At 42.2% G+C, this 72,089-nt stretch overlaps 1 protein-coding gene across 1 annotated transcript; it reads left to right on the top strand.

Moving 5' to 3' along the window:
• The first annotated feature begins 37,934 nt into the window (after positions 1–37,934).
• Positions 37,935–51,426, top strand: OGFRL1 (opioid growth factor receptor like 1). The gene is made up of 7 exons (XM_052651908.1): positions 37,935–38,183; positions 42,276–42,362; positions 42,517–42,595; positions 45,428–45,506; positions 45,602–45,668; positions 45,776–45,921; positions 50,564–51,426. Exons 1-7 carry the CDS (start codon positions 37,935–37,937, stop codon positions 51,228–51,230), a joined length of 1,374 nt encoding a protein of 457 aa, XP_052507868.1. The 3' UTR covers positions 51,231–51,426.
• The last annotated feature ends 20,663 nt before the right edge of the window (positions 51,427–72,089 follow it).

The following is a 72,089-nucleotide window of genomic DNA, read 5'->3' as shown; positions in this document are numbered from 1 at the left end:
TATCTCCAGCTTTGTCCTTTCTTAAGTTTACTTTGGCTATTTGGGATTTTTGTGTTTCTATATGGAGCTTTCCCAGTGGCTCAGTGGTAAAGAATCTGCCTGCAGTTCAGGAGCCACAGGAGATGTGGTTTCAATCCCTGGGTCAGGAAGCTCCCCTGGAGAAAGGCATGGAAACCCACTCCAATGTTCTTGCCTGGAGAACTCCATGGACAAAAGAGCCTTCCAGGCTACAGTCCATAGGATCACAAAGAGTCAGACGTGACTTAAGCAACTTTCCACACAGGCATGCACACACATGTTTCTATACAAATTTTAGAATTATTTGTTCTATTTTTATGAAAAAATGCCACTGTCAATTATATTTTGATAAGAATTATATTGATATGTAGATTGCCTTGGGTAGCATGGTCATTTTAATAATATTAATTCTTTCAGTCCATGAACATGGTATATCTTTCCATTTATTTGTATTGTACTCCATTTCTGTCATCAGAATCTCATATTTGTCCAAGTACAAGTCTTTTACTGCCCTGGTTAGGTATATTCCCAGGTATTTTATTCTTTTTGATACATTTGCAAATAGGAATTAAAAAAAATTTCTCTCTCTGATTCAGTGTTACTCTAAAGAAATGCAACAGAGTAGTTATGTTTATTAATTTTGTATCCAGAAACTTAACTGAATTGATATATTACTTCTAATAGTTTTTTGGTGACATTTTAAGGATTTTCTAAATACAGTATCTTGCCACTCTATAAACAATGACAGTTTTATTTCTTCCTTTCCAACTTTGACTCATTTTCCTTTTCTTGACTAATTGGTATGGCTAGGACTTCCAGTACTATGTTGAAAAAGTTCAGTTTTTCACCACTGAGTATGATGTTGGCTGTAGGTTTGTTATTAAACATAAATGGGTATTCAAGTTTTTGAAAGTTTTTTCTGTATCTATTGAGATGGTCATATGATTTTTATCCTTCAATTTGTTAATGTGATGTATCTCATTGACTGATTTGTGGGTATTGAACAATCTTTTCATCTCTGGGATAAATCTCACTTGATTGTGTAGTATGATCCTTTTAATATACTGTTGAATTTGGTTTGCTAATATTTTGTTAAGAATTTTGTTGCATTTATGTTTATCAGGGATATTGGCCTATAGATTTCTTTTTTTGTGGTCTTTGTCTGGTTTGGTAGGATGAGTAGGATGAGTCTGAAAGTGTTTCTTTCACTTTGATATTATGGAATATTTTAAGTGCTTGGTAGAATTCACGCGTGAAACTAATTCTGGACTTATGTTTGTTGAGAGTGGAAATTTTTTGTTTTGCTTTTCTGATTCAATTTCATTATTGGAAATCAGTCTCATATTTTCTAATGTTTCTGATTCAGTCTTATGAGACTGTAAATTTCTACAAATTTGTCCATTTCTTCTAGATTGCTCATTTTACTGGTATACTATTTTTCATGGTAATCTCTCATAATCTTCTGTATTTCTGTGGTGTCAGTTGTAGGTTTCTTCTGTTTAATTTCTGAGTGTATTTGGGCCCTCTCATTTCTCCTCTTCATGAAACTTGCTAAAGTTTTTATCAATTACTTTATCTTTTCAGAGGGCCAGCTCAAAGTTTCATTGATTCTTTCCATTGCCTTTTTGGTCTATTTCACTTATTTCTGCTTGACTCTTTATTATTTATTTTCTTCTACTAACTTTGGGTTTTGTTTGTTTTTCCAGCTCCTTTAAGTATAAGGTTAGGCTGTTTATATGAGATTTGTCTTGCTTACTGAGGTAAATTTGGGGCTTCCCTCATAGCTCAGTTGGTAAAGAATTTGCCTGCAATGCAGGAGACCTGGGTTCGATCCCTGGGTTGGGAAGATCCCCTGGAGAAGGGAAAGGCTACCTACTCTAGTATTCTGGCCTGGAGAATTCCAAGGACTGTATAGTCCATGGAGTCACAAAGAGTCAGACACAACTGAGCAACTTGCACTTTCACCGAGGTAAATTTTTTTCAGTATAAACTTTTTTCATAAAACTCCTTTTATTCTATCCTATAGATTTGGGATCATTGTGTTTTCATTTTCATTTGTCTCCAGGTATAATATACATTTTTAATTTCCTCAGTGATATATTTAGTAGCATATTGTTTAGCCTCCACATATTTGTGTTCTTCGTAGGTTTTTTCTTGTGGTTTATTTAAGTGTCACTATTGAAAAAGATGCTTGATATGATTTCAATTTTCTTAAATTTACAGAGGCTTGTTTTGTGGCCTAGCAGATGATCTATCCTGGAGAATGTCCCATATACACTTTAAAAGAATGTACTATGCTGTTTAGGCTTCTCTGATAGCTCAGCTGGTAAAGCATCCACCTGCAGTGCAGGAGATCCCAGTTTGACTCCTGGGTAGAGAAATTCCCCTGAAGAAGGGACCGGCTACCCACTCTAGCATTCTTGGGCTTCCCTGGTGGCTCAGATGGTAAAGAATCTGCCTGTGTGGGAGGCCTGGGTTTGATCTGTGGGTTGGGAAGATCCCCTGGATGAGGTCATGGCAACACCCTCCAGTATTCTTGCCTGGAGAATCCCCAGGGACAGAGGAGCCTGAAGATCTACAGTCCATGGGGTTGTAAAGAGTTGGATATGACTGAGCAACTAAGCACAGCACAGCACTATGCTGCTTTGGGGTGAAATGTTCTGTATATATTGGGGCTGTGAAAAAGTTCATTTGGGTTTTTCTACAGGATGTTACAGAAAAACCCAAACAAACTTTTTGGCCAACTCAATATCTATTAATTCAACCTGGTTTAATGTGTCATTTAAGCCAGTGTGTGTTTCCTTTTTTATTTTCTGGATGATCTGTCATTGATATATTGGATAGTAAATAAATAAAATTAAAATCTCCTAATATGATTGTGTTACTGATCACTTCTCCCTTCATGCCTGTTAAATTTGCTTTATTTATATAGGTGCTCCTATGTTGGGTGCATAGATATTTACAGTTGTTATGCCTTCTTATATTGATCCCTTTGTTATTATGTAATGTGTTTATTTCTTATTATAGTCTTTATTTTACCATTGTATTATCAAATGTAAGTGTAGCTATTCCAGCTTTCTCCTCGTTTCCATTTGCTTGGAATGCCTTTTCAAAACCTCACTTGCAGTCTGTGTACATTGCTAGATCTGAAGAAAGTCTCTTGTAGGCAGCATATATATGGATCTTGTTTTTGTATACATTCAGTCACTATATGTATTTGGATTGAATTATTTAGTTCATTTTTATTTAAAGTAATAATTGATAGATATATACTTATTGACAAAATGTTAATTGTTTTTGTAACTTTTTGTTCCTTATTTTGCTCTTTTCCTTACAATTTTATGACTATCATTAGTGTTATATCTGGAATCCTTTCTCTTTGTTTTGTGTGTATTGATTACAGGTTTTTGATCTATTATTACCATGAAGTTCATATATAAAAGTTAATATAAATATATGAACAATCATTTTCAGTTGATGAGCTCTTAAGTTCAAACACATTGCAACAACCCTGAATTTTTACTCACCCTGGCCATGTTTAATGTTTACGATGTCATATTTCATAACTTTTTGCTTTGTATTATCCTTAACTATTTATTTTGGATATAGATGATATTACTATTCTTGTCTTTTACCTTCCCACTAGCTATATAAGCTCTGGTGCTACACCTTTCTGTATGTTCACCTTTACCAATGAGATTTTCCTTTTGTAAGTTTAATATTTCTAGTTATGGTCTTTTCTTTTCCACTTAGCGAAGTACCTTTAACATTTCTGTAAAGCTGGTTTAAACTCTTTCAGCTTTTCCTTGTCTATAGAAATCTTTATTTTTCCTTTAAATGTGAATAACAGCCTTGCTAGGTAGAATATTCTTGGTTGTACTAATCACCTTACAAATATTGTGCCACTCCTTCTGACCTAGAGAATTTGTACTGAAATATTAACTGATCATATTATGGAACTTGCCTTGCAAGTAACTAGTTGCTTTTCTTTGCTTCTTTTTTTTTTTCAATGTTGGTTTGTTTGTTTTTTTTGCTGAAAATTTTTTTTATTTTTATTTTTACTTTATTTTACTTAACAATACTGTATTGGTTTTGCCATACATTGACATGAATCCACCATGGGTGTACATGAGTTCCCAATCATGAACCCCCTCACACCTCCCACCCCATATCATCTTTCTGGATCATCCCCGTGCACCAGCCCCAAGCATCCTGTATCCTGTATTGAACATAGACTGGTGATGCGTTTCTTACATGATAGTATACATGTTTCAATGCCATTCTCCCAAATCATCCCACCCTCTCCCTCTCCCTCAGAGTCCAAAAGTCCATTCTACACATCTGTGTCTCTTTTGCTGTCTCACATACAGGGTCATCATTACCATCTTTCTAAATTCCATATATATGTGTTAATATACTGTATTGGTGTTTTTCTTTCTGGCTTACTTCACTCTGTATAATCGGCTCCAGTTTCATCCATCTCATTGGAACTGATTCAAATGTATTCTTTTTAATGGCTGAGTAATACTCCAATGTGTATATGTACCACAGCTTTCTTAAGATTCTCTGCTGGTGGGTGGTGCCTTGTCTGGTGCAGTGGGCTATGTGGCCTGGGGAATGCCAGGCCTGTTGCTGTCCACTGGTGGGTGGTGAGTCTCTAGTGTTAATAGGCTAAAGGGAAGACTCCAAATGGGACTTGGGAGTACCAGCTTTGTCGTGGGAGAAAAAGACCCTGAGTATGGTTGTGGCCATGTTTATATCCCTGGTTGGGGAGAGGGTCTCTATCAGGCTGTCCAAAAACAGCAAATGAGTTTGACCCAGGCTCCTTTTAAATTATCATTTCTTTCCTGAGAGCATTAGAGAGTTTGTGTGCACCCTTTAAGACTGGAGTTTGTTTCCCACAGCCCTCTGGCTCTCCATAAGCAACTCCTTCTGGTCTTCAAAGCCAGATATTCTAGGGAGTCTGTTGTGGGGGTTGTACTCTCTGCTCCCTGGGGATAACCTCTGAAACTGTAGTTATCCCCACATCGGTCACTTACCTGGGAATGTGGGTCTTGACCATATAGAGTGTCTCCATCTCTCTTAGACATCTAATAATGGTGCCTTCTTTATATCTTTAGCTTGGAAAGTCTTGAGATCATTCTCATCAACAGTTTCTCCATATGTCACTGTAGTTTTCATTTGCCTGTGGAAGAAAGTGGGCTCAGTGTCTTCCTGCTTCTCTCTATGAATGACAAAACTAATGCACAGCTCCCCCTCTCCCTCTGACACATCCACAGTCCCAGGTGTGCATGCATGGAGCTGTCTGCTGGTTCTGTAGTGCCCTCTGTGTGACAGCCTCAGCTATGTGTCCAGTGCGGTCCCATTTACTCTACCAGAAAAGATGGTCCCATTCATGGCAGTCATGACACAGAACGATGGCCGCTTTAGTACTCTGGATGGAATTCGACCTTTTCAGCTTTAAATATGAAAGCAGAAACCTACTTGGATTGAAAAGCAAAAACCAGATATGCAGCAGAAAATTTTAAAAAACCAAGATATTAATAGAAAAATATAGTTATTTCTGCCACCAAAAAAAAAAAAAAAAAAGTGAGAGACTGAAGACAATGTAGTGCAAGAATTTAAAAATAAATTATCAGCAGGAAAAAGAGAAAGAGCACAAGTCCTGGCAAAAATACATAATTTTGTGAAGAGACTTCAGCATCTGTTGAAACAAGCATCCCTTAGACTTGATTTTGTTGAAAGCGCAGAGAAATAATAGGAAAAAAAAAAGGAAAATGCAATAAGCACTTTTAGATAAGAGCAGAGACTGAAATATAAAGAGCTTATTGAAGAAAACAACTAAAACAGAGTTGAGTGCCATATCCAGATAAATAATACATGGACTTTGGGTCATTCAAAAACAGAGAGTTTTTAGAACAATGTCAAGCAAACTTCAGGCAGACAAAGTATCATCATGTATGTTTCCAGAAAAAACAGTAGATTTTGAAAAATTTTTTCAGCAAACAGGAGGGACACAAGGGCCCTTAATTATTATGCTCATTAGATCTTTGTAAAAGTGAGAAACAATATAAAGGGAAGACAACATTTATGGGAGAAATTCTAGAACCATACCTCGGAAGAACACAGGATTAAATGCAACAACGTGAGAAATTATACAAAAGTTCCTTACTGTAGAAAAAAGAAAATCTGTTAAGAATTGGAAAACTAAAAGCAGAAAAGGAGGAAACTTTCAAGTTAAAGACAGAATATAATGATGCTTCTTCACACTGGTGATAATGATGAAAGAAAAAACAGGAACAGAGAAGAATCAGAAATTGTTAGTTGAAGCTTAAGAAAAATAGAAAAGTATCTAATTGTCAATGAGATACGTTTATCATATTTAAAAGAAGTAAAGAAGAAGAGAAAGGGCAAAAGTAACAGAAGAGCACCAATGCTCATTAGACAAAGATTACTATTACTGAGTTATGCCAAAAAGAATTGAAAAGAAGAATTTTTGAGGCTTGAAAAACAAGTAAGTGAAAATTCATGCAAGGCAGAAAAAAGAAAAACTGCTGCTGATGACATTTTCAAGTTTCAAGAAAGAGATCTACATAAACTTGAATCAAAAATTCTTATAGACAGGCAAGTGAAAGCAAAAAGAGCAAAAAAGACTGGAAAATTATAATAAAAGCAAGAAAACAGTGAAAACATGTTATTGAAGTCCTCTAAGCTTTACAAAACTTACCAAAGTTTTGAAACAATGGCCCAAAGATGCAGGACATTCAAGTTCTAGGGCTACTTCTTCATATTCTACACAAGGCTATTCTAATCTGCAGATAAAGAGAATAGAAAATATGAGATAATGAACTTGGCATACAGTCGATGAGAATGTTAATACTCAGTTATTCTGGGAAGCATAGTGTCAATCAGTTGATTATTCATTACATTCCATGTGAATTGATAGATATTACATTCCATTCTGACACTGCCATTAGTATTTCCTATTTATACAGAGAGGGCAATTGGTTTACAGATTGGTCTGTTACTGAGGTAAAAGCTATTTAAGTAAGTTTATGTTACAAACATTACTCAGTTAAAGCACAAATCATTTAGAAGATTTTATGGCATATTAATGGCACTTTTATGGCAAAATTCATTGGAACAAGTTAGAGGGACATTCTGTAATCCCCTATAACTACAACTTTTAGAACCTGGATGTAAGTTAGTATGAGTTCCAAAAACGTAAAGTTTTCTTTTTAGAGTTATAAAACAAGTTAATGCTTTTTACAAATTTAACAAATTGATAATTTGGGAATTAGTGAATTTTTGTATAATAAACATTTTCTATTTGCTTGATGGGAAAGAAAGAAAGAAAGTGAAGACAGATAAACAAAACAAACAAACAAAAAAAAAAACCCAAACCTGAAACACAGGAAAGTTCCCCGAAATCATAAAAGAGCTGAGATTCAGACCCAGACTGTCTGGTTCTAGAGTCCAGCCTCTTAACCACTAAACAGGTTGCCGCCCGCAGCAGACGACTTTGAAGACGTGCTGACTTACAAGAAATGAACAGAATGAGAGTTGTGAGTGAAGTTTTGTTTGGGCCAGTATGAGGGCTGCAGCCTGGGAGATAGCACCTCAGATAGCTCTGAGAGACTGTTCCAAAGCGGGAGGGGAGGAAAGACAGTGTATATGTGATTTTGGTAAAAGGGGAATACATGGAATCACAGCAAATGAAGGGAATTCTTCAAGTGATAGGAATGCCAGACCGCCTTATTGTTATCATGGAGAAACTGTACGAAGGTCAGGAAGCAACAGGTAGAACTGGACATGGAACAACAGATGGTTCCAAATTGGGAAAGGAATATGTCAAGGCTGTATGCTGTCACCCTACTTATCTAACTTATATGCAGAGTACATCATGCAAAATGCTGGGCTGGATGAAGCACAAGCAGGAATCAAGATTGCCAGGAGAAATATCAACCACCTCAAATACGTAGATAATACCACTCTAATGGCAGAAAGTGAAAAGGAACTAAAAAACCTCTTGATGAAGGTTAAAAAGCTGGCTTAAATCTCATCATTCAACAACTAAGGTCATGGCATCTTGTCCCATCACTTCATGGCAAATAGACTGGGAAAGAGTTGCAACAGTGATAGATATTATTTTCTTGGTCTCCAAAATCACTTCAGATGGTGACTGTAGCCATGAAATTAAAAGACGCTTGCTCCTTGGAAATAAAGCTATGAAAAACCTAAACAGTGTATTAAAAAGCAGAGATATCACTTTGTAGACAAAGGTCCATATAGTCAAAGCTATGGTTCTTCCAGTAGTCATGTATGGATGTGAGAGTTGGACCATGAAGAAAGCTGAGCAGCAAAGAACTGATGCTTTTGAACTGTGGTGCTGAAGAAGACTCTTGAGAGTCCCTTGGACAGCAAGGAGATCAAACCAGTCAATCAGAAAGGAAATCAACCCTGAATATTCATTGGAAGCACTGATGCTGAAGCTCCAATATTTTGGCCACCTGATGTGAAGAGCCAATTCATTGGAAAAGACCGTGACGCTGGGAAAGATTGAAGCAAGAAGAGAAGAGGGCAACAGAGGGGATGAGATGGTTGGATGGCATCCCTGACTCAATGAACATGAGGTTAAACAAACTCTGAGAGATGGTGAAGGACAGGAAAGCCTGGCATGCTGCAGTTCTGAGGTCCCAAAGGGCCGGACACGACTTACTGACTGAACAACAACGTGCAACCAAGTACATATTTTTTGTAGAAAATGTCTGCTGGTCTCGTGAAGCATCTGCTTGTAGTGAGAAACAGTTGTCACCATGAAGGATTTTAGTGCTTTTCAAGATATGAGGAGATACAAGAATTGGGCTCATGGAATCAGCTCCTGAGAATATCTGTCTAAGGATCCGTCCTGCCATTTTTCCTGGAGCTCAAAGTGCCTCATATCTGCTCCACCCTGAGCTCCTTCAGGGTGTGTGGAAGGTCAGCAGTGGCAGCGGCCCGTGATTTAATCCTTATAGACGTAGATGGGAAGTGCCCATGGCAAATGCCAATTGTGATTGACAGGCTTAAGTAATATTCTAATGGATCTTAAGGGAAGTATTACAGCCTTAAAACAAGAACAGGAAAGGTAAAAATAGAGACTAGAAAAAAGTTCTCAGAGGTTGAATATCTGAATAAGAAAAATAAAACAATAAAAGATGCATGAAACAATATCCTAGAGGTTCTTCCCAGGTGATGCTCATGGTAAAAAACCCACCTGCCAATGTAGGAGACTTAAGAGAGGCGGGTTTGATCCCTGGGTCAGGAAGATCCCCTGGAGAAGGGAATGGCAACCCACTCCAGTATTCTTGTCTGGAGAATCCCGTGGACAGAGGAGCCTGGCAGGCTGCAGTCCATGGGGTCGGAAAGAGTTGGACGCAAATGAAGCAACTTAGCCCGCACACAACAAAACAGCTATTGCATAAGCATTCAGTATACACATCACCCCCAACCCAACTGGCACTGTTCACACAGTTATGGAGCCAGGTTCATGCTGCTGCTGCTACAAAGAGACTCGCTGTCACCCATAGCCCTCAGATCACCCAGGGAACAGCTGAGGGCACCTTGCCTCCTACCCCAGCATTTCTAGTAGCTACGAGGAACTTCTCAGCACAAATAAATACATGCCTGCAACAGTGGAGGAGTTACCCCATGGGACAGTCCCTGACAGGAGATGGGACTGGCTGGTATACTTCCCCTCTGGAGGGACCGTGGGGATATCTACACAGGGCCCAGCGGCCAGCTGTGGGAGCAGCTGCGAACTTCTCAGTCATGCTTCCCTCTTCCTCACCACACATTGTCTTCTTTCCCTGTTTCTCTGGCAGGACAAGCTGCATAGCAGCAGTTTTTTACTAAGGTTCTGTGTCCTGGGAAATAGAGTGCAGGGTGGGAGACTTTGGAGGATGCAGGAGTCAGCTCTGAGGCAGCAGTTAAGAAAGACTTGTTGAAGGTTGATGGAAAAAATTAGAGATGTAATTCTTACTATTTAAAGTTAAAGGAATCAGAAGAAAAGCTATAACCAACCTAGAGAGCACATTAAAAAGCAGAGACATTACTTTGCTGACAAAGGTCCATCTAGTCAAAACTATAGTTTTTCCAGTAGTCATGTGTGGATGTGAGAATTGGATCATAAAGAAAGCTGAGCACTGAAGAATTGACACTTTTAAACTCTGGTGTTGGAGAAGACTCTTGAGAGTCCCTTGAACTGCAAGGAGATCAAATCAGTCCATTCTAAAGGAGATCAGTCCTGAATATTCACTGGAAGGACTAATGCTGAAGTTCAATACTTTGGCCACCTGATGCAAAGAACTGACTCATTGGAAGAGACCCTGATGCTGGGAAAGATTGAAGGCAGGAGGAGAAGGGGATGACAGATGATGAGATGGTTGGATGGCATCACCAACTTGACGGACAAGAGTTTGAGCAAGCTATGGGAGTTGGTGATGGACAGGGAAGGCTGGCATGCTTCAGTCCGTGGGGTTGCAAAGAATTGGACACGACTGAGAGACTGAACTGAAAATTACAAGGATAACCGATGAGGGGAAAAATACTGGATATTAAAGTAAAGAGGAGAAGGCAACGTTCAGTGAATCTTAATTTCACCTTTTACACTGGGGAATTGTCTCAATGCGATAAATTATGAATCAGAAATAAAATAATATTATTGAATGGTAAGATAAGCCGCATAGTTTAAAAGGGTGATTCTGACCCATGGTGCCCTAGTTGAAAGTCACAGGAGGGAGCAGAGAGTTTTCTTTGTAAGCTTTCAGAACCGTTTGGCTTCCTGTGCATATCTCATTTTTAGGAAAAAATAAATACAAAAGTCTTTCAAAAGCTGTCAGCATACAGAGGACAAATCAAATCATAAGAATTCCTTAAATTACCTTGAGACAGAGTGCAGTGAAAAGTGAAGAGAGGTACCAGGCTGGGATTCCAGGGCAGATCAAAGGTCAAAAGGAAAGTGCAAAACTGGAGGCAAGAGGGCTAAAGAGGAAGGCATTTGTCACCAGAAAGTTGCGGGACCAGCCGACTTGAGTGTGGCTGAACCAGAGGCTGCTGTGATGAAGCAAGCCCAGTGGGGCTGGGTGCTAGATTTGGTGGCCCAGAGGTTGATGGGGGCTGGAGCCAGAGAGCAGGGTGTGGACTAGGAAGCTGAGGCACAGTGGCGGCAGGCTTGGGGGATGCCAGAGTTTGCGGGTGAAGGAAGGGAAAGTAGGCACAAAGCAGGCGGACAATGACCCCAGATCAAACGTTTGTTCTGTGGCATACATGGAGAAGGACGTGTTCACAGGCTGTTGGGAAGGTGGCCGTGGTGAAGGAGCAGTTGGAGAGGAAGGAGGTGGTAGGCAGACTCCGGGGAGCAAGGAGGAATTCCTCTCTGCAGCAGGAGGAAGGAGAGGGCAGGTGATGTCCTTGTGGCTGGTTATCTTGGGGGAAAAATGGAGGAAGTGCCGTGTGACCGCTTCTAATTCCTGTGAAGGAAGGAAGAGGCCTGCCCCCATCTGTGGAAAAAGGAGAAGCAAGCATTCTCGGGTTAGGTTTGCATCTGTTGTGTGATGTTCTCAGGGCTCAGCAGATCTCATCCTCTGTCATCCCCTTCTCCTCCTGCCTTCAATCTTTCCCAGCATCAGGGTCTCTTCCAACGAGTGCTCATTCAGTGCAGAGGTCAGGCGGGCGGATGGCTGGCTTCCTCCAAGCTGGGGTTTTGCCACCTAGTGCAGAAGGTGAAGACATATTTTCTGGGAGCACAAGGGGAGGAAGGCAGAGGTGGGCCAATTAGTAAAAGACTAATTCGTCAACAGCTACTTCAGCAAATAGTGAAAAGAATTTCCATTATGTAATGAAATAAACCTATATATATATATATTTTAATGCAAAGCAGGAGATAAGAAGGTTGTAACGCGCATTTCGGAGAATGATTCCAGATTTACTAACCCAACTCGGGGCTGCCCCCCTTCTAAGGAAAGAAAAGTGAAGTTGCTCAGTTGTGTCCAACTCTTTGCGACCCCATGGACTGTAGCCTACCAGGCTTCTCCATCCATCCATGGGATTTTCCAGGCAAGAGTACGGGAGTGGGTTGCCATTTCCTTCTCCAGGGGATTTTCCCAACCCAGGGATCGAACCTGGGTCTCCCACATTGTAAGCAGACAGTTTTACCTTCTGAGCCACCAGGAAAGTCGCCCCCCGCTTCTAAAACCAGGCCAGTTGATGGTCTCAGAATGTGGGAATTATCTCCGACTTAGACTCAGTCTTAGCAGGCAGAACAGAAGCATTCTAGAGAAGTAGACACAGACAACAAAGAGATGGGCCCACTGGGTGAGGAAACCTCCTGTGTAGGTGCCAGTTAGGGCAGGGAAAGATTGCATGCTGCCATGGAGCTGCTCCAGGCTTCCCAGGAGGCACTAGTGGTGAAGAACCCACGTGCCAATGCCGGAGACTTAAGGGACGTGGGCTCAATCCCTGGGTTGGGAAGATCCTCTGGAGGAGGAAATAGCAACCCACTCCAGTATTGTTGCCTGGAGAATCCTGTGGACAGAGGAGACTGGTGGTCTACAGTCCATGGGGCTGCACAGAGTTGGACACAACTGAGACAACTTAATATGCATGCACGCACATGGAGCTGCTCCACCCATCGTGATGGGAAAGATGTATGAAAATGCGGATTGTTCTGGAAAAGGGCTTGAAATTCCTGGAGGGAGACCCCTGGGCATGGTGCTTCCCTGGCCTCAGCTCCCCTCAGTGGAGAATGTGGGGAGCAGCAGCTGTCGGGGCTGCTGCTGTGCACCAGGAGTGGACCTGACCTACGTCTACAGTTAGAGATGAATTCTAGTCACTTCTCTGCAGCTACTGCTGGTGGATTTGGGAGTAGCGTTCAGCAATACTAAAATAATGTGTGCTTTCTGTACTAGAGGCACAGCTGAGAGGAGAGGAGAGTGGGGAGGTTCTGAGCGACCCGGGCTGACAGAACTCTTAGAGGACAGGATGTGATGGTGTTAACCTGATGCTTGGTGGGTGCTGGGGTGGTCGCTCGGTCGTGGACTAGATCATGGCCTCTTTCTCTCTTGAGGATATGTAGAGACACATGTTCCTGTCTGCTCCTTCGTCCATTCATTCACTCCAACATTTGTTAAGGATTTTTATGTGACATTCACTGTGCTGGAAACCAGAGATGGGAACCGTAATGAAGACAAGATCCTTACTCATGAAGGCTCAGAGTCGGATGCCTTTCTCCTGAACACTTTCAGTACTTTACCTGGGCTCCTTTGGAACTTTTATCTCTCCTCACTTTGAAATATAGTCATCAGTTTAAATGTTGTCTCCTCTCATGAGTGCTTGGCCAGAATTTGCAAAATGGCTGTGATGGGTCCATTTGACCTGTCTTTCCCTTGTACGCTTTTACCTCGCATAGAACTTAAAAACAAGTAACTTGGGAAATTACGTATCCCATATGAAATTTAGAAGACCTCACAGCACATTTTGGATTTCTGATTTGAAATATCAAAAGATCTGCGGCACCTGTGTCTGGAGCTGATGGCTGTACTTTTCATCTGAGCATATGTATGTGGGGGGTGCTCAGTCATGTCCAACTCTTTGTAGCCCCATGGACTATAGCCCAACAGGCTCCTCTGTCTGCCTGCCAGGCTCCTCTGTCCATGGAATTTTCTAGGCAATAATACTGGAGTGGGTTGCCACAGGGGATCCTCCTGACCCAAGGATCGAACTTGTGTCTTCTGTGGCTTTCATCACAGCATGTCCTTTCCAGAAAACCTCATCCCCACCTAATGGCTCTGCCCAGCAGTGAAGCCTTTTTGTCTTTGGAAATCTGGAGTCTCATTAGGGAAATATGCTTGTAGCTTAGGTGCGAGTGAGTTAAGAACTTCGGCAGTTTCAAATGGTTACTGCGAAAAAATAAGGGAAGAACACAAGAAGTACAGCGTAAAGGGAGAATTTTCAAGATTTAGTGGCCGCTCCAGTTTGACTTGGTAGGAAAAGGAGTTGTGTCAGTAAGCGGCTGGGCAGGAGTGATGTTTGTAGCAGGCAGGGCTGGGAGCCAGTCAGGCGCCATGCACCAGAGAGCACGCTGATCCCCAGTTGCTTACAGAGCTGCCTGTAATTACTCAGAGTGGCCTTACTTCCCCAGAAAATTGTCATCTGCTCAAAGAATGAGAGCAGAACTGCTGAGAAGGTACTTGCTGCCTGGGGAGACAGCCGCCAACGGTTCATGATTAATTGACGTGAACATACAAAACGCAGTCCCTCTGGTCTCAAGGTGGGATCAACTCATTGGTACAACTTATGTTTCAGAGTTCCCCACAGATCAGGTTGAAGCTGGGCTTCCGGCTGGGACCACAGCCTTATCCAGCAGCTGCTTCCTCCACTGTCTCTTTCTTCCTGTACTCTTTTTCTCCAAAGATGCTCTCTCCATAGGTTAGGACCCATAATCTCAGCAAATCATGGACTTCTTGGGAACCCAGCTTCAGACAGTGTTTAAGACAATATGGTGCAGGTTAAAACTGGGAAGTGGCTTGTGGTGGGCTATAAGACCCAGGGTGCATCCCCAGGAGTCTTTCGCAGCCATGGTTTTGTCTCTGGCCGGACTCTGCAGTGCCTGACACACACAAAATGAGCAGCACAGTTTATTTTGTTTGTCGAATGAATTTGATCTGAGGTCTAATGAGTCGGAGGAGACAGCAGGCTATCCAGGATAAGATATAGAACGAGGCGCCACAAAGTGGTTGTGGCTGCACATTTAGATTTTTCACCGGGAGAGAGACAATTCAGGAAAGAGGCGGTAATTAGTGTCAAGTGCGGATGAAGCCTTCAGTCTTTCCAGTGTAAAGCAGCCAGCATTTGTCTTTGCCTCAGTTAGGTACATAACTCCAATTAGTCTAGATCAGTGGTTTCACATTCCTTTAGCAATGTTTAGGCAAAATTCCAGTTAGTGAGTTTTACTCAATGCTAGCAAGTAGGTCTGGTAGAAAAGAGTAACATCTGATTGGGGAAGAAGTTATGGATTCTGTTTCTGTCTTCTGTTTTTATTGTCAAACAATTGAGTGAGCCACTTCATGTTCTTTTAGAACAAGAGTGTGCAAAATTAATAAAATAACAAAACAAACTACAATACACTTATGAAGAGATTTATGCCTATCTCTCTTCATTGCATTGACTTTTTTTTTAAGTAGACATTTAAACAAACCAGACAAAAGCATTCCACTGTCCCCAAAGATAGCACACTATCTTTTCAAATACAATTCTCCAGTATCTTGAGGTAAGTGGTTTTGAATGCTTTAAATCTTGGTTGTCTAATTTCATTCCATAAACTGTAATTATAGCTCTTTATAACATGCTAAATAATTCCTCCCCTACTGGATGTTTTTACCTTTCAAATATTTAAAGAGTGTCATCATTCCTTAGTCATCTCTTTACAAAGTGGTGTCTATTTTTTTCTTATAATATTTTTCATAAATCAGTTTCCTCAATACTCAGCTGCTTTTCTTAGTTCTCCATTCAACTTGTCTCCATCTTTTTGATATAGTGGTAATCAAAGGTAAATGAGATATTTTGGGAGCAATTTATCCTAAGATTGTTAAACCCTTTCAGGGTTTAAAATTTCCTCACCTGGATTAGTGTTCCTCATTTATATATAGCTCAGAATAGTGCTGACTTTATCAGTGTTTCTGCCATTTCCCTTTGAATGCTCATAACTAATTTCCCATGTAATGGCATTCTAAATCTCTGTGGCATTACTATTTCTTAGCTGATCATGGAATATGCAGGAATTAAATCAGTTTGGAATATATTTCTGGACTTTGCTTCTTGTTATGCAATGCTGAATCATATTTCTAAATTCTTTATATCCATAAGCTATTATGTTTCACTGTCCTTCCAAATCAGTAATAAATGGAAACCTAAATGTCATTTTCATTCTAGATTGTTCAAAAAGAGCAGTTACATTCTTTCTTGCAACTGCATTTTTAGTCTTTCAACATAATGATTTCTTTCCAACAACATTTCCATTGACCTGGTTGTATCATTCTTATGGGAGCCCTCTTGCTGATTATGACTTGGTGTCCTGGTATACTGGTGCAATACCATACATGTACTTTAAGGGTAACAGAGACATAAAAAATAGTATGAAATGGTCAATATTTTCTTCCTCAAGTGACGTTATTACTATTTCTATATATTTTATATATTGTATAGTTTATATATTTCACATTCTTTTTTAGTTTAGAAGTCTCATGTAGCTTCCCAGGTGCCTCAGTGGTAAAGAATCTGCCTGCCAATGCAGGAGATGCAAGAGACATGGGTTTGATCCCTGGGTGGGGAAGATCCCCTGGAGGAGAAAATGGCAACCTGCTCCCATAGCCTTGATGGGATAATCCCATTACAGAAGAGCCAAATGGGCTACAGTCTATGGGGTCGCAAACAGCCGCACACGACTAAGTACAGCTTCCTGATGCCATAACACTGATACTCTAATTCTGCCTCTGAGGGTCCTACCTGGTCGGACCCCCCCCTCCATCTTTCTGGGGAGTGCACTTTGTGTTCTAGCACATGCAATGAATTGTCTGTGGAGTCTTTGGAAGAAACGATCCTCTTAGAATTAATTGCTCCCTCGTGCCACTCCTTGTTGCCTTTGTTTTTATCTGTGTGGTGGCTCTTGCTTCCCTCAAAGCTTTACTGTTGTTTGTATATGTTGTTGTCTCCTGCACACCATGAAGTGAGCTGGTTTTATCGCTGCCCAGTGCCTCACAAAAGAAGTACCTAATAAATGTTGAGAAGTGGCCACTCCAGCTTGTCTACTCAGGCTTCCGGGTGACGGTGCAGTTGGAGAGAGAGTTGGGAACTGGGGGCCCTCTCCTACAGTGGTGTTGGCAGAGTGAACAGCTGACATAGACTTAGCTCATCCAGCTGGGGTGGCTTTGGGTGGCTTGGTAGAGATGGTGGGGTTATGGGCCTCTGTGCACCCTGGGGTGTTGGAACAATCGTGGAGGATTGAAGCGAGGACACTCAGGCTCAGAATGGTGAAGGGACTGCAGAAGTCACTCCGTGACTGATGAGGACAAGTGCCCAGGTGCCTGTTTTCACTCATGGTTCTGTTTCCATGATTCATCGTTCTGCTTTGCTCTGGAAGTTTCTCTGAATGCTTGTTTCTTGACTCATACTGATATCAGACAGCAGGTGATGTTTCTCTACCCTCACGCAATCGGTTTGTGTGAGGAACTGCCCTGGCTGGACTTTGTCAGCTCCGTCTTAAGCTCCCAGTCACATCCCCTCCTCTCTGCGGCACTGAGCTAACTTTAGCCTAACTCACGAGGGATGTGCCCATGACAGGCGGGTCCCCACTAACCTCTACCTTTGTTCTCATGTGACATGAAAACTGGACGGGTGCCTTTTGCTGACGCAGATGGTCAATGATTATGAGACCCCCTCAGGAAGAGGAGCAGCCCCCAGTGCCCTTTGCTGCAGACACGTGTCTCTCTAGTGGATTCAGACTGTAACTTTGGCCCCTTCAAGTCCCCCGTACCTTTCTGTTGGTGCAGAGTTGCAGCTGCCGATGACCTGCATTGTCATCCGCCTGATCCTGCCTATAGGTAAGTTCTCCACAATAACCTTCATGGCTGTACTTTATGCAGTTGCCTGCTTCCTTTTCTCAAAGTTCTTTCTCCCAGTTAAGGGTATATTATTCAACACTGCCCAACAGTTTCCCACCCTGACCCCATATCAGTCAGTGTCAGAGCTCATTTTAGGTATTTCAGCTGGAGGAGATTTCACGTGAGGAATTGGTGTCAACAGTGTTGAAAGCCCTGACGGAGTAGAAGATGGACTAATGAAGGGTCAGTGACGACAGCAAGTCACTCCCAGCCCTGGCTGGGGGACCCCAGGGAACAGGCAGTGTTGCCAGACGTGGGCGGGTGCTCACAGCAGTCACTGCTGAAGGCTGGGAGCCACTCCACTGCAACACCCCTTGTGACTGCTGCTGCAGCCACGGAAGGTGGTGGAAGGCACAGCTGGCTGGCTGTGGCCGGTTTGCGCTGCTGGACCTACAGATGATGTGAGAACAGCAGCCACCAGCCAGCGTCTGCAAGGCCAGGGAAGCCTAAGGACACCTATGGCTGTCAGAAGCAGAATTTTTGTAAAAGCTTCCTTTTCTTTCAGCTTTCCAGTTTCCTTTTATCACCCCTTTTTGGAAGAACCTGTCCAGAGAAGTCATCTGGCTGAGAAGTCTGGGAATTTTAATTTTAAGTGTTTTAACCCCAGAATATGAGAAGGTAGAAAGGAGTCTGAGAGCAAAATGGGCAAATGAAGGTCACATGCTCCTGTCCCCCCATGTCTTTGGTATGATGCCAGCTCTTTGCTTTCTCCACCCATGAAATGATGATGACAGGTTAAGTTCAAATATCAGTGCAACGTAAATTTTATAACCTAATGAAAGCAGTTTCAGCATAAACAAGACTTCTGGATGTTTCTTTAGATCAGTATTTTCTACAATATACTCCACAGAATACATCCTAAGAAAGGGTCTCTTGAGCTAAGGAATTTGGGAAACTCGGCACTTTATAACCTGTTCTTGGAATGTCACACTTCATATTAACACATTAAAGCCTCTGAGAAATCCATTAGTCTCCAGTAGAATTTGACATTTTTGACTTTGCAATTGATATGCATTAGGGAAAGAAAGGGGTCACAGTCCCTGCCATCTGGAATTCACAAGGAAGAGGCAGGAAACACAGTCAGCAGAGAAATGTGTATGCGTGTGTGTGTGTGTGTGTGTGCGTGTGAGTGCAGGCTCATAATTTAGGTAAATGTTATGAATGAAACAAATAGGATGTGGTGATAAAAAACGTTGCAGAAGGGAATGGGCCCAATTAGACTGTATGTTCAGGGCAGACTCTTGGAGGAAATGACATTTAAGCCGTGACCTTAAAGAGCAGATGGAACATACACAGGGTAACTCAGTAGCCCACATCAGCAAGCTGTTCTTGAACCCTAAGGCGATCTGTACAGAAATTGAGAATGCCCATCTGAAAACATTTGTAATGATTTGATAGACTACCTTGATGTCTGTTCAACCTAAAAACAAAACGTCTTTACAATTTTTCTCTGGTATTCAGTTTTTACTATATTTTACAAAATAGAATTCCGCAATAGACTGAGGAGACGAGATCTAATCCTTGTTGTTGTTCAGTCGCTAATTCACAGTGGGCGATTTAAGATGCTCTGCTCTAGCGGAAGTACACTGTGATTCCTGATGCCCTGAAAAAGGAAAGAGGCAACTGAGCTTTAGGAACAGAGAGGAGACTCATGACTGGGTGTATAGTTGTGTGCAGAACCTTGAGGACGAAAATAAATAAAAAGTGGCTCGGTTTTATTCTAAGTGCAATGGGAAGTTACTGAAGAATTGGCCACAGATGCATGATACGATTTAGATTTTTAAATAATCATTCTAACTGCCATATACAAAGTGCGCTGAAGTAAAGCATATGAAACAGGATAATCAGCTCGTAAGTCTTCAGAATTTTCCAGGAGAGGCTCTGGCAGCAATGGACAGGAGTGGGTGACTGGGAGAACGGGATGAGGGATGGCACAAGCATTCTTGGTGGAGCAGAAGCTAGGGGAGAGCGGGATGGGCTGGGCACAGGAGGGCGAGGAGAAGTGAAGGCTGGAGGCATCCACGTGGGGTCATCAGTGTTATGCCCACCGTCCGGTTCCCCAAGACTGAGAGAATAAGACGCTCACAGCAATGCAAAAGCACAAAGGGGTTTTATTGCTAGCTCGAGCTAGGGCTCATGTCTCATCCAGCGCAGTGGGGCTCTGAATCACAGCTGCTTTTATACAGGCGGTTCTTTGTTTCTGTACAACGTAGCTGGCGGTGATGATTGGCTAAGCTGTACGTGCCCGCGCGCATGCGATTTTTAAATCCCGCATCCCTATCCGGATTGGCTTGGGTTTGGCGCGAGTAGGACTTTCCTGATTGGCTAAGGTTTGCTTATGGGGCTTTTCATGATTGGCTAATTCCGGGGAGTTTTCAGGGCCTTATTTCCTGGAACAGTGACTCAGCTTTTCCAGAAACAGAAACTTAGGCCTAGTGAGGCTCCGGGGGCCTGTCATGGCGTATACTTAGGCCTTGTCCCCTAACAATACGGGCTGCCTTTTCGTTCCATGGCTATTGGGACTAGATGACACCACAAAGAATGGGGAGAGCCGAGGCTGCTGGACTGAAGCCTCGAGGGGCTCTTGGGAATTTCTAAGGCCCCTGGCAATATAGCTTAAGGCGAACTGCTGCCCCAAGGGCACAGTTGATCCCTAGAAATTCAGATTTGTATCTTGGCACCTCTGACATGAATTCTATTCAGTAAATTTTCTGAGGAACTCTACCATTTAAGAGGTCATGGTGGGGGTGGGGAGTGGGGTGGTGGCACGTCATAAAAGAAAAAATCAAACAAGACCTTTCAGAATTTGCTCTATGGAGGGATAGCCAAGACACGAACAAAAGCACAAGAACAGATCTGATCAGTGCTTTGAGAGCTATAAAGCACCGTGGGAATCTGCAGTTGTAACTGGGAAGCTTTGTGAAGGAGGTGGCATTGAGCCATTGTTAAAGGAGGCACATGAATTTGAATCAACAAAGGTAGATCATATGTATATATATACACATATCTGTGTGTGTAACATAGTTCAGTTGCTCAGTTGTGTCCAACTCTTTGCAACTCCATGGATTGTAGCATGCCAGGCCTCCCTGTTCATCACCAACTCCCGGAGTTTACTCAAACTCATGTCCATTGTGTTGGTGATGCCATCCAACCATCTCATCCTCTGTCGTCCCCTTCTCCTCCTGCCTTCAGTCTTTCCCAGCATCAAGGTCTTTTCAAACGAGTCAGATCTTCACATAAGATGGCCAAAGATTTGGAGTTTCAGCTTCAGCATCAGTCCTTTCAATGAATATTTAGGACTGATTTCCTTTAGGATAGACTGGTTGGATCTCCTTGTTGTCCAAGGGACGGTCAAGAGTCTTCTCCAACATCTCAGTTCAAAAGCATCAGCTTTCTTTATAGTCCAACTCTTACATCCATACATGACTACTGGAAAAACCATAGCTTTGACTAGATGGACTTTTGTTGGTAAGGTAATGTCTCTGCTTTTTAATATGCTGTCTAGGTTGGCCATAGCTTTTCTTCTAAGGAGTAGGCATCTTTTAATTCCATGGCTGCAGTCACCATCTGCAGTGATTAAACCCATACATGCATACTTATGATGAAGATACACATTTTACATGTATGTGTATATAAACACATTTATCTTTATTCTATATTTTATTGGTCTGTCTGTAATATTTTGGTCTCTCTAGCTATCTTTTAATCCAATAATATCTATCTTTCAATCCATTTTCAGCCCTATACCAATACAACAGAGTTTATTCCTTCTCTGACATTTAGAAACCTGGTGCTCGGGGTTTACAGTATAATTTGCTTTTTTATTCAAGCTCCCACTCTAGCTCACACAAAGTAGGTTCAGAATTGCTAACTCATAACTCTGTGAGGAGCACATTTACTAACTAGAATACTTTTTATTTTTAGCCTTAATAGTATTCAATCAAAATACTGCTTTCCAAAGCTATTGGGTTGGGTCCTTCCTTCCCCACCTGAATTAGATAGTGATGTTACATATTCATAGGTTAGATAAGTAACATTTGTTAGGGTTTGTATTGCATTTAGAGGTGCCCCATACATCCTGCTATCTTTTCATTTAGAGTAAACTTCACTTGTCATGGTGTCTAATTCTCTGGGTTTGACAGATGCTTCAATCCAGGTATCTACCACCACAACCATGAGGCAGGGTAATTTGTGCTGTCCCCACAAAGTTCCCTTGGGTACCTCTGTGCAGACAAGCACGGCCCCACCTCCAGTCCAAAGCAGTCACACTTCTATTTTCCATCTCTGGGCCATTTCCAGAAAGTTACAAAATTAGAGTCATAGACTCTATGACCTTCAGAGTCTGGTTGCTTTCACTGGCAAATATATGGGAGAGTCGTCAGTGTTGTCGCCATAGTGAATAGTTCAGTCCCTTCACCTGCTGAACAGGTGACACACCCTGTTCTTCCATTCACAGATGAGAAATCATTTGGAGTGATTCTGAATAGAGGTAGAAGAGGTGTTTGTGTGGACATGAGTTTCCAGCTCTCTCGGGTAAATACCTAGGGGATTTATTTGGGTTTTGGAAAAACCCGAATGAACATTTTGCCCAACCCAATAATATTTTCTTCCTCTTTGTGTTTCAGTTTATGCAATATCTGCTGATCACTCATCAAGTTCACTGATTTTTTTGTTACGTTTCCTGATGAGCCCATTGAAGGCATCTACTGTGGCTTCATTTTGGTGGTTTGCGTTTCAGTGGGTTGATTCTTATACTTCTCATCTCTCTACTGACCTGACCCCTCAGATCGTGCATGCTGTCCTCCTCGCCTCTTAGAGCTTTTTCACATTATTCAGAGTTATTTTAAATCTCCATCAGGTAGTTCTCACGTCTCTCCATACCTGAATCTGGTTCCGTTGATTGCTTTAATTTTTGACAGGGTGTTGTCTATTCTCACCTTTCTGCATGCCTCATAATTTTTTGTTGAAAGCTAGACACCTTGTTTAGGACTCTTGAGATGAGAAATATAGCTTTTATGCCTGGAACTCTTGAGAGTCCCTTGGACAGCAAGGAGATCAAACCAGTCAGTCCTAAAGGAAATCTACCCTGAATATTCATTGGAAGGACTGATGCTGATGCTGAAGCTGAAGCTGACTCACTGGAAAAGACCCTGATGCTGGGAAAAATTGAAGGTGGGTGGAGAAGGGGATGACAGAGGATGAGATGGTTGGATGGCATCACTGACTCAATGGATGTAATTTTGAGTAATTTCCAGGAGATAGGGAAGAACAAGGAGGCCTGGCGTGTTGCAGTCCATGGGGTTTCAAAGAGTCGGACATGACAGCAACTGAACAAAAGCAAAAATGCCTGGGAATGTGTGCACATGTCCTCCTGCAAGAATTTCAGCTGTTTGACTTTGAGTTGGGCTTGGATGAGTCTGAGGTTCTCTCCTTGGTGTGCCCACAGGCATCAGACACCTTAGCGACTTATGTTTCCACTGAGGGCAAGTTGCTGATAGTTTTTGCTCGATGTTTTGTTTGCTCACCCACTGCCCCAGGTCCCCCTTTGCACTGCCCCTTGGGAAAGGTCTGTCTGCAGCCTCAGGCCCTCTTCCAGCAGCAGCCTGTCCCTCAGGTTGTGAGCCTGGTGGTGGGGGAGGAAGTTCTTTGCTGTGATGCCTCCGTGTTCAACAGGCACAGTATCTGGGGTTGTGGTGTCAACAGTGCTCAGCCACATGGTGATCCTTCACCTGGAAGGAATTCTCAGGCCTTGCCTAGGCTTAGGGTAACCATCTCTTCCCAGTCTGCAGGGACTTCCCCAGTCTTAGTGCTGAAGACCCCGTGTCTGTCCAAGGTGAACTGAAACTAGGGGTAGAAGGGTTATTTTCTGTTCCTTTTCTCCACTGCAACAGTTTTTCACCCACATCCTATGGGTGACAACATTTGCTATCTGACTCTCTTGGGGGTTTCCTAGTGGCTCAGATGGTAAAGAATCTGCCTTCCAATTCAGGAGACTGGGGTTTGAACCCTGGGTCAGGAAGATCCCCCGGAGAAGGGAATGGCTACCCACTCCAGTGTTCTTGCCTGGAGAATCCCATGGACAGAGGAGTCTGGAGGGCTACAGTCCATGGGGTCACAAAGAGTTGGACACAACTGAGCAAGTAACACTTCACACTTCGACCTTAAGGCTTTTGTTGCCCAGCCGAGACGAGGGAGAAAGGTCCTGGTAGGGTGGTTTTATTCCTCCTGGTTGTCAGACCTCCACGACCAAGGGGCTTTCTCAGTCCCCTCTGAGGTCTGTGAAGAAGAGCCTGCAAAGGTGCATGCCTTCCTCCACTCGCAGTTTTCAGAGGCTCCATGTCTCTCACCAGCTCACACTCAGCCTGTACCGGTTTGCCGGCTGGTCTGGCTGAGGGTCTGGCTGTGTCTGCCCGGGGGAAGCAGTGGCCATGGCTCACCCCTCCAGGAGAAGCCTGTTAATCCCTGGGTTTGGGCCTCATTGGTGGCCTGCAACCTCAGCTCTCAGATGGGTTCTAGAAAAGTGATGGACTTACAATCACGTTGACAGTTTTATTTTTTGTCACGAGTGCTGAAGAAGCGACATCCTAAAGTGCTCTACATCCCTGAGCCAAACCTTTGATTTGTAGCAGTTGTACTAATACAGAAATGTCCGTTGCACATGCATTGCATGCACACACAGACTCCACTCACTCAGTTCATCACGGCCGTGGGTTGGCAAGTGGACTCGTAATCAGCCTCCATCAGGCATGTCCATCTCGAAGCAGGCAGGTCTGGCTGTAGTTTCACTGGACCGTCCTGAAGAAAAGTCCTATCTGTGTCTCTTTTATATGCTGACCAGGAAGACTATGGAAGGTTCTTTCGCATCTAGAAAACAGTCACCATGGTGATGGCCTCTCTCTCAGTATATCAGGGCCTGTTATTTCCCCCACAAATTCAATTTACATTGTTTATTTAGCTTTTTAGTCGCTGCAGTAGATTAATTCAAATGTATTCAATAAATACATACTGAATGTCTTACAAAGATTAAGGTGTATTAGAGACATGAAGTATATATTGAGTTTTTATGGAAAATCTTGATATCTTCCTTTTGGGCATCAAGGGTGATATTTTGTGATTTTCAACTCTGTGCAAGTCTCTGTATTGGGAAGACTTAGAAAATTCATAGAGATTTTTCTGCTATCTGTATCACCTGGTACTAAACACATTCATTTTTTTAAATAGAAAAACATTCTAAATAACCTAAATAACAATTGAGATGGCACTAGAATTATATGTAGGCACAAAATTTAAGTTTTTATTATTTTTATCACTATTAAAATTCTGTTAAACCATAAAAAGAACCATAAAAATAAAAACCATAAAATAACTCTTTTGCTATACCCCTCCATGTATTTTAATTCGTGTTTGTGTGTGCGTGCATAGTCATATCTGACTCTTTGTGACTTCATGGACTGTAGCCGGCCAGGTTTCTCTGTCCAAGGGGTTTTCCCAGAAAGAATACTGGAGAGGGCATTCTTGATCAAATTGGTGTCTCCAGTGATCACATTGATGTCTCCTGTGTCTTCTGCATTGCAGGCAGATTCTTTACCACTGAGCTACCAGGGAAGCCCTAATACATGTGTAGATTCAAATAATCACAACCCAGTCAAGACAGAGAACAGTTCTATAACCGCCAAAGTCTCTCTAATACTAATACAGTCTCTACTCACCACTTCCCTCACCCCTGGCTCCTGCAGCTCCGCCTCTGTTCTTCCTCCCTGTGAAACCGGGGAAAAAGTTATTGATCGCTCAGTTGTGTCTGACTCCTTATAACCCTATGGACTGTAGTCCGCCAGACTCCTCTGTCCACAAAATTCTCCAGGCAAGAATCCTGGAGTGGGCTGCCATTCCCTTCTCCAGGGGATCTGTCCAACCCAGGGATCGAACCCGCATCTCTTACGTCTCTTGCAATGGCATGTGGGTTCTTCACCACCCACAATGGATATTACTTATTGTGGAGTAATTCACAATGGAATATTCACAACGGAATATTCATAAAAATGAATGAAATTGGCTCATTTGAAGAGACGTGTATGGACCTAGAGACTACCATACAGAGTGAAGTAAGTCAGAAAAAGAAAAACAAATATTGTATATTTTCAGATGTAAGTGGACTCTGAAAAAATTGGTATAGACAATCTTATTTACAAATAAATAGACACAGATGTAAAGAACAAAGGTATGGATACCAAAGGGGAAACTGTGGGGTGGGATGAATTGAGAGATCGAGATAGTCATATTTACACCACTGATACCATGTATAAAATAGGTAATCAGTGAGGAACTACTGGATAGCACAAGAATCTCTGTCTACTCAGTGGGAAGGAAATCCAGAAAAGAGGGGATAAATATGTACATATAGCTGATTCACTTGTTATACAGTAGAAACTAACACAATGTTATAAAGCAACTATACTCCAATAAAATTTTTTAAAGATTGGTGACTATGAATAAAGTTGCTAGCTTTTTTTTTTTTCCTGTGAATATGTGTTTATTTCTCTAGGTTAAATGGGATTGCTGGATCATATGGTAAGTGTGTTTTTAACTTTATAAAAAACTGCCAGCTTGTTTCAGAGTGCCTGTGTCATTTTGGATCTCCATCAGCAATATGTGAGAGTCCAGCTGGTCTGTATCCTCAATACTTTGTATTGTCAGTGTTTTGTTTTTCGGCTACTTTCCCAAGTAGGTAGGTGGCTTCCCAGGTGGCGCTAGTGGCAAAGAACGCACCTGCCAATGCAGGAGACATAAGAGACGTGGGTTTGTTCCCTGGGTCAGGAAGATCCCCTAGAGGAGAGCATGGCAACCCATTCCAGTATTCTTGCCTGGAGAGTCTCATGGACAGAGCAGCCTGATGGGCTTTGGTCCACAGGGTCACAAAGAGTCGGACCCGACTGAAGCGACTTAGCTCATATGCATTCGTGTAACGGTATCATATTGTAATTGTAATTTGCATTTTTATAAATGGCTAGTGTTATGGAAATTTTTTTTTCATGTGCTCATATGTCTTTTGGCCATCTGTATATTTTCTCTGGTTAAGTGCCTATTCAAATATTTCGCCCATATAAAAAATTGTGGTTCTTTTCTTTCTTATTGTTTAATTTTGAAGGGTCTTTATGTATCCTGTAGACAAGTAAGTTTTTGATATATGATTTGCTAACATTTTCCCCAATCTGTAGCTTGTCTCTTAATTCTCCTAACAGAATCATTTTCAGAGGAAAGTTTTAAATTTTGACCAAAAATAATTTATGGCTTTTAAAAAGTTTTATGAATTGTGCTTTTGGTTTCATACTTAAAAATTCATTGACTAACCCAAGGTGTCCGTGAGAAGACAAATGGACCAAATCTCTCAGCTTGAAAGAGAGACAAAGACAGATCAACAAAGTCAAGAGCCCATCTTAGCCAAATGAGCAGGGAATAAGGATCTTTAAATGGACTCTCAGTGACGATTATTCTGGCAATGATATACTCCATGGGTTAGAAGAAGGGGAGTGCGTAGAACAGTAAGGAGCAACTGAAAGTGAAAGCGAAAGTGAAGTCGCTCAGTCGTGTCCGACTCTTAGCAACCCCATGGACTGCAGCCCACCAGGCTTCGTCGTCCATGGGATTTTCCAGGCAAGAGTACTGGAATGGGTTGCCCTTTCCTTCTCCAGAGGATCTTCCCAATCCAGGAATTGAACCTGGATCTCCCTCATTGTAGGTAGATGCTTTACCGTCTGAACCACCAGGGTTAAATCCAGGCTTGCAGGGTCTGGAGCTTAAACTAGCATTGTGACAATAGGTCATGGAAACATAAAGGAATAGATGGATAGGGCAACCATTTTAAAGTGAAAAATGAACCCAAAATGAAGATTTATCAGTATGAGAAATAAGCATGAACTAATTAAGAATGAGATCAAGATTTTTAACCTGGGTGAGAAGTTAAGACAGTCTGTGGTTTCAGAAAAGAAAGGTCATGAGTTTAGATTAGGATGTCTTGAACGGGGCTTGTGGTCATTCATCTTTGTGTCCCAGCCCCTAGTAGAGCACCTGATACTCAACACTTGTTCTTCAGATAAATGTCGTTGAGAATTTGAGATGGTAGAAAGTATCCCATAGGATTATATTCTCATCATTCAAAGGTACAGAAGTATAGGATGGCCTTGGGGTCTAGAGACATAGCAATCATGCATAATATATCAGTTAGGGTATTGTGATACACACAGTGACGTGAATTACATGTTTATTACATTGCTCCTCTTGAGAAGTACATGTTCAGTGCAAATGGCAGTGAGTGGGGCACAAAATGTAGCCTTTTCATCAACACATGTGTACCTGTCATACCTCTCCCTAGAAGATTTGTGTCTCTGGTTTTCATAAACAAACCTGTAACTTACTCAGGAAGAAGAGATTGGTAGAGTTCAACTTGTGAAAAAATTAAAAAAAAAATTAAATAACCAGCTTTCTTTCTCTACTTTTGAAACAACAATAGAACCCTCATGAGAAGACAAAGGTGAAGGTATCGAATGGTGGCCCTCAGCAGAGAGGTCAGATTTTTTGAGCTGATGTTGTGACAGCTGATGACTTTCTCAAGGGAGTCCGTATCAGGAGAAAAGAGTCAGCAGCCAAGGAAAGGTTGGGAGGTGGTGTGAGGAGAGCCTGGACAGGGGGGATCCTGAACACAGGTAAAGATGGAAGGAGCAGGTCACACCAGTGGTCACTGCAGCGAGCAGAATGACTTGTCACAGAGATTTCAAAGCTTATGCAGTGACTTCTTCCAGTTTTGGCAGAGTGGTGGGGAATGGAATACCACCTTGGAGGGAATGAATCATGAGGACGTGGGAACATGTAGACCACTTGGCATTTGTGGAGGGGTTTGGTAGTGAATGGAAAGTGAAGACTGGGATGGTATCCACAGCAGCATCTGCTTAAGTTTATGACTTTTTTTGAAGCTAAGGAAGACCTGTGTGTGTGTGTGTGTGTGTGTGTGTGTGTGTGAGAGAGAGAGAGAGAGAGAGAGCCAGTAAAGAGGGAGAGACCGACAACCTTGGAAGAAGAGTGGGAGGAATTAAATCAAGGTCCCCTAGGACTTGGCAGGAAGGAGATTGCAACATTTTATTTTCTACCTCAATCTTCACCTCTGCCTTTGTAACCAAACTGTAAAACTGTTAGAGCATTTACATTCTTCTGAAGGACTACTGAAATACTCTAGGATATAACTGACTTAATAAGTGGAATTAACACTTCAAGACAGATTTCCTCTATTGAGTTTACCCAGGTTTGCTTCTTCTCACCTTAAAACAGTTCATGTAATATTCTGTCACCATCAATTAATATTCTCTGAGAAACTCCTGTATCAGGGGTTAAAGACAGTGCAGGCTGACTGGTGTCTACTATAAATTCCTAGGAATGACATTTTACTTATTACAGTAGAACTTTGAAAATGTTGTCTTGGGAATTATTCCATATAGATTTCCATGACTCCAAAGTGCAAGCCCAGAAATCTATTACACTGTGAGCTTTTTTTTTTGGTTCCTTCTATCTTACAAAACATAAAAGAAGAAATTAGAGAAGAAAGTTTCCACTTAAATGGATTGCTAGATAAGTGCTACATGGAATAGGAGGTTAGTCACAACTGATGATATGTGCTGTTACTTAGGGAGGAAAAATGATAAGATGGCATAATAATTATTTCAAAGTTAAAAAATACATTTAAAAATATTTGGCAGTTATGGTTCATTGGTCCCTGGGGTCAGACTGGGCTCTGTGATCCCTCCTAGGATTTCTGAATGATTGAACCTATAGCAAGACACATTAAATGTTTATGCCTTGTTTAATTTTTGTTATACTTTTGAAACTCAAAACAGAAATCACTCCTTTGTGTGTTTTGTAATGGCAAAGATATCATGTCATTACAACCACAGTGTGTGAAAGTATTGAATGACTGTTGAAAGCCATGAACCGCTAAGAGTTCCCAATGAGAAGGAGACCAGTGAACTATCTTTGTATTAATACTCTATTTGTTAACAAGTTTTGATGAAAGTCATAGATATCAGTTTGAAGGAACATGCTGTTACTGGGTTAGTCTTGTTTGTTCATTAACCTAATAATTCATCAGAGAGCATTTAAAAGTGCCTGTAATATGTCACCTACTGTGAAGGGCTCTGAGGAAGAAACATATGAACCCATTGCAATTTGCTGCCTTTTATTAGAAATAATACCTGCGGCAACAACAGTGTATCTTCGAGAACTTAGAAACTGAGCTTTCCTCTGAGAACTACATTTTGACTCAGCATTAAATAGTTCTGGGTTGAAATGAGCAATTACCACAAAGACAAAGACTTCTGAGGGAGTCTGTCCCAATCAAGGTGTTCACATACACAAGAGAGGCTGACAGTCAGTCTGTGGAAGCTGAAAACTGAGACAGTCATGACCACCACCCCAAGGAGTCCTGCCCTTTCCCAGCCACCCTGGAGCTCCCCAAACCCAGTAGCTGGCAGGGCAGGGGGGCCTCCAGCCCTCTTGCAGGCATTCCGCTTGGTTAGAGCCTGTTTGAATGGGTCTTTAGAGACTTCCCTGGTGGTGCTAGTGGTGAAGAACCCACCTGCCAAGGCAGGAGACACAGGAGATGTGGGTTGGATCCCTGGCTTGGGAAGATCTCCTGGAGGAGGAAATGACAATGCATCCCAGTATTCTTGCCTGGAGAAACCCATGGACAGAGGAGCCTGGCGGGCTATAGTCCATAGGGTCGCAAAGAGTCAGACACGACTGAAGCCACTTAGCACATGCGCACATTAGAGGCTTGGAATAGCCTCCCTGAGTAATCCAACCTATGAACAGTGGATCATTTGATCCCTGATGGATCTTCAGATAGAACCAGAGTCCCAGAGGCACAGGGGACCTAACAGAACAGTGCCTGGATTAGAAGGCATCCCGCCGTGCCCCCATCACACACAATAAGAGGCTTCAGACTTTGAATCCCATACACAGTGTCCCTGTCCTGATTCATGCTTACTCCCTCTCTAAGTGCTGGCTGCTCTGACGAAACTGCATAGACTGAGTGGCCTCAACAGCAGACTTATTTCTCACAGTTCTAGAGGCTAATACGTCTGAGATCAAGGTGTGATTTGAAACCCGGTTGGGGTCTATTTCTTGATTTATAAGCTTCCATCTTTTACCGTATCCTCATGTGACAGAAGGTGCCAGAGAGCCCTCTGGGGTCTCCTTAAAAGAGCACTAATCTCTTTCCTAACAGCTCCACCCTCATGCCCTAATCAACCCCCAATACCCATCCCCACCAGTATCATCACATTAGGGAATGAATGTCAACCTATGAATTCTGAGAAGCGCTCACCAGGCCTGGTGGGCAGACACCGGCATATACTAGGAACTGTCAGTTACAGTTGTGAGAATGAAGAACAGGCCTCCTGGGTTTATGGACTAATCTTTTGAGAGCCCTGGTAATGAGCAAATGCCCTCAAGCTAGGTCAACTGGGTGATGCTGACAAGTTAAGAGATTCTGGGCCTGGGCTGGGGGTGGCATTTCAGACTTGCAGACTCTGCCTGTTTTCCCTCCCTCATTCCCAGGAAGTTCTCACAGTAAGAGCCAATCGACCTTTCTGATCATCTCAGCCTGCTGACTGTGAACAGGAGACAGAGACCAGCATGGGAATGAAACCCGCAGAGCAGGTGGAACCAGGTTACAGGCAGGAAGGAGAACCAAGCTGTTGACCTCATTCTGTTCCTCTGCCACTAATAGTTTTAGGGAAAAAAAAAATTCTATGCCAGCAGCCTCAACTTCCTTTTTTTATTCTATTGTCTGTTTTCACCATTCTGTAGAAACTGCTCTCACTGAAGTCACAATCTGCCAAATTCAACTACCCCATTTCCACTTTCTTGTGATGTTTCCTCTGCCTGTGATGTTGGCCTTGAGAGCAGGAATGAATGTTTCCACCAGTGTCTATCACAGAGCACAGTGACTGATTCCCAGAAAGCACGCAATACATTTTTTTGAAAGAATGAATAATTGTTATTGATGAAGGAAAGACAAGCATCACCTCTTCTCTGGACTCCCATAGCATTTTGCTTAAGGTCTTCTGTTGTCATTTATTATTCGTCATTTGTGTTCCCAAGGGGTGTGCAGCATCCACTGGCTCCCGGCCTAGCACAGGGCTTGGCATATAATAGACGCTCAGAAAAAGTCTGCGGCATAAATGAAGCTGGGGACTGGTGTGACTCAGCAACGGTGCTCCAGTTACTCCAATGATTTGCAATAAATCACCTCAGGATGTAGTGACTTAAAAGAATAATCACTTATTATTTTTCCTCGTGGTTTCTGCTTTGCCAAGAATCCAGGAAGGCTCTCTCACATGGCTGACAAGTCTGTGCTGCCTCTTGGCTGGGGTCCCTTGTTCTCCTCCTTGTAGGACTCTCCATAGGGCTGCTTAAGCGTCATTAGGATGTGACAGGTGGCCTCCCCCCAGGCAACTGCTACAGGTCAGGGTGCAAGGCCCAGCGCCTCTTGTGACCTAGCCTCAGGAGTCCCATGCTATCCTGTCCCCGTATTTTACTGACTGCACATGGCCAGTCCTCATCCGGTGTGGGAGGAGACTTTGCAAGGGCCTGAATATCAAGAAGTGAGGATCATCAGAACCGTCTTGGAAACTGGGCAGAGTACACGATTAGCCATTGGAAAACAAAGTTTCAAACTGAGACAAAGCTACTCCCTAAGCATTCATCTAAAGGTGGCTGTGAGCTCTGAAGCCTGGAAGAAATTGTTGCGGCTCTCTGAAGAGACGGCCATCTGGATGGAGGATAACTTGCCACCAGCACCCAGGCCCAAGTTCTCTTCCAAGGGAGTTGCGGACAGTCTAGGAGAAATGACTCTTTAACCTCGCACAGCACAGCCATCTCCCATTGGTGAAGACTTGGAGACACTCGTCTTTGTGCAGAAGCGAGACTTGGTTCCTCTGCTGTACTGAGGCTGCCTTCAAGGCCTGGCCTAGACTGGAAGCCTGCCTTTGGGTCTCCCTGCAGACTCTCTGCATGTCCCTGGGCTCAGTGACAGCACCTCTGCTGGTTCTGCTGTGTCCTCCAGGGGCATCTGGGCTTTGAGAAGCCTGGAGGAGACCACCCCTACAGCATGCCTCAGGGAGTCTTTTCACAAGATGAACGGTAAATGTAAAAGAGAAGGGCAGAAGCTCTGAGGAACCCACGAGAGTCACACATTCCCAGCTGTGCATTTAATAACAAGCGTCCTTTTAAGCTGGCAAACAGTCCAGAATGTGTTTACGTACCCATTTCTTACTGTTACTGTCGTGTTTTTAGGTGATCAGAAAAATTTAAAGGGCTACAAATAAGAATTATATAAAATAATAACAAATACTTAATGGTAATAATTGAAAAAAGGAAATATGGGGCTACATATCTATTTTTATTCACGGAAAATAAAAAATAACTTCGGAGGTGATAGGCAAAATTTCTTTTCCTTTTTTGATTGAGGTAAAAAATTTCCTATATTTAATAGCTTTTATGCCAATTTTATTTAAAAATTTTGAATGTTTTATTTTCTTAAAGTGTAGCTAGAAAAGATCTTTTCATTTCTATTTTCAGTACAGTGTGTGAAATGAAAACCCAAAGTATAGGTCTAAAAGCTGCTGACTTGTTCAACTAAAGACTCCAATCACTGTTATTGAACAAATGTTATTACTTTTTAAATTTAAACATGATTCTATTTTTAGTCCACAGGCTGAATTTATTTGCATATTCATGCAAATGATGATTTACTACCAAATTCTTATCAGGTTAATTTCAACCTGCCTTCACTGATATCTTATTATACACTAATTAAACACTCATACAGTCTATGAACATTTACTTTTGCTTTATTAATAATTTGCATGTGATTGAACAGAGGGCTTTAAGCTATGAAAATACTCAGTACTGGATATGGATCTAAAATCGGCCTTTGAAATGTAAACCGTCTCTTAGAAATAAATGAGTCCTTTAAAAATGTTAAACTTCTCTTTTAGCAAACCATCATAATGCATGAATTGTAGAATGTACAGCTCTTCACATCTAAATATCTCAAGAATAAGATGCACCATAGAATCCGTTGCTTCTTAGACTCCTTGAATATGTTGTGTTCATACTTTGGGATATTAGCCCAACACTCCAGCGGCCTGAAAATGGCTGCAGAAGACACGTGATGGACACAGCCAGGGCCGCTGACTTCCCAGGTCTGCCAAGGATGTCAGTTACTTCTCTCTGCACTGTTCCCCACCCAGGGACTGAACCCAGGTCTCCTGGATTGCAGGCAGATCCTTCACCATCTGAGCCACCAGGGAAGATCTTTCCTCTTAAAACAATAAAACAAAAAGTGTCCCCTTGGATATAATGGCAATGGAGTTGCTTTTGTTAAAAGAGAGTGATTTTTTTTAATAACATATATATATGTTTTTTTCTCCATGGGTCTTCAGTTCCCAAGAGCTACTGAGACACTAACTCCTGAGGTTAGATAAAATGGCCTTTGGTCTACCTTTTCCTTTTATTTGAAAAGCTCTTAAAGGAAATGTATAACAATAAAACTTCTCTATTAAAGTCCCTAAGACACAACTCACTATTTAAAAAAAAAAAAATTATGGCACATATGCCTTGGATTCTAGTCAAAAAAATTTAGATCTTGAAGTAGTGGGTCCCCCTGATTGTCAACTCACCCTTCAAGGACATGGCTGAAACCGTGATAAGGTGGGAAAAAGCTACACTGGAACATGGCTGTAATATCTGGAGAGCTTAGGATAGCTTCTGGGTGTAGGGAGTCAGACGTTATAGGCCATTTTGACAGTAGTTTCTCCTCATTACATGTATATTTATTTAATTACTGAACTCAATATTCTTGAAGATTCACTGGGTGAATACTGATTTGAGTTAATATACGTCAATTAAAAATTAATATGCGCATGGCAACGAGTGTTGAATTTTTTCCTATGAAACAAAGACATGCTTCTTTGGTGTCAATGAATAAATACTGTCAAAGTTAGGAATAATGAAAACATTTAGGTTTTCAGGTAGAGTAATTCCTGTGTACAGAACCTAAAAGATGAGAGACCTCCAGAATCAACTTTGTTAAACACGTATATTGGATACAATGTGATCAAGCATTGCTTCCAAACTTTTAAAAATCACTACTTAAGGTTTTTGGCAATAGTTCATGTAAATTACATTCTTTCGAAAATATACTGCACAATGGCACAAAATCTATAGCCCCATAAAAACTGATACATTTGCCAAAAGGTGGTGGAAAAGGTAAAGACTTAATTGCAGTAGTTATATATACAAATATATCCAGGCTTTTACGGATGTTTTTCATTGTGCCATCATTTGTGTAACAGGCTACTGCAAAATTCAGTGACTTTAAATAGTATTCCCTTTACTGTTTTTCCTATTTTGAGGGTCAGGAATTTGAGCAAGACTCTGCTGGGTGGTTCCTTTGTTCCACATGGCATCAGTGGAGGTCAATAAGAGGTCAGCGGGCAGATGCGCAAGTCTGGAGGATCTAATAAAACCCAGAAGGATGCAGCAGGGGACCCTGGAAGGCAGGATCCCCAGCTGGCCCTGGTGACCAGAAGACAGACAGGGTGGCCTTTCTGGCATGGTGGTCTCAAGGGAAGCGAACTTCTTCAATGATAGTTCAGGGCTACACGAGTAGGTTCCCAAGGCCTCAGGGAAAGATGCAAGGTTCCTTATACCTTAATCTTGTAAAAACCAGATTTTCTGGAAAATCCTCCATATTCTGTTTTCCAAAGCAAGCCACAGGGGTCAGCCTTGATTCAAAAGGTGGAAAGTTAGACTGTACCTCTCAATGGGAGGAGCACCACTAACATGAGGCCAATTCTAACTCACAGACATCTAGACCACTTGCTGGAGCACCCGGGCGCAGCAAGCGGCACTACACTTTCTTTCCTAGGATGCCCACGGCTAGACGGACACCACTTACTTCTGCGCCTCGTTCTGGTCCTCTGCCAGTGGAAGACGGCGCCAAACTCCCAGATCCTAGTGCTGCCCATTCTTCCTTCACTAAGCCCTACGACCAACAAGTCTTTTTATGCGTCTGGTCTGTTTGTGTGTCTATTACTTATTAGTTTCAGGTCACTCATGGATCATAGTAAGTCAGGGCTATAAGGGACGCGGAAGAGAGAATCAGGTTCTATTCTATAGGTGAGGAAATTTAGGTTTAAAGAAGCTGTGTGACCTGGCCAAGGTCAGAAACTGATTATGGGTGGAGCCGCAGTTGCAATGCTTGAAGAGAAGCCATCCTGACTTCCCCGTGGAATGGGCATCCTGTTCGCCTCTTCTCGCCCTAGGAGCCGCCCATCATTCTTGATGCAGTCTCCCATTACATCATGAAACATTTAGAAAGAAACTGTTTATTTCTTTCTTTTTAATTGTTATTTTTAAATTTTACTTTATTTTACTTTACAATACTGCATTGGTTTTGCCATACATCAACATGAATCCGCCACAGGTGTACATGAGTTCCCAATCCTGAATCCCCCCTCCCACCTCCCTCCCCATACCATCTCTCTGGGTCGTCCCAGTGCACCAGCCCCAAGCATCCTATCTCCTGCATCGAACCTAGACTGGCGATTCGTTTCTTATATGATATTATTCATGTTTCAATGCCATTCTCCCAAATCATCCCACCCTCTCCCTCTCCCACAGAGTATAGAAAAAACTGTTCTATACATCTGTGTCTCTTTTGCTGTCTCGCATACAGGGTTATTGTTACCATCTTTCTAAATTCCATATATATGTGTTAGTATACTGTATTGGTGTTTTTCTTTCTGGCTTACTTCACTCTGTATAATCGGCTCCAGTTTCATTCACCTCATTAGAACTGACTCAAATGTATTCTTTTTAATGGCTGAGTAATACTCCATTGTGTATATGTACCACAGCTTTCTTATCCATTCGTTTGCTGATGGACATCTAGGTTGCTTCCATGTCCTGGCTATTATAAACAGTGCTGTGATGAACACTGGGGTACACGTGTCTCTTTCAATTCTGGTTTCCTCGGTGTGTATGCCCAGCAGTGGGATTGCTGGGTCATAAGGCAGGTCTATTTCCAAAAACTGTTTATTTCAAGCACAGCAATTTAGGCTTATACATTGGACGTTTTTTTTTCTTTTTTTTTTCAGTCCTCGGTCAGCAGACAGGGTGTGCAGTCGTTGCCGCCTCTAGTCGGAAGGTCATGATACAAAGTTAACAGGAGCCACTTGTTTTATCAGACTGTGCTGTTTTACCTTTGAACGTGAAAGTGAAAGCGGCTCAGTTGTGTCCGACTCTTTGCGACCCTACAGTCCATGGGATTCTCCAAGCCGGAATACTTCTGGCCTTTCCTTTCCTTTCCCAGGGATCGAACCCAGGGGATCTTCCCAAGCCAGGCATCTAACCGAGGTCTCCCGCATTGCTGGCGGATCCTCTACCAGCTGAGCCACCAGGGAAGCCCGCTTTAATTACTTCTATGACACCTTTTCCCTGGCTGTCCCTCCCGTTTCAGAACAGACAAGGGGTCAAGGTTCCTGAGTTTTTATTCTATTCAGAGCACCGATGCAGAGTGGGTATTAGCGAAAGCATGCACGGATGCATGTGAGCGTCTGGTGGTTCTCGCTGGTTTTGCTGCCTGGAGGAGGTGGCTACAGCTTTGACTTTCCGTGTCCGCGGCGCTGCGAGTGTCAGCCCAGACGCAGTCCCTGTAGCTCGGTTTTCTGTGGATGTGCTGCCCCATCCCCAGCAGCTGCGAATTCTTGCGCGGCCAATCCCTCCAAGACCGGCCGGGAAGGAGGCGGGGTGCGGACGCGAATCGCCCGCAGAAGGCGACACCTCCTCGGACCCCGGTCCAAGCCCGGGGCGGGTCGGAGGCCGAGGGCAGAGGGCCTTCCGCGGGGCAGCGCAGCGGGAGCGGCGCGCGTCGGGCCGGGAGGCGGGAGCGATGGGCGGGCTCGGGCGCGGGCGGCGGCGGCCCCGGGGCCGCGGGCTCCTCCCCGCCCTGCGCCTGCCGCTCGCCGCGCGCAGGCAGAGCGGGCCGGGCGCCGAGGTGCCGCCCAGCGCCCCGGCCGCGGCTCTGCCCGGGCCCTAGCGCCGCCGCCAGCCGGAGCCCGGAGCCGGCGCCCCGCAGCCCCGCCGCGCCCCGCGCCCGCCTCTCCGATGGGCAACCTGCTCGGCGGGGTCAGCGTGCGCGAGCCCACCACCGTGGAGGACTGCGACTCCACCTGGCAGACGGACTCGGAGCCCGAGCTCGAGGAGCCGGGGCCGGGCGGCGGCGAGGGCCCGGGGCGGGAGCCCGCGCAGCCCCCAGAGCCCGCGGAGCCCCAGGAGCCCCCGGAGCGAGCCGGCGGCCGGCCCCGCGCCGGCCCCGCGCCGGAGCCGGCCCCCGAGGCGGCGGGCGCAGAGCAGGTAGGCGGCCGCCGGGGCCTCGGGCCGGGGTGGGGCGGGGGGCGGCCGCGGGCGACCCCAGCCCGCAGGGTCCGGGCTCGCGCGGGCGCGGCGGTTCGTCCTCCTGCGGCCGCCCGGGGACCCAGGCCCTGCGCACTGGGGTCGCCCCGGGCCGCCCGCGGACGGCCTGGGGCCTGAGCGCGGGCACCGGCCGGAGGGTCCCTCCCTCGCGCCCCCGCTCCCCCGGTCAGAACCCAACTTGGCAGAGTGTCTTCTCGGCCTCCGCAGCGCAGCCGCGTGATGGAAGGCAGGGTGGGGGTAACCTGCCTGAGAACAGAGGATGGTGAAAACCCGTCTAGTACGTGTTATTGGTTTCAAAAAAAAATCACCCAGAATGTGGTGGGGGCAGCGAGCCCTCTCCCTGCAGCGGGGTCTCCAGCCTTTAGGAATCTCTGGAAGGTCCCCATCCGACGTGAACATGCCAGAGTTCCAAGTCAGGCCTTCTGACCCAGGAGTTCAGGGCATGCTCCAAACATCTTTTTTTCACCCAGAAGACTTGTTGATCCAGATATGCTGAAGTCATCTGCCTGCTTCAGTTCGGAGGAGAGGTTAGTAACCCTTCTAACCTCTGATGGACTGAAAAATCAGGAAACTTTAGAAGGGAGGACTTGCATGACCAAGCCTCTGAAGGGCGCCTGGCTCAGCTCTAACAGGCAGGGTTACTGGGTCAGGCCCTCCTCAGCCGTGAGGGGAAGAGGCTGGGAAGTGGAGACCAAGGTCTCTCGGCTCTAGCAGCGGAATCAGAAGGTTTATTTTACAGAAAGGCTGCCTCATCCCTCTTGACAATCTTCTGTTTGGGTCAGCAGCAAACTGTACAGGCTCTGTGCTATACACATGTGCTTTCCAACTGCAGTTCTTGGAGTGGAGTGTGGCGGCAGTTGCTCTTTTGAACTCCCGTTTTGGAGAAAACTGAGGCCTAGAAAGAGAAGTTTGCCCAGGATCATCCGGGGAAAGAGAGGTGCAGACCCAAGTCTGCCCGTCACCTGCGGCAGAACCCGAGACCTCATTGTCTCTTTGCCCCTGCTGCTGGTTGTCTTGCCTTGCAAATTCATTGTTTTTCCCTTCCACTTGTATCTCAATGAAGAAGTTTGGGATGTCAAAAAAAAAAAAAAAAAAAAAAATCTGGTCAGATTTCATCCAACTAACCTGGTCCATCTATATGAAACAGGTTTATAATTCATGTTCAATCAGTTAATCACAACCCCAGGAAATGGTAGATGGCTCCAATCTTTTCTTTTCCCCTTTAATGATTATTTTTTCTTGTTAGGATCACCATGTAATGTCTACTCTTTAATGCTGCCTTTGAATGTCCACCTTACTTGCTCCCTACTCCCCATGGTCATTTGCAAGAACTGATGGAGATACCTTTAAAGTCTAACCCAGTCTACTTTATAGACTACTAAAAAGTAGAAAAACGACTTTTCACCAGCTCTGTTGCTGTATTCCTAGTCCAAGTGACTATTTGACAAATAACTGTGCCATTCACCAAGATGGGGAAGTCTAAGGTAGCAAGCAGCATCAGAGGTTAAATCAAGAATCCCCTTGAGTTTAATATCCTATAAGACATCCAAGGGGAGTTGATGAGTAGTTCATTATGAGTAAAGCCTCAGTCCAGGACTAGAATCGTCAGCATGTAAGAATGGAGGTATTAAAAGTCATGGGAAGATCTGGGATCATCAAGGAGCGTGAGAAATGTGGACAGGCCCTGGGCACTGCTCCGTGGAGACCATGTGAGGGAGAGAAGTCAAAGATGAGGCTGCCCAGGGGCGACCAGTGAGATGGAGCAGAAGCAAACCGGGGCAGGTGTGGCGTGTGACTGTGTTTCAGGACAGATGTCAGTTGGCCCAGTGCTGCTGGGAAGTCACCTGGGTGGAGCACTGGGAAAGCTGCTCAGTGAGATGGGAATGTGTTAGGTGATGTTCATAAAAGCCATTTTGATGGCATGCAGAGGATGATAGCCTGGTTGGGGTGGGTTGTGAGAGAAGGGGAGACAGGCAGGGACTATGGGCAACTGTCTGGGAATGTTTTGCTATAAACTGGAGCAAAGCTATGGATCTGTCATTGAGGGGAGTTTGGGTCAGTCCTAGTTGATGCATGTTTAAGATTAGAGATACTACAGCATGTTTGCTGAAGGCAATGATCCAGAGGACAGGGAAATTTTGGGGACATGAGACTTAGTGATACAATATTAAAGAACAAAATCTGTGGCTGAGCAGGTGAAAGGGACCGGGGAGGAGCGCCTGTAGGAGCAGGAAGGGGAGGGAGCATAGTGATGCTGGCAGGCTGGCGCATTTAGAGCCTGGAGGAGGCAGGCGTTCTCAGCATAACCCTGGGAAATATAGGTAGGGCGTGAGTCATTCTCCTCATTTCGCAGATGATCAAATGAAGATGCAGTTAAAAGCCTCACACGTCAGCAGCTGAGTTAAAGACTCAGTCCAAGTGTCCTGACTCCTAGTTTTGAACTGTTGATATTCCACCATGGTTTCTATGACAGTCCTTCGCATTGGGTAGAGCTGAAATTGATTCAGACCTAATTAGTCAGACTTGGAGCCTCCAGCCTGGGGTTCTCCGTCTGGCCCTATCGCTGGGCTCTGGGCAATAGTTATTGAACTTTATTCCAAGCCTGGGTTCCCTTGTTTCTAAGATGGAAGCACTCCTGATGGCCTCCCAGGTGGGTTATAAGAATCAAATGAAATAATATATGTGCCTGGTAAGTGGAAAAGTGCTTTCTTTATGCTTCTGGGATGATGAGTCATGGGGTTGTAGCATAGGCTAAAGAGATCCAGAAACCTGCTAGGCAGAGCTATTTTGAAACGTGTGGTGAGGACCAGAATATAAGCTTTTCCTTGCTTATGTAAGGAGCAGCTATTGTTAAACATCAGCTAGTTTGGAGTTAAAGTAAGTTGCTCTGTACTTGTAGTAATAGTGAGACTCATGCTGCTTCAGAATCTGCTTGGAGGATGCCAGTCTGTCAGCACCGACTGGGGCCGATGAGGGAAGGTGGGCGAACCTCTTAATGAATATTCAGACTCCAGCTTTGTCATCTGTTTCATCTTCCTCAGCAGTCTCTGCCCTTCTGCATGACTCTGAACCCAAAGCACGTTCTTGTACATTATGATAGCACGTGGAGTTAAGACCATGAGAACTGATTATATTGACTTCTGTCTTATCCTTTAAAAATTGCTGTGGAGCTGGGAATTTTGTTTAGAATTTTAAAAGTGTAAGTAAACTACCACATACAGGTTACCACAATGTGAAGTTCATTCCAGCTGAGAATTATACTACTTTGTGTGTATGTTTGAAATCTGCTACCTTCGAAAAGAGAATGGCTACCCACCGCAGTATTCTTGCCTGGAAAATTCCATGGACAGAGGAGTCGAACAGGCTACAGTCCGAGGGATCACAAAGAGTCGGACACGACTGAGTGACTAACACATGCACACATACACCTTATATCACATTGTATTATCACTGAATTAACCAAAGGTTATTCATGCCTTTGTGTGACTGTTATATACTGTGAAGGATGGAGTTTAGAAAGCTATTTAGTTTGTTTTAAAAGCCCCCTTTGCCTTCACAAATATTATTTGACTTCCAAGTACAACTAAACATTGCAAGATTGATGACAATCTTCTTTGTAGGATTGACTTATTATCTTAACATTTTTCATATTATGTAAAATATTTTAAAATAAGTTTTGTCCTAAAATCACTTGTCTAACCTCTGGTCTTTAATTCATTGTAAGTTCTGTTTCTAATAGATACTGATCCATAATATTTGGCCTCTATAGGCTTTTGGTAAATAATAAAGTTTTTTATTTAGTAAAACACCTCAGAACAAATGTTACTGGCTTCAAGTCAGGAAATGAGAGAGCCAACAAATGTTGCTAGTAAGCATTATTAAAAGGACATTTAAAATATCTTCACTCAATGGATAGCTGGACACGGTTCAGCCTTTCTTTATGTGGGCTTGTTATTTCAAGTTTGTTCTGAAAATTCCTCGGTGAAAATGTCTTACTTCAAAATGTAAATGGAATTTCCCCTTTTATTTTAGGGGACTGATTCCACTGAAGCACCTGCCAAGCCAAAGAGAAGTTTTTATGCTGCGAGGGATTTGTACAAATACCGACACCAATACCCAGTAAGACTATAGAATGATTTTTTTCTAAACTGTAAAATATTTCCCTTCTGTTGCTGTTATTTTACGGTGCCAATGAGCAAATGTACAAGGAAGGTCCTTGTGCCTTTTTTATATGTCCATGTGCTGGAGATTGATTTATTTTTTCCTTTAGCAGAACTTCAAAGATATCCGATATCAAAATGACTTGAGCAATCTTCGTTTTTATAAGAATAAAATTCCATTTAAGCCCGATGGTGAGTAATCTGCTACCTTGGTAAAAAGCAAACTTTAAATAGTAGTAGTAGTAGCGCTAGCTATTCTTTGTTTACTTGCTGCTCGGTCCATTCTCAGCGTGTTGGTTCGGTGTCTGGCTTGACTCTGCCCTGCAGTCCCTTGTGTCCCCAGAGTCTAGACCCTTGAGCTGTGAGCATCCACTCGGCAGATTCTGGAGGAGTAACCTGCGGATTATCAATTCCTTCCCACCACCTGTTTACAGTGGTGACTTCTATCTGCAAGGTAGTGGGGGCCATTTCTGTGAGAGGAAAAAAGGAGATTTCTAGAAACCTAGGGTATCAGATTATTAAGAAATATTAGGGGGGAACAAATTCAGTTTCCTCAATTTAAAGATGAAGTCGCTGGATCTTGATGTTGGAATGACTGGTTGGTTGGTTCACTCCATCATAGACTTGGGTCTCGGTTCCAGAATTTAGTGTTCCTTTCACTGTGCCGTAACCCCAAAGTCTATAGAACATGATTGAACGTGATGTTTCTGTTGGGATCATCTTTCCTGTTGGTTTTCAGGTTCAAGGTCAGGAAGCTAGAGGAGCTTCACTTCAGCATCTCGGTATCTTAGGGAGGGAACTACGCACAGTGCAGGTCTCCACACAACTCTGTCAGATAAGCCCGCCCTCCACAGCTCTGCAGGTGCCTTCCTAGGGTCTTTTCTAAATCTGTAGTGAGAGGGTGCAGTCCCCACGGTACCTATGCCTGACTCCCCCCAGCACCAGACTGTGGTTCATGGTGGGCAATCTCACTCTATCCAGGTCAAGCCGGAAAGACGGCTGCTCTACATAAAGCCCTTGTCTCTGTGAGGTGACCAGATGGCCCTGGCTGCGGCTCTTTGCTCTCAGTGGAAACTGAGCCAAATTCACAGCAGGGTGAATCAGGGAATGAGGGTCATGGGTTGCAAAGCAGAACCAAGTTAGTTCTTAGAAATGCTTAAGGAGTTCCCTGCATTGGGCACTGGCAGACAAACCAGTTGGGAAGTAGGGTGTTTTGCTGACAAGTCAATCCACTTGACTTTAGTTATTTTCTGGTGTCCCAGAAGTCTGCCCCGATTTGGAAGGAACCCTCTAGGTGAAAATGCTCTGTTGTATTTTCTAATGGTGGAAACTGCTTTATATACTAATTGAAATAAGATTAATTAATTGTCTTTTTAGGACCTGGGGTAAGAAAAACTTTTGAAGAAATGCAGTGGTAGATTGTTAATTTGACTCTGATGTGACTTTGATAAAATTTACCCAAAGGGATGCCTTCAAATACTGAACACATTGAAGACAGAGATAATGACAATTTTAACTTCTTTTTTTTTTCTTTCTGTATTTCTACCAGTGAATTTATTTTTGAGGTAGTAATTTAGAGCAAAAACTTAAAGCAATGAATCTTTTTTTTGGTAATCTTTATCACAAAATTTATTTGGAAATCTTATAAGACTAGTGGGGGTCAAAAGTTTTAGGTATGGTCACATAAAATATTATTCTAGTTTATTATATAAATTACATCAATTCACATTTTCCTTCCCAGTATGTGTGAACACACACACACCACACTTGTTAGTAAGCATGTCTGCAATGACGTGTATTGGGTTGACCAAAAGTTTGTTAGGTTTTAAGTACAAATAAAAGGACTATTTTTCATTTTCACGAAGAACTTTATTGAAAAGCATATTCCCCAACTGAATGAACTTTTTGGCCAGCCCAATATTTTACTTGTCAAGTAGGAGGAAAGGGAAATGGAAGGGGAAACAAATGGGAAATTATAGGGGTATATGTTTTCAATAGGCTGAGGATTAACTAACAACGTTTTACCAAAAACCTTGAGCGTGAAGTTCTCTGATACAAACCGGTGACCTCTAGAGGAAACAGTAGTGAGATGAGCTATGTTTAGAATGGTATTATGTTGTGTGTTTGTCTGTAAAACTGACTAAGTGGCTACAGTTAATTGTGAGGACCTAGACAGATTTGGGAAGCAGAATTTTGCCTGAATAAGTTCTGCTAGGAGAAGGACAGGAGGTGGTGAAGAAGAGGGCTTATGTTTCAGGACCATAAAGACCTGTGTTCCGCTCCTGGTTTTGCTGGTGTGTGACTGAGCAGATCTTACTGTTTTGTCAGTAGTCAAGCAGGAGGAGCAATGCTCCAGAAATGCTGGGTTGAGACGGTGCTGGGCAGATTCAGCGGGCTGGCTGCACTGTGGGAGCAGTCCTGCCGCTAGAAAGCACTCAACACTTTTGCCTTTGCTTTTTCTTTCCTCCCTTTCCTTCCCCTTTTCTGACTTTTCTCTGCTTTCTCTCCCTCTCACCTTTGTCCTCTTCCTTCCTTTTTGCCTGGGATACATTTCATTTTTATTTGGTTTAGTATTTAAAGAACTCAATGGCTCTCAAGGGCAGGGGCTGGCCAACTTTCTTTGTACAGGGCCATTGAGTAAATAGACTCAGCTCTGCGGGCCATACCATATCTGTTGCAACTACTCGGTTTAAATACATAATACATGAATGGATATGCATGGCTGTGTTCCAAAAAAGCTTTATTTATAAAACAGATGGCAGGCCATAGTTTGCCAGCTTCTACTTTGGAGTAAGTGTCCAATAGAGTTTTCTGTGATTTGAGGTGCCATGATTTTTCTTTTCAGTTAGGCTTATTTCACCACGGAGTCTGTGGCATAGGGTTTTCATCTTATAAAGGCATTGCTCTTGTGTGCTGTTATTAACGTTTTAAAAAGTTTTAACGCAAAGCTTAAGTGATTCAGTCTCCAGATGCCTTCAACAGTGTTCTAACACCTCGTTCATGTTCTGAATCTTTCCTCTGCAGGTGTTTACATTGAAGAAGTTCTCAATAAGTGGAAAGGGGACTACGAGAAGCTGGAACACAACCACACCTACATCCAATGGTCAGCCACCTGCTCTCTCTCGAACCGTAACCTGTTTAATCACGTGTGCTTCCCAGAGATCACTAATATACAAATATTATTTCTCTAAAACATAGGCTTTTCCCTCTGAGAGAACAAGGCTTGAACTTTTATGCTAAAGAACTAACTACCTATGAAATTGAGGTGAGGCAAGCTGATTTCATTTCATGCGAGTTAACCAAATTAATGTTGCCATTTGATGGCCCTGGTAATTCTGAGTCACTCCGCCAAATTTTTCTTTTTTTCCTTAGGAATTCAAGAAAACAAAGGAAGCAATAAGAAGATTCCTCCTGGCTTATAAAATGATGTTAGAGTTTTTTGGAATAAAGCTGATAGATAAAACTGGAAATGTTGCCCGGGCTGTTAACTGGCAGGAAAGGTTTCAGCATCTGAATGAGTAAGTGGAGGCCCTGCAGTGAGTCCCCATGGCATGGGTTTTCTCTGGGTTGGAATTCTCTATGGCACATAGAGCCACAAGCAGATGGACCCATGGATTTGAATTCAAAAGCTCATCTGAAATGCACTTTATTCCCTGTTCTATATTCTAAAGCAAAACAAAATAACAACAGCAAAAAAAAAAAAAAAAAAAAAGAATGATATTCCAGGTAGAAATATGACTGCTTGGTTTCGGAACTGTTTATTCCTGCAGCCACTCTACTGCCCACAGTCAAGTGTAGCCTCACTCCTTGTTTATACCGTGTTTCTCAGCATTTATGGTTGTTTGTATAGGCTTTTCTAGACCCCTCTCCTAGGCTGTAAGCTTCTGGTAGCTCGGGCTGCATCTCAGGCACTGTGCCTTCTTAGATCAAATCCATAATTAAGCCTAAGACATATACTGGAGGTCCCCTACATATGAACCTTCAAGCTGTGAATTTTCAAAGGTGCAAACGTGTGTTCACATGTCCCATGTTGTAAGTTAGTTCATGGGTGTGTTGTACATTGTCACCTGTGTGCATCCTCCACAAGTGGCGGTGCTTTTGTGTACTTTACTGAACAATACTGTATAGAGTACAGCAGTTCAGTATCTTTATTTCAAGCCCAGGATATCTGGAAGCAAGCATAAAAGCAGCAGTGGTGTAGGTGGTATTTTTCAAGGTACTATACTGTAAGATTAAAAATGTTTTCTTTATTTTTTTGTGTATTTTTATGTATTACTTGTGTGAAAAGTATTATAAACCTATTACAGTACAGTACTAAATATCCAATTATGTGAGTTGGATATCTAGGCTAATTTTGTTGGACTTCCGAACAAAATGAACCTAGAATATGCTCTTGGAGCGAACTCATTTTTATGTAGGGGACTTACTGTAAAAACCACTTTATAAGGCTGAGAGGTACTCATACATTTTAGAAAGAGAGAAAATTAGAATCATCGCCTTATAGGTCAAAATCAGAAGCCCAGTTTTTTTTTAATAAATTGAAACACCTGTGAAGAAAATTTTAGCAGTTTATCTGGAACTGATTTTCTGTGTTCTTTTGCTTGGATATTTATAACTTTCATTAATACTTATACCCCAATTAAAAAAAATTATTTTCTTTGCATGCAAACTGGCCTTTTTTTCCCCCCTTAATTATAGGGTGACTTATGAGCACTGGACTATAAAACCAACAACTTTAGAACATTTTTAGCACATTATAATTAGCTGAATGCAGCAAATACCAAGAAAAAAAAATTAAAACTAACCTAAGAAATATGTCTTTACACCAAATAGCATTTTTGTACATTGATAAACTAATTTTTTGTGTGTATTTTTCTATAACTTTGATCTTGCTTTGGTAAAATGAGTAGAAGCATTACTGTCTGAGCCTTCTATTTATTATTTATAATCAACACTGTTAAAATGGTGACTTGTAGTAAAACACTCAAGATGTGGGCATAAAACTTTATGATCTTGACTAGAAGACTTGTTAACTCCTAACTCGAGTTAAATTTGATTTATACAGAGCACTTTGGAGAAGGACGTGGCAACCCACTCCAGTATTCTTGCCTGGAGAATCCCATGGACAGAGGAGCCTGGTGGGCTACAGTCCATGGAGTTGCAAAGAGTTGGGCACGATTTAGCGACTGATCACAGAGCGCTTACGCTGGAATGATGCAGAGAGCTCCCCCCGAGCTCTCTGTGCACGGTTTCTAAGAACTTGTGTCATACCCTCAAAGACAGCTCTGTGCAGGTAGTCTGTTGACATGACGGATGGCAAGAGTCAACCTCAGAAGAGGATCTGATGATGTCTCATCTTCTGTGTGCTCATGAATGTCATTTGAGAGAACCTCCATTTCCAACTTGGTTTTTTTTTTTTTTTTTTTTCCCTTGGTTGGAATAGCACTCTTGTTTAGTAAATATTTGTTGAATGAATAAGTGGCAGACAAACCAGGTTTGTCTGCCTAAATCCTCCTTGGGGTTTAATTGTCTCTACCACTCTTAACTGGCGGTTGGAAGCAGAAGGCTTTCCTTAAATGACTTTCTGGCCTGAGACTCGAAGGGGAGCCTGACTGTTACCTGACCCTTCCCGCCCTGTCCTCTTTCCTTCTTTCCACCACCAGTTTTCCTTTCCATGGGTACAGCTTTTTTGTGTGTTTTAATCTGCATAGTATCTTAAGTCTTTTAGAGTAAGCAGGGAATTCAGTGTGTTTATAGTAGTCCAGCAGAGGAAAATATTGAAAGAAAGTCAAGTGAAATAAAGTATAGTGAACAAGGACCATGACTAAAACAGGTAAAATATTTCAGCCTTTCCCATTGCCCTCACCTCTGGCTGCAGGCCCAGCTTCTCTCTTCGATCTGCTAAGCCACCCCAGAGTCTACTCACAACATTAGGAAAGTGGGGTTGTTTTGTATTTCTTGGTGACATTTGTTTCAAATCATACTGAAACACCCAGTTTCTTTCTTGTATGATTCTGTTCCATAATCCTGATCTTTATTCACATTAACCCAAGTGTGTGTTCTTTTCCACTGTTATGTAAACTTTTAAATTGGAGAATGTGTTGATACAGAAAATTTTATCTTGGTCATTCATCTTAGATTGGATATGTGAAATTGAGCTACTTGCCAATATAGTAAATTTTGTTGTGTCATATAACTCCTCTTTGGTTTTTTAAAGGAAAATATTATTCCATGTTACCATGCCTCTCTTTCTCATAGACTTAGGAAGCAGACGTTGGGATTTCACTACCAAGTTATTAGACCATGTAGCGAAAGTGAAAGTGTTAGTGGCTTAGTTGTGTCTGACTCTTTGCAACCCCATGGACTGTAGCCTGCCAGGCTCTTCTGTCCATGGAATTCTCCAGGCAGGAATACTGGAATGTGCAGTCATGCCCTTCTACAGAGGATCTTCCAGACCCAGGGATCAAACCTGTGTCTCCTTCATTGTAGGCAGATTCTCTACCATCTGAGCCACCAGGGATGCCAGACTATGTAGACGCTACCCTAATCTGACTACTAGGTTGGTCCTGCTGATAATGGCACTTTGTCTTAACTTCACTCAAATTGGTTTTGTCACAAAAGACTGGTACTTGATTCATAAAACTGAAGCATTATCTGTGCTATGTTTTATCCTTTGGCCTTCAAAGAGTTGACTATTAAGAGAACACTACTTTGGTAAACACCCAGAAAGATGGAAACTTGAAAACTGTTGTACTTGTCTTTTCCAATGTTTGGTGAGCCTGAATCATTCAGGATTTGTTTAGTTTGGTCCAAACTAACTCTCAAGGACCTGGAACCAGGTCCTTCCACTCCTCAAATAATTCAGCATCCTCCACTTTTCCCAAATAAGTTGCTAGTTATTCCTAAGTGAATACCAAGCATTTGTGGAAGCCAAGGCAGGTATATGTGACGCTTGTAGAAAGTTCAATGCCTGAGGTGTAAAGAGGTTTAAGGAGGTTAGGTATAAGTGGTGGTTGTGGGGCAGTATTGGGTGAATAACTCACCTGGGCTGTTGATGACACATGTGATTAATACATGAAAATTAATCATGTATTAATGATTCCTTTTGGACACAGCCAGGTATTTGTAATAAAGCAACTCTTGGGCTGAGTGAGGTCAGGGAGGTGAGATTATGAATTGTGACAGAATAGGTTTGGAAGGCTTTCATCTGGTAATGGCCTTAGTTTTCAGACAAAGAAGATATTAGTGCAATCTGGGGAAAGAAGCATCTTTGGAATCAATGGCAGTAAAGGCAAAATTGTCAGTTCTGTGATAGGGAAAGATGAGGTGAGAGAGGTCACAGATGGAAAAGAGTTGGGGTGATTATATTATGATAGGTACAAGCATGGTGGTCCTTAGTATACCAGTACCAACATTTATATGGTTAAATAGTGTCTGATATTTAAGTTTCACATTCTCAGCTTATGGGTCAGCTCATTTGATTCTTACAAACTCAGGTAGGTGTGGGCCCTTTTCCCCATCTGCAGACTGGGATGCTGAGCCTTCAAGATGCCATCATTTCACGCAGCTGCAGGTGCAGAGCCAGGATGTGAGTTCAGTTCTGACTCCAAAGCCCACATTCTCTGCTGTGCTAAATAAGTCAGTTTTGCATCCTTTGTCGGAATTGTTCTAGCCAGGTAGAATGGCTTTGGCTGCTTCCCTCCCGAGTTGGTTCTTATGATGGATTCTGCTGACCAGCTGACCCTGAAAATCATACACTCAGCTGGTAGCTAAGGCCCAGCACTGTTTACCTGTGACAAGAATGATACTTTTGTGTAGTCGATATTCATCCTCACTGTATTTTATAAATAATAATTCAACATCCATGGAGATACATTTTGAATCTAAATGTTTTTTCAAATGTGAAGAACTAACAAACCAGGGAGAATTTATTTTCTATACTTGAGTTTTATATAGATTGACATTACACTGAGGCACAGAGGTTTAATACCTTCTGTTTTACGCTTCTTCAGGGAGTCTAATGCGCCTTTTAGCAAAGTCATTACAAGGCATGTTTTCATGGTTTACACTTCCATCAAAAGTACTTTCCCAGTGGTTTTCATTCCCAGGCTTCTTCCCCTGCCTAATATTCTTCCTTCATTTTATTCAACCTGCTTCCAGGTCTCAGCACAACTATTTGAGGATCACTCGTATTCTGAAAAGCCTTGGCGAGCTTGGATATGAAAGTTTTAAATCTCCTCTGGTAAAATTTATCCTTCATGAGGCTCTGGTGGAAAATACTATTCCCAATATTAAACAGAGCGCACTGGAGTATTTCGTGTACACAATCAGAGACAGAAGGGAGAGGAGAAAGCTCCTACGGTTTGCCCAGAAACATTACACACCCTCAGAGAATTTTATCTGGGGACCCCCGAGGAAGGCACAACCTGAGGGCAGCAAAGCCCAGAAGCCCCCCGGCCTGCCCACCGCGGGCCAGCAAGGCCAGACGTCTATGCACAAAAAACCCAAAGACTCCAAAAATGCCTCCTCAGCCGCGCATGGGATCAGTAAAGCAGCTGAAGACAAAAAAGTGGCCTCTAAGGAGTCAGGAGAAGAGACGGACAAGCCCAGTGTGGAGCCAGGCAGCGAGGCTGCCCAGCCCGGAGACCCAGGGCAGGACAGGGTTGCGGACAATTCCAGTCCTCAGGCAGAAAAGACAGTCACTGACCCCGAGGAGCCAAAGGAGAGTGCGTCTCCCTCGGAGAAGGATGAGGCGGGTGACAAGCAGAACCAAGACGGTGGAAGTCCAGGCGCTGCGGGTTCCCATGATGAGACCACGTTGCCGTGAATTATCAGAAGGCCCCTATGCCCATGCACCCCCGGGAGGGGAGGCTGTGGCGTGTCCTGAGGAGCAGAGGCTGCGTTTCCCAGCGCAGCCGGAGGTTGATGATTTTTCTGTGGTCAGCATTAGTTGTCACCTGGTTTTTAGTCTGGATGGCTGTGAATTTAATATTTAAAAAGAAGTCTGAAGACGAGACCCAGTGAATGAGTGTATCCTGTAACACTTTGGGGATGTGAGTTTTTGCATCCTGTACACAATTCCTTTTAAATTATTTTCAGTGTATCTGGAAGTAATCATGGAGTGTTTGATATAGCTGAGATAGGAATCAGTTCTTGGAGTAGACTGTACTATACCTGGAGGAAATTGAGAGGATAATTTCATTATGTGGCCACACCTTTGCCAGATTTAAAGGTTCCTGTGTTTAAGCTGCAAGAAAAAAAATGTGGTCTTCTTTGAGGTATTCAGAAAGGAATTTGGATTTTTTTTTTTTTAACAGCACCTCAGCGTGTTTACTTTCAGGTTCTGGTAAGGAGGATGGATGTTCTTGGGGACTTGGAATCACCCTCGCCTGCTTGTCAGTCCTGCTGTCTTTCCCGGTCCTCTCTCTCCACCCTTAGCCTCATTCTCATCAGCCACCTGTGTCGGCCGGCACCTGCGTTTCTAATGTTGACATCTAGACATTCGGATGGTCTCCTACAGTGACATTTACACGGGATGGAAGAGACTGTCAACTGTACGATTTCAAGAATTTGCTTTGTTTAAAATAATAAACATGTTTTTCTGTATTAACATGCTTAAAAACAAATTTTGATGCAAAAGTACAAGAAGAAAATCTTGCCTTTTATGGCTGTTCCATATAAATTTGGTGCTTGTGTCTGAATGCAAATGACTAAAGAATTAAAAAATAAGAGAAGAAATTATTCATTTTTAAAACTCATGCATTTTGTACCGGCAACAAGGCAGTGGTCCCTGAAACCATGAATATCTCAGTGTTATGTGGACTATGAAGTTCATATTGCTTAGCCCACAGGGTATCTTTAAAAAAAATGCAATTTGCTGTATCTCAGTTGTCAGACCTTGAAATTGAGAGTAGATTTGATATCCCATGTATTCAGCTTTAGTAAGCATAGAATGTGTCAAAATTGGGTAAGAGCAAATAGCTTTATTTCCTATAATATTGTTACTAATTATTACACATTAGAAAACAAACACTGTGGTGAAAACTTCAGCATACCTACAAATGTAGTAAAAGTAATTAATAGACCTTTTTTTAAAACTTAATTTCATTTAGAAAGAAATTGCCTCTGTGTGTTTCTTAGGCTTTTAAGGGAAGATCTATTCACTTTAACCCCCAAAGAATTTTTACTATTTTTACTATGTCCTGTTTTTTAATCATATCATATCATCTTCTGTTACCTTTATTGATCAGAGGATTTTTAGCAACGGATTTCTAGAAAATAAACACACCAACAGTATGCTTTTAGAGGATTTTATTGCCTTGAAATTTACGTAAAACATCACTGTTTCTCAAATCTGACTTATTTAGTCAGAATATTAGTAACGTGTATTATATATGTATTCCAATAAATATAGAATATTTTCTCATTATAATTTCTCATAATACACCAGTTTTATGTTTCTTCTGTTTTTTGAAGTGAGCATTAGGATTTGGGAAACAATTCTGCTTTTGGATTTCAGTTTCTTTTTTTACTTTAATCTAAAAAAAGCTTTCTTTCATGGCCCCATTCTTTCTTTAATGGCCTCATTGAGCTCAATAAGCAATTTTGCAGGATTAGGGCATGAGAGTAGGTTGCCACATTGGGCTGAATTGTAGAAATATAATACATTAGAAATATCTTACCAATTTTGCATACATGATATAGTGTTCACACCACTTTCTGAGTACATAATGTTAAAATTTTGTGACCAGATATTAAAATATGAATAAGCAGCAGACTGATACTAAAATGGGTATAATCTGAATTACTTAGAAGCTAGTAGTATATCAGAGCCCTTAGAAGTAAAAATGTTTCATTTGATAATTTAACTTTTAGAATATTCCTAATTAGGGATTTGATTAGATTCTACCATTTAATTTGAGAATATTTAGTCTCAAGGGAAAAACTGCCTGGCTTTCATTTAAAATAGGGGCCTTTTTCTACCATGCTGGTTTTGAAAGGTATATTCACATGTAACAGTATCAGTTCTCCATTTAGTCTGTAAATAACTTACGAGAGAATTCTTCAGTGGGAAGAAGTGAGAGAGTGCCATTCCTTTTGCAGATAAAAATTACACCTAAATTTTTTTTCTATTAAGAATATTTTGTACATTCAGTAGTTTTAAAATAAGATCTATAGGTGTGTCTTTATGTGTGTGTTAGACATGAAACAGCCCTCTGGGTTTAACTCTGATGTGTTGTATTTTAAAAAACTACTATGTGCTTGCAGAAACTCATTGAGAAGCTATTATAAAAATGCAGTGGAGCATGGCCAAATAACTAGAAACTATCGAATTTTTGCAATTCTGTAGAGTTTATCATTGTACCATGGACTGTGAGGATACTCAGTATTGGCTATTGATAAAATACTAATTTGTGTTTCATGACAAATAGATGTTATACTGCTTGGTTAGTCTAGTATATTTCTAATATTTTGTGCATTCATATCCCAAAGGAGATAATATACGTGAAAATATTTTGAAATACTATAAAGTGATATATAATGATAAGATATATTTCTGTACAGTAGAGAAAAAGTTTATTTAAGAATATTATACCATTATACATTCTCGTGCTCAATCTTACAAGAAACAGAAAAGAATAATGACAACTGAAAATATGTCTGCTTTCTCTAAGTCAGGTCCAGTTCTCAGTTCAAAATTATATAATATAGCTTTATTTTGAATTTTAGTTGTGATAAAAAGCTTTTTTTCAGCTTCAAGGAGAAAACAGAACTTGTAACTCAGGAGTTAGCAGAGAAGTTCCAAGATTTTCTTTTTTTTTTTTTTGCCAAGTCTTAAAAATATAAATGTTATGTTTATATAATTATCTACTTTGTTTCTAGTTTTTATACTTTAATCTGACAGAAGGAATGATCTGGTAAAAAAGGAAAACAATACAATACAGTGTTACATCCGAGTCACTCTTTAAAAAATCATTTTAGTAAGTAAACATCCATATCAAAGTGGTCAAAAATTGATTGACCCGATGGAGAGAGACTATTTGGTTAACTGTTTAAAGTTAAATTTCCCTAGTTTATAGTATAGTTATGGTTGATTTTTAATCTACTGAGCAACTAAATCACCCTTTTATTTTGTCTTTCTATAATTGAGACTCTTACAAAAGCTTTGTTTTCTAACCTGAGGAAAGGACAGTCTTGATCTTGTTTGGTTCTAATTGCATCTGTGGCCTCTCAAGTTTATTTGGGATGAGCGGGGATTCTTTGTTATAGAAATAATTTTGAAGATTTCTATTTTGTTTCCCACTTTAAAAATATCCATTTTGTTTTCTTCTGGGGTATTTCTGTTAAATGTAAGGTAAGCTGGAGTTAGACACACTGGAAATCATTTCAAATGTAGGTGTAGTTGTAGAGAAAGATGGCATGGATTAATAGAATATAGAAAGTTAGGGATGCACATGTGTGGATGTCTTTTACCTCTGAATTCTGTTTGTTCCACGAGCAGATCTGTGTGGGTATCTCTAGGGTGACAGTGAGTACACCCTGCCTCCTCCCATGTTCCAGCCCACCCAGCAGACTGTGCTGGGGGACAGACTGTATTTTAGAAATCCCTAATTACTGAAGTTGATAATAATATAGTTATAAACAAATGAATGGCTGGGGGTGTCCAGATGTGCCTTAACTAATGTGATCAGGCTTTCATTCAGAAGTTTAAGTTTTTACTCCATTATAAAATCTTGCCATAAGGAATATTCCAAACCATGAAGATCAGTTATTTTAGTGAAATTTACTTTGGTTGGTGCTTTTTCATTTTGGAGACATTTCCATTTGTATCAGTAACATCAGTTCAAAAGTGAGTATACTTAGCCAGTGTTCAAACATGTGTTATATTTGACAAAAGGTCTTTACAGTAAGAAAGATTAGCTACATGGTTACATTTATTTATGCTTCTCCTTAATTTTGCTACTTGCTGTAATTTTCACTATTAACATCTCTCAGTTTCTACTAGTAATATTTATCTGTCTTTTGTTTTTAGATGCAGATGGATGTAGAAAATGGAATTTGAGAAATGATTTAAAAGTTTAATTCCAATAGATGTTTGGAGGAATCTGAAATTAATTTGGACTTTTATGCTGTAGTTTTATTAGAAACATTTAAACAGTACTGTTCTTGCTTTTTACCTTAGGTTGGAGAAAATATTTTTTTGTCATCTGCTTTTTTTCTTCTTTTGTTGAGAAGTTTACTGTTTTAGTTATTTGTGGGAAATGGCTTCTTAATATGTTTGTTTCTTTGAATTAACATGTTTGTGTGGAGGATACAATTAACTGCTTTGTTTTATGGTCCAAACTCTGTCTGGAGGTTGAGTTCAGAGAAGGGGAGTTGGCTGAGAACCATTTGGATGAAGGGGAGCTGACCCTGGGTGCAGCCCCTTCAGTGGAGGAAGGGTCCCCAGAACCTCCTCTGAGTGACCAGGGTCTCGCTCTGCGATTGCTGACTTCTGAGGAGTGAGGGCCACCTGGGACTCCATGACTCCATACACTGTTTCAGTGGGTGTCAGTTTTCATAAAAATACCTGCTGTACTTCATTTGCTACCATTTTGTAGTTGTTTAGAAAATTGTGAGCAATTGGACACCTGCTGTGTAGATTACAACTAAATGTATCTCAGGAAACATTGAAATACCAGTTCTGCCTACCCCTCCCCCCCAGTTCAAAACTTCTAATCTCCAATCAAATATTGCTTGGGTTGTTCTTTCAGAGGCCTCTGTATAAAAGTCTTCATATAATGGTTCAGTGTAACGATGAAATGAAAGGGAAAAGGCACCAGTGCTGTCTTGTTATGCTGAAAGACCTTTATATATATATTAAAAAATCAGAAACCTTATATATTTTAATATGTAAAATATATGGAAGTTATAAAGTCTACCCTATTTTCATTTTTAAATTATAATGGAGTTTGTGGAAGAGTTAACATTAACTAGAGAGATTAGTTGTGTGATAAGCTCTAGCCCTAAGAAGCATCCGAGTCCTGCACTCACTGCTCAGATGAACACTTAGTGCTGCTGGGTTCAGTGTTATGTGGAGGAGAGGAAAACACAAAATCAGAAGACAGAGACTCCCGGCCGAAACGGAGATGTAACCGACTGGAGGTCTGTGCAGTGAGGGCGAGATGCGGCAGGGTCTGCAGAGCTTTCCAGCGGGGACGTGCCCTGAGTTACACGTGCCAAGGGGGTCAGTACCTGTCTGGAAACAGTCCCATTCCTGCTCTCCTTTGAAGCCTGAATCCCGCTTACTCCACGGTAGACTCAGACCTTGTACAGGCTGAGAGAAATAATCACATGATCCGGAACCGGGTTTAATTCCTCTGCCGGTGCTTTTACTGGGTTAAGTGGAGGGGCTGGCTGTAGACCCAAGGAGGAGAGGCAGTGCTAGGTTGCCTATGGCAAAGTAACCGTGTCTCCCGAACCATCACCATGGAGAGCAACAAACTGGACCAAGCGTTAGGTCCTTTTACAAGCCTTTTGTTTTCCTCTTTGTAAAAAGTTGGTTTGCTTGTCTTCTCAGTGAGCTCTCCACTCTTCTTTTGTGCAAACTGATAAGACAGATGGCCAACCGGGTCCAGTCACCATTTCAACTGGGAAACCTTAGTGCCCTTTGTATTGTGAGTATTTCAGGAGGATGGGTATGATTCTCAGAAAGATGGGGGCTTCCCTTTCGTTGTGAGCGCTGTCTCTTCAGCAGCGGCGGGCCTTCCGCCACGCGCCGTCGTCTGCAGGATGAATTACAGAATGCTGCGCGTGTCTGTGCGCACCAATACCATGTGTATGTGGTAGGAGCTGTAACCAGTTTCTGGATATGTCTGGTACTATGAAACACTTATTTTATAATCCTGTAACTGTATGGCAGTGTTATGCCAAAAATGTATAAAGAGCAATAGTTTCTCTTGTTTACTGCTGTGTTTAAAAAGATCGTTTCTGAAACTATATGTTTAGAGTCCCTTCAATTATTTTTAATAACTAGTGCCAAATATACGTCCTGTAAAATGACTAAAAGCCACTTCATCTTGGTTAACATTCTGGCCTTATGTTAGAGTACATTATGTTGATTTTGCATGATTAAACTATTTTTAAAGAGCTGGAACAAATGACTTTGCTGTTTTTCTATGATTAGACTTTCTTGTGGTTATTGTATGAGATCAACAGTATTCTCTTTTTATCCTCTAAAATAAATGTTGTGTTTTGCGGGGTGAAATCTTATTTACACAGGCAGTTATTTTTGTCAGGGATGATTGGAGGGTAGCTCACATGTGTTACATGTGAGCTGGCTGTTTATGGCTCTCTTTCACTTTTCTCTAATGCAAAGATTTAAAAGTATTTTTAATATAAAAGTGCAATATGAATAATGGATGGAACAGATGTTTTTCACTTTAGTAGGGCTACTCTTTTAACAATAATTTTTTTTTTAATTGAGAAAAATGCAGCTGTGAGGGGCAAGTGAGGAGGCTGCTCAAGATGCCACAGGACAGTGGGGTTGAAGGTGAGGAAAAGCTCTACCTTGCAGTGTGGCTGTGCGGATCTGCAGAGGCAGATGAAGAGTGGATGACAGAACAAAGAATAAACTGTGGTTAAGATTGAAATTAGGGCTTCCGGGGTGGCTCAGACAGTAAAGAATCTGCCTGCAATGCAGGAGACCCAGGTTCAATCCCTGGGTCGGGAGGATCCCCTGGAGAAGGGAATGGCAACCCACTCCAGTATTCTTGCCTGGAGGACTCCATGGACAGAGGAGCCTGGTGAGCTGCAGTCTACAGGGTCTCAGAGTCAGACACGACTGAGTGACGAACACTTTCGCTTTCAAGAATGAAATTGGAATGAAATCATATTGTGCATAAACGAGAAACTCGGTGAGAGGAAAGAAACAGATCACAGCTGCGATGGTGAATGAGCAGGATTGTAACTGCCTGACCTTGGGATGAATTGTTTAGGGAGAGAGCAAGGCGCACAAGCAATTACCATCCTAAGGGAGGAAGGGACACGTTCTGGTGACAGAAAATAGAGAGGTTTGCTTTTCCCCAAAGGTCAGAAGGCAGGCAGTCTTACGAGGATAGAGATTCTCAGGATGGAGTCTGCATTTCCTCAAGATGCAAAATCTAGTATGGGAGAGAGTTCACAGAAGAGATTTATAATAAAACACATTCCTTATTTTAAGCCTCACATGCTCACGGAGCAGGTGAACTTTGTGTCTGGGGACAGAAGGAAACCTCAGCCAGGGGAAAAGTGATGACAGGCAGGGTGGCCTCTCTCGGTTGAGTTTAGGCCCTTGGATTGTGACTCACTGAAGAGTCAGGCTGATTACACTGAGCAGAGAAGGATGATCCTCTCCTTGGGATTATCCCCATGGATATGTGGGATTAATTGGAAGAGCATTTTAAAAATAGGTTACCCATGGGAGAGATTAGAGAGCCAGTGTGGACCTGACTTCACACAGAAAGGCTGTGTTTATTAATTTTGTTCTAATAGTTAGCATCCCACTATTTTTATAATCTGAGTGTATATTCAGCACTACCGAGGGATATACAAATGTCTTCTTCTCAAATGGTGTAAAACATATTTTATTGGGATTCAAATAGCTTGCTTGTTCTACTCTCAGCTTGAGAAAAGGAAGAGGTTAGAGGGAGAAGGGATAAACACCGAAGTGGTGGATGATGTGACCCAAAGAAGGCCTGACAGCTCACCTCAGGACCCTGAGGGTGTCTGAGATCCCTGAGTGGATAATTTCACTCTTGTCGGGAAGGGAAATTCAAGGAAAAGCCCTAAAGGAGGAAAATGTAAAGGCAAGGAGGCATTTTGCTTGCTGGGGAGAACTGGCTTGGAGGCCAGGTGGACTTGGGTCCCCATGGCAACATTGTCAAAGTCGGCTGTGTGGCTTTGCATGGGTCATGTGAGTCCTCGGGGTCTCTGGTCTCTGTCGGTAACAACGTCTACTTTGTGAGTTTCTTGGGAGGATTGGAGTGTAGCTGAAATGCCAGGGACGTATTCAAGACACCTCTGTATAGTAACTGCTAGCATTCTAGAAAAAATCTAAATGCGTGGTCACTGCCAACATTGTGCAGCATTTCTCTCAATGGAGATCATCTGACCTTCTCTACATTTCCCAAGTTCATAGAGCAAAATAAACATGCTGAGCTTTACTTACTGTTTTATTGTAATTCTTACTATAAAAGCTACCACGTAGACATACTGATATTGACAGGAAAGAAAAATTCCCTTATTGTGAATATAACAAATGTACAAAATAGCCCTTTATTACTTACTGAATAACTTTCAACTGGTTTCCCTTCTCTGCCAAGAAAGAGCTGGCATTTGGGGCAGAGGTGAAGCCTTTTGGTCAGGATTAGGAGATGATCTGAATTTGCTTTAGGACACTGTCAGCACTGATTGTTACTGAAGGCAGGAAATTTTAACTTAAAATCTTCCAAATAGACATTTGCTTCATATCTCGGTAGAAGGCCATTTAACAGTTAACACTATTTAAAAATGTGTCTGTAATCAATTCTATGAACTTGGTGGCCTTCTTGCCATTGTTTTCTGACAACCAGAACCAGGAGGATGACTCTTCTGCAAAATAAATACTCATCTTTCAAAATTCTAACCTATAGGTACCTTTACACTGTGAAGTTAAAATGGGGTCACTGGAGTTACAGGGCTGCAGTCTTGTTCAACCATTAATCCTTTCAGAATGCACCCCACAGACACACACTATAAAGAAGATAGGAATTGAGTTCTCATTGACATCAGTAGAAGTTGGACATTTCTTTTTATCCTCTAGCATTCACTTCAACCAATTACCCCTCATGTTATCATGTTATCCACGTCCAGAAATGAGAAGGGGTATTTCAGACTCTTGTAATCAACAGTGAGTGTGGCTGCTAATGTCATAAATAGTGTAGAAGGGACAAGACTGTCTTCCTTCAGATGCTGCAGATGCAAGAGTTCAGGGGGCGCCCAAGCCCCAGGTTCTCAGTTCCGTGTGTTTGCCCTTGAACCTGTGAGTGCCCTTTGAGAGTCAGAGGACTGCAAAAGCGTCAGCCTGGACAGCGGGGCCAGTGTGTGCAGTGCTGTCATCCGAGGCTAGGGGCCTGTCTGAGCAGGAGGCTTTCTCACCAGCCCGGGCACTTGCTGCCAGCTAGCGTTCACGCTGACTGGCTCTGAAGCTGGGTCAAAGGTTTCCATTTGGGAAGACCCACAGTGCAGTCTGACTGTGGTTGCCTCCCACATGTGCCTCTCTGTACAAGCTGCTCCTTGGAACTCATGCTGGGGTGACATGGAGCTGGGTAGCCTTTATGCTCCCTGATATTCCTAATCCCATTGAATGGCATCACCTGACCCCCTCAACAAACTGGAAACCAGGAGCTGTGTCAGAATATTCATTCATCACATTATCTGGTTTGACAGTGGGCTTCCCTTGTAGCTCAGTGGTAAAGAATCTGTCAGCAATACCGGAGACAGAGGAGTTGTGGGTTCGATCCCTGGGTCAGAAAGATTCCCTGGAGGAGGAAATGGCGACTCACTCCAGTATTCCTGCTGGCAAATCCCACAGACAGAGGAGCTTGGTGGGCTACAGTCTCTAGGGGCTGCAAATAGTCGGACACAACTGAGTCACAGCACACACACACACACGGCGGTTTGACAAAAAATTCTGTTGATTCTCCTTCTGGAATTTGTCTCCCACCCACCCCTTTGTTTGCACCGTTGTTGCCTCTATAGGCTTTTATCCTGAGAGAATGCAGGCTTCCCAAGATGCCACAGTGTATAAACACTCAATGGATGGCCACTGAATAAAAAGACATTTAGCAGTGACACCTTGGAACAAGATGTATAAACTATGGTATAGCTATTACTGGATCCGTTTCTGAAATAAGATGTCTTCCACAAGACAAACAGCTTTCAAGATAAATCACTTATATGACAGTACAAAGATTAACATTGAAACATTTCCTAAGTATTTAATGGTTTGTTTGACAAGCCTAGATCATAATTTTTTTCTTCCTGGTTTCTTGGGTCACTTAGTAACAAATGTCATTAACTGGTGTTAAACTGATTTAACAGAAGTTCCAAATCTGAGGTTTAAAAAAAGAAAGAGAAGTACGTGGCCCTACTTGTCCTGCTTGGTTTGAACTTTGAGATAAGATGGAGTCATTTAAAAATCACATTTGGTGGATTAGCAGACTACCTGTTTCCTTGCCTGGCTGAATTGGATGCGTGGAAATAAGTGCGAGTGAGACATGGAAGTATTCCTGTAAGAAAAGCATCTGGAGCATTTGGCAGAATAAAGGCAATTCCTTGGCAGTTCACAGCACAGCTCACTTTTTCTATTTTACATTTCAGACCAAAATTCTAATTGACATAAAAGGCTACACTTTAAGAAATGACTTTTCCCCTTAATGTTTAATTTTCTGATTGTAGTGCTTCTGTGATGTGAGTTTTTCTTTCTCCTCCATGCTAACAACCAAATTGAAACTAAGAACTCACTTATCTAAAGATTTCATTAAATGTAAATGTTATGGAACTCTTCAGGGGTGGATAAGTTGTCACCCAAATTCCATTAACCTTCAGAACATGTGTTTACAAGCCTAAGAAAGGCTTGAGTATGTTATATACTCAGAAAAGCATCTGAGCTGAACTTGACTTTGCAAAGAGGGTGTTTCCTTGTTTTGTTCGTCCTTTTTTAGCTTGTTATGGAGAAGGCAATGGCACCCCACTCCAGTACCCTTTCCTTGAAAATCCCATGGATGGAGGAGCCTGGTAGGGTGCAGTCCATGAGGTCGCTAAGAGTCAGACATGACTGAGCGACTTCACTTTCACTTTTCACTTTCATGCATTGGAGAAGGAAATGGCAACCCACGTCAGTGTTCTCGCCTGGAGAATCCCAGGGACGGGGGAGCCTGGTGGGCTGCCGTCTCTCGGGTTGCACAGAGTTGGACACGATTGAAGTGACTTAGCAGCAGCAGCTTTTTATAATGAAACTCAACTTCTGAAATTGTTATGAAGTCACAAAATCATTCGCAGTACAATCAGATGTGTAGAGAAGATGGAGCATCAATTTCTTCCTAGCTTATCTGAACTTCTTCATGAGTCCCACCTCACTGATTGATGGGGGTGTCATAGGCTTGCCAACTGGAGCTATCTTTGTCACTTTTGTTCACATTTCTGTGTGTTCTGCCAAGTCACTTCAGTTGTGTCCGACTCCTTGCAACCCTATGGATTGTACTTTTGGTTTAAACATTCCATCTCTTCAAAATCTGGATCATAGACGGAGTGACAGCCTCTTTGGAATGACCCTATTTGTTTTGGTTAAGCACTAGTCATTCGTTTTTTATGCCCCCCTCTCTTTTCTTGCTCAAGAAGGCTATGGGGGGTGTTGAGGTGGTCTCACTGGACATTTTTAACAGCAGAGAACAGGTGAAAAGATGCCTGGGGTATCCTCTGGGTGCCCCTGTGGAGTGGCAAGCTAGGCTGCTACTGAGTTGGTAACTGCTGACGTTCATGGTCTCAGCTGGGGATTTGAACTTAGACCAGGGGTGCTGGTGATGGAGGTGGCAGGCTTCAGTGTGGAGCAGCAGCCACACCATTTGGGTTCCAAACCTCCACGGGCTGTGGACATGCCGCCTGCCCTGGGCTCTCCTGGTCAACAGGAAACCAGAAGTATTGATGGGGGCCACCTTCATGCCCACCTTCTGTGGTCATCTCAGCCTCGGGGGAAGCAGCTGCTGGGAGTGTCTCCTGGAGGCTCAGCCCACAGAGGTCACCCAGGAAAGAGGGCAACCTGCCTGGACTCCAGCTTCTTTATACGTCTCTGATGTTTCCAAAGACTCTGATATGAGTTGAAAAGATTACTCATGTAAGACTCAAAAGAGGAAAGAATATTACCCTTGTAATAACAGGCACATTTTTTGGGGGGTAAAATCTAGAGTTGGAATAGACTTTAGAAGCATGAAGTCCAATATCTGCATTTACTTATAAAGAAACAGATTTTTTAAAAAAAAGAAAAGAAAGAAAGGAACAGGTTTAGGGATTTTCCTTTGATTTTGTGACAATCTGATTTGGTAACTCCCAGCCTCAGCTCTGTGCACTTTCGTGATGCACGGCTGCCTTTTCTGTATGTGTGGGTTCCTAAATAGATGCAGGTTGGAAGACTTGTGAAACTCCGTGCTAGAGTCTCCCTTTTTATTCACCCTATGGTTGAATTCAGTTCAGTCGCTCAGTCATGTCTGACTCTTTGCTACCCCATGAACTGCAGAGTGCCAGGCTTCCCTGTCCATCATCAATTCCCGGAGCTTGCTCAAATCCATCAAGTCAGTGATGCCATCCAACCATCTCATCCTCTGTCATCCCCTTCTCGCCTTGTCTTCAATCTTTCCCAGCATCAGGGTCTTTTCAAATGAGTCAGTTGCTCTCATCAGGTGGCCAAAGTATTGGAGTTTCAGCTTCAGCATCAGTCCTTCCAATGAATATTCAGGACTAATTTCCTTCAGGATGGACTGGTTTAAGCCTTTTGCAGCCCAAGGGACTCTCATGAGGATTCTCCAACACCACAGTTCAAAAGCATCAGTTCTTCGGCGCTCAGCTTTCTTTATAGTCCAACTCTCACATCCATACATGACTACTGGAAAAGCCATAGCTTTGACTGGATGGACCATTGTCAGCAAAGAAATGTCTCTGCTTTTTAATATGCTGTCTAGGTTGGTCATAACTTTCCTTCCAAGGAGTAAGCGTCTTTTAATTTCATGGCTGCACTCACCATCTGCAGTGATTTTGGAGCCCCCCAAAATAAAGTCTCTCACTGTTTCCATTGTTTCCCATCTATTTGCCATGAAGTGCTGGGACCTGATGCCATGATCTTCATTTTTTTTAATGTTGAGTTTTAAACCAACTTTTTCACTTGTTGAATGAATTAAATATTTTGCTTTTAGAGGCAGCTGTGTGTGAGAGAGCTGGTTCTGTGATTTGAGTCCTGTTTCCACAGTTGGCCATGTGACCTTGGGCATGCCACGAGGCTCCATGAACTCGTTTCTTTGCAAGATGGGGACAGTAATATTGACCTTGGAGGAGTATGAAGTTATAGAATTGCAATGTTTATTCCTGAAACAGAGCAGTTAATATAATTGTTATTGGTATTTCTTAAATATTTGTGGCTTCTGGGTTTTTCTTTGAAAGCCCAAAATTTAAAAGAGAGAAAGAGGGAAGGAAAGAAGAAAGGGAAGGAAAAACCACAACAACAACACATAACCAGGTCTCCGTATAACATTTGATATTGCTCTCTGCATTGGCTCTAGGGTTGGTTTCATGATTTGATAATAACATCTAATCCTTCTTTATCTAATTTGATAGTTAAGAGGAAATCATTGATCTTACAGAAGAAGCACTGTGTAAGTTAATGTGGTGTTGTTATATTTGCAGTATAATTCTTTCAAGAATCTTGAATAATGTACTTTTTAAATGAAGGAAAATCTGTAAATTGCCCATCAGAGAATTTGGTGAGAGGAATAATACAATATCTGATGGTTCCTCTTTATCATAGTTTCCTCTTTATCATCAATATTTTTCTGTGGAAAGCAAAAAGACTAGTGAGGTGGTTATATTTCCTGAAAATGTTTTCAAGAGAATTTTGTGCATTTAGGTAAAGTTCTGCTGATAAACATTTCTCTTAATCTTTAGTCTTCTACAAGTGTTCTTTAATTGCACAAATGCTATCACCAATTCAAACTGAAATATGGAAATTTTGTGGAAAGAAATATCTAGCCCTAGGAAAAAAAGTTCAAAGTGTCCAAATCAGATAATTTTTCAGTGGTAACTCCCATTAGCTCTGTAGACTGGGTAATCCATAAAAGAGCTGCTTTCAGCTTTAAAGACCTAATTACCTTAGCAAGTAGCTTCATTATTGACATCTACACTTGCTCACATCTGCAGTCTCCCTTGATGTGTGTGTATTGACCTTCTGATAAGTGGGGTGGAGTGAGCTTTCATCCAGAGATCTCTTTTTCTCATACAGGCAGGGAATTATCTTGTAACAGAAAAATGCTTCCCATGGGAATGACCTTTCCCCCAGTACCACCCCTCCTCCACTACCATCAATTTGAAGAAATTGTTATTCTGGGAATTAAGCTAATAAAATTAATAAGTAATGGAAGATTGCCTTCTCCAGTAGACAACTTCTAAGGCAGGCTGTTTGAAATACAGGGGGATAAATTTAACAAAACATGTGTAAAATACATACATTGAAAAGTAAAAGATTTAGAGAATTAAAAAAAAAAGGGATAAAAAACTGCTCATATTCCCTATGGCCCTATCAACTCCCCAGGGACAGGGGCTGTGCCTTATTCATCTTTGTGTTCCCCAGGTGTGATTTGTGGAGGGATCTTGATAAGTATCTATTGAATAAATGCACACACTATTTGACCAAAATTTGAAAAAAAAGGATATTCTGTTAACTAGAAAACTCATATTGTTAAGATGTCGTTTCTCCCCAAACTGATCTCTAGATACAATGGAAGCCCCAGGACTGCTTTGTAGAAACTGAAAGTGATTCTAATGGATATATGGAAATACATTTGTCCTAGAATTGACAAAATAATGCTTAAAAAGAAAAATAAATTTGGAGGGCTTCCATTTCCTGATTTTAAAGCATTACATCAGAGCTAAATAATCAAGACTGTGACCTTGGTATAAGGATAAACAAATAGGTTGGTAGAATGAAAAAGGGAGTTAGGAAATAAGCCAACACTTACAGAATCCATTGATCTTTGACAAAAGTGTCAAGGTAATTTGATGAGGAAATAACAGAACTGTCATTAGGTAGTGCTGGGACACCTGGATATTGAAATAGAGAGAAAAAAAAAAAAGAATCTTGGACACTACTCAGACTGTACACAAAAATAAACTCAAAGTGGGTCAGTGGCCTAGAGTAAAATCTAAACTTATAAAACTCCTAGAAGAAAATGTAGGGATTTTTTGAGATTTGAGGGCAGCCCACAATTTTGTAGACAGACCATAACCCCCTCCATAAAAACTTATAAATTGGAATTTGTTAAAATCAAAACTTTCTGAACTTACAAAGGAAATGAAAACACAAGACACATATCAGGAGAAAATATCTCCAACTCATACACCCAAAAAAGGACATATCCAGAATTCGCAGAGAGCTGAAGAACTCTCAAAACTTAAAAATAAGACAAATGGCAATAAAAAGTGGGCAAGATTTGAATATACACTTCACACACACACACACACACACACACACACACTATGTTGTTATTCAGTCACTCAGTTGTGTCCAAATCTTTGCAAGCCCATGGACTGTAACACGCCAGGCTTCCTTGTCCTTCACTATCTTCTAGAGTTCGTTCAAACTCATGTCCATTGAGTCAATGATGGCATCCAAGCATCTCATCCTCTGTTGTCCCCTTCTCCTCCTACTTTCAATCTTTCCTAGCATCAGGGTCTTTTCCAATGAGTTGACTCTTCAGATCAGGTGGCCAAAGTATTGGAGTTTCAGCTTCAGCATTATTCCTTCCAATGAATATGCAGGATTTCCTTTAGGATTGACTGGTTGGATCTCCTTGGAGTTCAAGGGACTCTCAAGAGTCTCCAACATCATAGTTTGAAAGCATCAGTTTTTTGGTGTTCAACCTTCTTTATGGTCCAACTCTCAGATCCATACATGACTACTGGAAAAACCATAGTCTTTTGGTTTTTACTTTGACTATATGGACCTTTGATGGCAAAGTAATGTCTCTGCTTTTTAATGTGCTATCTAGGTTTGTCATAATTTTTCTTCCAAGGAGCAAGTGTCTTTTAATTTCATGGCTGCAGTCACTGTCCACAGTGATTCTGGAGCCCAAGAAAATAAAGTCTATGACCATCTCCATTTTTTCCCCATGAAGTGGTTTTTTGCCATGAAGTAATGGGACCAGATGCCATGATCTTAGTTTTTTGAATGTACACTATAGATAGTTTTTTGAATATACACTTTTTATGTATATGTGTATCAGTTCAGTTCAGTTGCTCAGTCGTGTCTGACTCTTTGTGACCCCATGAATCGCAGCACGCCAGGCCTCCCTGTCCATCACCAACTCCAGGAGTTCAGACTCCTGTCTATTGAGTCAGTGATGCCATCCAGCCATCTCATCCTCTGTCGTCCCCTTCTCCTCCTCCCTCCAATCCCTCCCAGCATCAGAGTCTTTTCCAATGAGTCAACTCTTAGCATGAGGTGGCCAAAGTACTGGAGTTTCAACATTAGCATCATTCCTTCCAAAGAAATCCCAGGGCTGATCTCCTTCAGAATGGACTGGTTGCATCTCCTTGCAGTCCAAGGGACTCTCAAGAGTCTTCCCCAACACCACAGTTCAAAAGCATCAATTCTTTGGCTCTCAGCTTTCTTCACAGTCCAACTCTCATATCCATACATGACCACTGGAATATATATATATATATATGTATATACACACACACATATATATAGTGAGGACAGGAAGATAAAGATATGAACACATCATTAATTATTAGTAAAATGCAAATTAAAGCTGCAGTGAAACATTACTACAAACCTGTATGTGTGTTAGTCACTCAGTCATGTCCGACTCTTTGTGACCCCCTGGATTGGAGGCTGCCAGGCTTCTCTGTCCATGGAATTGTCCAGGAAAGAATACTGGAGTGGGTTGCCATTCCTTTCTCCAGGGGATCTTCCTGACCCAGGAAGTGAACACAGGTCCACCAGAATGTTAAGATTGGAAAAGATTGACAATATCAAGTGTTGGAAAGGGTGTGGAGCAACTGGAACTCTCCCACACTGCTGTTGGAATGTTAAACACTATAACAACTTTGGAAAACAGTTTTTCAGTTTCCTGTAAACTTAAACATAAATTTCCATATAAGTCAGGCTTAGGTGTTTACTCAAGAGAAGTGAAAATCTATGCCCACAAAGAGTCTGTAGACTGTGTTCATAACAGCTTTATTTGTAATAGCACCAAGATGGAAATAACCAAGCATCCACTTACGTACAGATGAATGGATAAACAACGTGTGGGATATTCAGAGATCATATTCAGTAATTTAAAAAGAAAAGACTATACATGCAACAACAATGATGAATCTCAAAAACATTCTGAGCAAAAGAAGCCAGGCAGAAAAGGATATATGAGTATGATTGCATTTCCATGAAGTTTTACAACAGGTGAAACTAAGTCCATAGTGTCAGGGGTCCAGTCAGCAGCTGCTTGGGTAGAGATTGGAGTTGACTGCAGAGTTAGGAGGGACTTTAGGGGCAGGATGGTGACAGGAATAGTCTGTATCTTAATTTTGGTGATGACTGCATGGATGTATAATTTGCCAAAATACCAAACTTAAAATTGGTGCATCTTATTATATGCAAAAAGTAGTTTGATAAGGTAAAATAAGTAAATGAAATAGACTACCTTTTCAGTTAAAATCGGGAAAAGTGAGCCTAGAAGCCCCTCTAACCTATTTCAAGTTTGAAGGACTGAAAAAAAAGTCAGAAGTGGAAGTGTTAGTCACTCAGTTGTGTCCAATTCTTTGTGACCCCATGGACTGTAGCCTCTCAGGCTCCTTTGGAATTCTCCAGGCAAGAATCCTAGGGTCAGTCTACAAAGTATACAAGCAGTTCATGCACTCAATACCAGAAAAACAAACAACCCAATCAAAAAGTTGGCTGAAGACCAAAATGGAAATTTCTCCAAAGAAGACATACAGATGGCTAACACATGAAAAGATGCTCAACATCACTCAATATTAGAGAAATACAAATCAAAACTACAAGGAGGTGTCACCTCACACTGGTCAGAAAGGCCATCATCAAACTACCTACAAATAATAAATGCTGGAGAGGGTGTGGAGAAAAGGGAACGCTCTTGCACTGTTGGTGGGAATGTAAATTGCTACAGCCACTATGGAAGATGGTATGGAGATTCCTTAAAAAACTAGGAATAAGACTACCATATGACCAAACAATCACATACTCTGCCTGAGAAAACCATAACTGAAAGAGATGTATGTACCCCAGTGTCCATTGCAACACTGTTTACAATAACTAGGACATGGAAGGCGCTCCTCTGGTGTTTCAGTGTTTAAGAATCTGCCTGCAATGCAAGAGTCCCAGAAGACACAGGTTTGATCCTTGGGTCAGGAGGATCCCCTGGAGGGGGACATGGCAACTCACTCCAGTATTCTTTCCTTGAGAATTTCATGGACAGAAAAGCATGGGGTGCTACAGTTCATAAGGCTGCAGAGAGTCAGATATGACTGGAACTACTTAGCATGCACACATGCAAGACATAGACGCAATCTAGATGTCCACTGACAGATGAACCGATAAAGAAGCTGTGGTGCATATATACAGTGGAGTATTACTCAGCCATAGAAGGAATTCATTTGAGTCAGTTCTAGTGGGGTGGATGAACCTGGAGCCTATTATAGAGATTGAAGTAAGTCAGAAAGAGAAAAACAGACATCATATATTAATGTACAGATATGGAATCTAGAAAGATGGTACTGATGAACCTATTTGCAGGGCAGCAATGGAGACGTTGACATAGAGAATAGACTTGTGAACACAGTGGGGGAAGGAGAGGGTAGGATGAATGGAGAGAGTAGCATGGGAATAGATACACTACCATATGTAAAATAGGTAGCCAGTGGAAATTCGCTGTCTGACACAGAGAGTCAAACCTGGTACTCTGTGACAACCTAGAGGGGTGGGAAAGGGTGGGAGGTGGCAGGGAGGTTTAAGAGGGAGGGATCATATATATATCTATGGCTGGTTCTTGCTGATGTATGGCAGAAACCAACACAATATTATAAAGCAATCATCCTTCAATTAAGGAGTGGTGAGTGCATGCTAAGTCACTTCAGTCAAATCCAACTCTTTGCCATCCCATGGACTGCAGCCCTCCAGGCTCCTCTTTCCCAGGTATTCTCCAGGCAAGAATATTGAAGTGAGTTGTCAGACCTTCCTCCAGGGGATCTTCCAACCCAAGGATCGAATCGAGTCTCCTATGGCTCCTGCGTTGCAGACAGATTCTTTGCCATCTGATCCATCAGGGAAGTGAGGGGGATAGTGATTTTCTCTCCATCAGCATCCTCCTCATATCCGGGACACTGCTGCACCCTTCTCAGGGTTTCAGATTTACTGCCTGTCATAGCTTACAAAATAGTTAAACATCTTTACAAACATCAAATCAAATGGCTAAAATTCAAATGTATTTCTTGTTATTTTCAATTTCAAATGTTTTTCGTTCTGTTTTCAAAAGTGTTATATTTTTGGCTTCATCATTTTTTGATTAATGGCATTTTCAATATAAATGATTGGATCATGTTCGACATAAGGCAAAGAATTTCTTGAATTTGCTCTTTGATCATTTCTTTCATTTCTGTCTTGTCCTAGCTTCCTAACTAGTTTCTAACTAGTATTCCTACCCCTACAAACTGGAGGACAATTATACCAAAGAAGTTCTTGCACTTTTGCAAGAGTTCTAGAGCCCATAACAGATTTCCCAACCTGGGAATCTGGCAAAGGGACTGAGACCCACCAGGGAATTTGACTTTGAAGACCAGTGGGATTTAATGTTCTCCTGTGAAACCTCCAAAATTACAACTTGCTACTGAACAACTATCAACAGGAGAATGTTGGAGCCCACCAAAAAAAGATACCCCACATCCAAGGGCAAAGTAGAAGCCCCAGCAAGATGGTAGGAAGGGCAAAATTGCATTTAGAATTAAACCCCATACCTGCCAGAGATGCTTGGAGGGCTCAAACAAAAACCTGTGTGCACCAGGACCCAGAGACCCCACTACTGAGCCAGACCTATTTGAGTCGCCTGTGGAGGCATGGGTCAGCAGTGGCCAGCTACAGGGACAGGGGCTCTGGGTGCAGTTACCTGAGTCATAGAGCCTGTGGCATAAGCCCTCTTGGAGGAGGTTGCCATTAAGCCCACCATAGAGCCACCGAGCAGATGGCCCACAAACTGCAGAACAATTATACCAAAGAAATTCTTGCACTGTTAAGAAAGTTCTAGGCCCCACAACAGATTTTCCAATCTGGGGATCTGGTAAAGGGACTGAGAACCCCCAGGGAATTTGACTTTGGAGGCCAGTGGGGTTTGATTACAGAACTAACTTACACAGCACTAGGGAAACAGATTCTGGAAGGGCAAAAACAAAACCTTGTGTGTACATCAGGACCCAGGAGAAAGGAGCAGTGACCCCTCAAGAGACTGAACCAGACGCCTATGACTGTCCAGGAGTCTGTGTGAAAGAGGGGGTCTGCAGTGGCCTGCTGCAGGGTCGGGGGTACTGAGTGCTGCGATGCATGCACAGGACCTTTTGACGGAGGTCCCCATTATCTTCATTACCTTCACCATAGTTTGGTCTCAGGTCAAACAACAGGGAGGGAACACAGCCCCACCCATCAACAGAAAATTGGATTAAAGATTTGCTGACCATAGCCCCATCCATCAAAACAAGACCCAGTTTCCCCCACAGTCAGTCTGTCAAGAAGCTTCCATCAGCCTCTTATCCTTATCTGTCAGAGGGCTGACAGAATGAAAACCACAATCACAGAAAACTAATCAAACTGATCACATGGACCACAGCCTTGTCTAACTCAATGAAATTATGACCC

This window comes from Budorcas taxicolor, chromosome 14 (assembly GCF_023091745.1).
Source record: "Budorcas taxicolor isolate Tak-1 chromosome 14, Takin1.1, whole genome shotgun sequence".
NCBI classification, from domain to species: Eukaryota; Metazoa; Chordata; class Mammalia; order Artiodactyla; family Bovidae; genus Budorcas; species Budorcas taxicolor.
Note: the sequence above shows the minus strand (reverse complement) of the source record. Positions and strands in the feature narration are given on the sequence as shown.

Excerpts from the sequence above, each read along its gene's own strand:
- OGFRL1 (XM_052651908.1), top strand. The coding sequence starts at position 37,935 with ATGGGCAACCTGCTCGGCGGGGTCAGCGTGCGCGAGCCCACCACCGTG. Across the intron at positions 45,669-45,775 it reads TAACTACCTATGAAATTGAG|GAATTCAAGAAAACAAAGGA; the intron begins GTGAGGCAAGCT and ends TTTTTTCCTTAG. Across the intron at positions 45,922-50,563 it reads AGGTTTCAGCATCTGAATGA|GTCTCAGCACAACTATTTGA; the intron begins GTAAGTGGAGGC and ends ACCTGCTTCCAG.